Here is a 71,128-nt window from a genome sequence, read left to right on the forward strand (position 1 = left end):
TTGGGTGGAGTTTGTTCATAGTCATCAAATGGGGGAATGCCTTGGCTGTCACCAGGCCCACTTTCAAGGTGCAGCTTTTGACGTCAAGGCAGGGAAGGAGGGGATGGGAAGGCAGGATGGCAAACACCGAGCCACCACCATCTCTCTTGGAGAGGCTTCTTGAACAAGTCACTGTGATGTTCTTAATTTTAACAACAGTTGCAATTGTAAACAGCATCCTCCAAACTTCTCAGGCTTAAAGCTTTGGCAGTCTGTACAATGTTTCCTTAGTTATCTGATACTGGGTATCCTTGGTCGGCAGACTCTGTTTTCTCTGAAGCAGCGTGGTGCTAACCACAGCAGTCCAGTCCCACACCTGTGTCCATGGTGTGGTTTGCATCTTCTGCTTCACAGCACTGATTTGTGCTCATATGAGGTCTGTAGTTTTAATCCAGTGTCTAAACTCGGCATTTTTTTCTCATGCAAAGCCTCCATAATCTTGCACCAAGACAGGAATCTATTCAGTATCTGAGTGAGGCTAGGGGTCCCTCATGTCATCACAAGCAGAGTGCCTCTTGCTGAGTATGGGTTCATGGGGAGGGGCAGAGAAAAAGTCCAGTTTCCTTCAATCTGAGCTTCAATGAACTTTTACACTTTCTCTCTGCAGGAATCTTTAGGGTTTGAGGAACCTTCACTCATCAAATCATTCTGTAGGAAAATCATGAAATCCTGATGCCCTTCCATGTTTCTCAGTGTTCTGCAGTAGAATTGGCAGTGACAGTTCTCCCCCCAGTGCTATAGATCAGCAGGCACCTTTTCTTGGTGAGACCATGTGCTTTTCCTCTGTACAGAGGTACAGAGATGTGCAGAGTCATCCCAGGTCACAGCGATTCACACCCAGCTATGAAGGCTACTCTCATGGGCATCTGTGCTGTGCTAGACCCTGTGCCATCATGATCCATGCAACCCTCACTGTCCTAGTGGAGATTCTGTCCCTACCTTGGGGACAGAAAAGTTCTGCTCTGCGAACAAGAACTTCTAAAGGCCCTGCACAACATTTCCCACTAGGAAGGCATCGGTGTGCTTCATCCCTGAGCAGGGTCAGCACCTCATTTATGTTCTCTGATAGAACTCCAGCTCAGGAGTGCCCCATGGCCTGAAAATTCCTGGTCTCTCCCCTCAGGCTTTTTGCAGTCAGGGTCCCAGTGAGGCCTTGAACTTGTCTTTGCCACTGACCAGTGGTTGTGTGGCTTTGTCTCAGAAACACCCAGTGCCAGGGCTGGGCAGTCATGGGGAGGAAGGCAAGTGCACAGACACTGTCTCAGGAGGGAGATGTGTGTGCTAGGCCAAAGCAATGCCTTACAGCCCACCTGGGATTTCTTCCTGACTTTTGTGTTTCACCTTAGCTTGTCTCTCCATTCTTCAGGTGCCTGTAACTATATTCCCCCTTCAACTGACCAGAAAAGTGATGGCCACATCATGTATATTATTATCTATATGGCAGGCACTGAAGGCATATATCCTATGAATCGATGTGCTTGGTGTATGTTCAGGAAAGCATGTGCATGTATGAAATGCATGTGTTCTTGTGCTAGTGTTGTCCATTCCAGCTGTAAGTGGTCCCCTGTCATTGTCTCTCATTACAATGCCCTCCAGGTGAGATGATCCTGCTCCTTTCCCCAAACCTTCAACAGATATCCAGTGTGGTTTCTGTGCCTTAAAAGCTTAAGAGCTGTGTGTTTTATTAGTCCCACTTTGTTGAATATTGTGATCATCTGAGCCATGTTTATTACTTTTGCCTAGTGATAAATTATCAGTGAATATGTATGATATCAACCCAAATGCGCAGCGTGCTGGCTGTGGCGGTCATTGGAGGGTGAACCAACGGCAAAGGAAGACCTTTCTCTCTGTCTCTCTCTCTCACTGTCCACTCTGCCTGTCAAAAAAAAAATAATCAACCCGAATGAAAATATTTTAGTGTCTGTGCAGGACATGACTGTCCAGGGCCCCTTTCCTTACTTGTTGTCCCTCTGCTGCAGGCCTGACTGCCAGAGAGAGAGCATGAATACCAATCCTGATGGCTGTGGTTCTATTTCAGAACTGAGTTTTGTTGCTGCCCCTGAGAGGAAGACCCGCTCCCAGCTGGAGGGAGGTCCTCTCGAAAATCCCATCACCAGCAAGTGTGAGAGTCATAGCATCAGCCCCAGCAATGTCCCAAGTACCCCAAAAGAAAATGATATCAAAGGAAAATGGAAGCCCAGGAAATGCAAACTGGCCTGCAGGTTCCCTGGCCTGGAGATGAAGGGCAAACCACAGCCCACAGAGAGGAAGATTGCGTGCCGATTCCCTGGCCAGGAGATGAAGGGAAAACCACAGACCAACATGTGGGCACTGACCTTCAGATTCCTGGGCCTTCACGCCTAGACAGAGGTAATCCTGTGTGTGTGTCTGAGATGTACGCATTCCTTCTTACACTGGGCACAGATTATAGCTCATTTCTGTTTGTTCAGATAGGGTAGAACTGTAACCTCTCTGTTTGGATCAATAATTTGAAATAGAAGATACAGTAAGAAACCCTTGTCATGTAGAAAACTGACCCACAAAATAAGATACCTCCCCTCATAATCAAGTTAAAATGTTTACAGTTGAACTTCTCTCCCTAAAACATGCTGTTCACCATCCACTCACTTGATTGCAAGTCCTCTATTGGGTTGAGAAATATACATTGAACAATCACATTTTATCTGATCTTATTCCTAGGCCAATTTCCAATGCAGATTCTTAGGTCTCATTCTCCAATGTTTGTCCTTCCCTCTGACCAGTATACAAACAGGATATTCTCAAAAAGAAAATTTCTTAGGGGAACTGAAAAAAAATGGGGAAACTCTAGGATGACTGAAGAGTGCCTGTTTTAAAGTTAATGTTCCCTTCAGAGTCGAGTGAGTGAGCTATTAGGCACACAGCAGAATGGTCCTAGGTGTAACTAGATGTGGAATCATCTTCAGAGAAACCTGGTGTCTGTTCTATTGACATGAGTTGTGCTGTGGTTACACTCCCAGTTCTGTTTGCTTACTGCAGAAAACTAATCCATTTCTAATGCACCAGAGAGCAGGAGGAAGTGGGGAGACATCACCCTCTCCTGGTTGGGAGAGGTCAAGGGCCCTGGTTCCCCAGCACTGCAGAGCTGGGCTGGAGTTCAGGGCAGGACTCTGCTCATTTGGCTGCCACTTCCCTCTCAGCAGCCCAGGGCTCCCCTTCAGCCAGTCTCCCCACTGGAATTGAGTTTGCCCGGCCTCTGCCCCACTGTGGCCCAGATGCAGGCTCAGCTCTCACCTGGACCTGACCCAGCTCTCCTTTGATTTTTCTTCTCTCCCTCTTTCAGATCCCAAGTACAGTTGGAAGGACAGAACAGTATTGCTGATTGTAACGTCCCCACCTCTTCCAAACATCTACCACAGGAGCTCCGCTTCAACAGCAACCAAAACACCAAGAACGCAATTTCAACACCATGAACTGCCCTCAGCTGTTTTTATCCACTAGGCTGCTTCCCTGAGAGCTGGCACAGTCTTCAACTCCAATCCGAGTAAACACCTAAGGAGACCCAGGCCTGACTCCACAGCTGCTCTGGAGAGAACACAACCTGGCTCCTCTCCAACTGCCTCCTGTCCAGATCTGAGGTCAGGAGGAGCTGGAAGCACACAGCATAGGACCCTGGGCACACACTGCCTTTGGAAGGGGTGAGCTCAGTGTGGGCAGTGTCAGAGACACAGCGCCCTGTGCACAAGGCTGCATGTGAGCAGAGGAGAGGATCGGACTCTGCAGGACGTGAGCCCTGACCCAGACAGCTGGCCCTCTCCTGCACACAGCCAACGTTCCACATAGAGGACAGCAGGAGGAGGAGACTTTGGGGCTCAAAAGGACAGGAAGGGTCTCTTTCCTCCTTTTGAACCCCAACCATCTCCCCCTTCTGCTGTCTTCCATGATGGGAACGCTGACTGTGTGAAGGCGCAGGCCAGGTGTCTGGCTCGGGGTCTGCATCCTGAGGATCTCTGATGCTTTCCTCAATTTTACACTCAGCCTCACTCTTTGGCCAAGCACCCGATGCAGGGAGTGCTGTGTGCTCCCTCCCACACCCCCGCAGGAGGCAGAGAACATCTTGTGTGCCCATCAGGTCCCCTGACCCTGGCATCGGTCAGTGGGTGAAAGCTGTCTGTTGAGCTGTACATCCTAAAGATGCGCTCCTTCCTCTGTATCCTAACAACTGTGGAGAGGGTGACCCCTCAGAGCCTGAGCAAAAAGGGGGTGAGCAGCGGCCCTGGCGGAGGTCCAGTCATCAACCCAGGAGGTGGCCGTCGATGGGCGTGATAACTGCAAGTTCATGGTGATGAATGCAGCAGTGTGACTGGGAGAGCCCAGGTGGGCGAGGTGGACTGAGCCTGCATCAAGGAACCGGACACCTCTCTGAACACTCCTCTCTCCACGTCCAGAGTCAGGCAGCGCAGATGCGGGCAGGACCTCATCACAAGGACGCTCATCTCTTACAGCTGCTGGTCCTGCCAACTCCACTCAGTTTTGCAGGAGAACTGGGGGCTCCTGATGCAGGACGTGGGCCAAGGCATCCAGAGCCCCAGCAAACAGCAAGGCTGTGTTCCTGCTGGCCTGAGGCAGCTGCAGGACGAGGAGGGGCCATATGCCTGTCCCCCCCGACATGGAAAATCGAGTCATCGCAGATTCTGGACTCCCGCTGCTTAGTAGGTGCTCCTGGTCCAAGAACAATCTGAGCCAATGGCACCGCTGCCCTGTGGTGGACCTGTTTCTCACAGCTACCATTCTTACTTCCACTGTCTGTCATACCTGTGATGACACAATTGTTTTCCTTTCATGAAAATTGGGATCCCAGGGAGGGAATTAAGTTTCCACCTGAGTGTGCCTCCTCTCAGTGTAACAGCTGCCTTAGACACCCTGTCAGCACATCTTGGGCTCCTAAAATCTACAACTTCTCATTAAGATATCGCTGTCCAGGCCCAGAAGTGTCTCCAGTGTCCAGGAGTATAACTGGAATCTCAAAACTTTTGATTCAGGTCCCAATATGTATTCCCTGTTTTAGTTAAGTGTTTATAAAAAAGAAAAATTCCAAAAAAAAATTAAAAATTTGAAAAGAAAAAAAATTTTTAAGTAAAAATAGAAAAACAATTGTACTGCTTTTTTTTAAAAGGAAAGATTAAAAAAGAAAAAGTTAAAAATTGTTAAAAATTTATAAACAAAAAATTAGAAAAAATGTCATTTAAGCGTTTTGAAAGTAAAATACCGAAAAAATTAAAATTAAAAATTTTAAAAACTTTAAAAACAAAAAATAGGAAAATAGTAATAGGAAAATTAAAATGCCACTTCATTTTAGTAACTTTTAAAATAGGAAAAAGTTAGAAATATATATAAATTAAAATTTTTTCAAAAATTTAAACTCAGCAAAAAAAGTAAAATTCCATTTCAGTTCAGTGTTTTTGTAAATACAAAAATGCTAAAAAATTTTAAATTTAAAATGATTATACTTTGCAAATGACAAAAGAGAAAAGCAATTATTCAGAACAAGTGTAAAATGTCATTCCTATTCACTTTCACTTAATGGAGAAAATGCCAAATAATTAAAATTTAACAACTTTGCAAAAATTTAAAACTTAAAACAAAAATAGCAATACTAAGGAAACAACGTACAACGCCATTTCAGTTATATTTCTAAATAAGAAAATGCTAAAAAGAAATGAAAAAAATTTCAAAACAAAACGAAATTACTAAGAAGAAAAAAATAAATGCCGCTTCAGTAAAATGCCACAATGCAACAAAAAAAATGTAAAAACTTTTTTTGCTTTGTTTGACAACTCGAATTGGTTCTCAACAACTGACCAGTGATGATGACAAGTTATTCAGTACCTCCAGAACAAACCGCCTGGTAATTTATGCCAAGAGACAAATCAGCAGTCATCTAGGTTTTTCCTTGGATACCACTTTCACCAGCCCTAACTTAGGTGAAAATCTCTGCAGAAATTTTACAAACTCTTTGCTGATTTTGATACCTGCTTTTACTTTTGTTCTGTAAAAATCATACACTTTGGATAATAAAATTTCAGAGTTGAAATAAAACACTTTGGAGAGTGCTGCTTGGAAGATGTATAAATCTCCTGTTTGAAAATGGCCTTCCTTTAACAATTTTACCATGCGTTAACCATTCATGCCTGTGTCAGTTATTATATTCAAGTCTAATACTAGATTTCTAATAGAATTCTTCCTGAAGACTGCATCCTGGCATTCTGTAGTTCAAAAGCATTCTCACCCCAACGTGGAATGTTATTGCAAATATCCTGTTAGCCCATACCATTGGATTTTTTTTTCTCTATCACTTGGATTTTTTTAAATTTCAGTGTTATAATACATTGCATCTCATATTGGGTGTGCCAATTTTTACCCTTGTATCTATCTATCTATCTATCTATCTATCTATTTATATATGATCAGACTGCTTTTCCAAGCTATAGCAGAGAGGTGGATCAGAAGAGAAATAGCCAGGTCTTTTTTTTTTTTTTTTTTGGACAGGCAGAGTGGACAGTGAGAGAGACAGAGAGAAAGGTCTTCCTTTGCCATTGGTTCACCCTCCAATGGCCACAGCATGCTGGTAGCTTCAGCTGGCACATCATGCTGATCCAAAGCCAGGAGCCAGGTGCTTCTCCTGGTCTCCCATGCAGGTGCAGGGCTGTGGCGCCGGCTCAATAGCTGGGTCTTGAACCAGAGTCCAAATTGGGTGCAGGCACTGCCACCAGAGGATTAGCCCACTATACCACAGTGCCAGAACCAGGTTTTCCAATATTTAAAGAGACTGATTTATTTATCTGCAAGGCAAACATAAGAGAGAGGGAGAGCTACATAGAACGAAACACACACACAGATGTTTCATCTGATTCACTTCTTAAATGCCTGGGGCAGCCACGGCTAAACCAGGCTGAAGTAAGGAATCCAACAACTTGAGCCATCTGCTGCCTCCCATTACTACAGGAAATATGGCTTAGAAGCAGCTGGGTCTTGAACCAGGCACTCTGACATGGAAGCCGCTGTCATACTGATGACTTTACCCATGGTCCCACGATGTCAGCACCTGCCTTCTTTAAAAAAAAAAAAAAGTTTATTGAAAAGCAGCATTACAGTGAAGAGGCAGAGGATGAACAGTGGGAGAAAAGGGAGAGGGAGGTGGTGGTGCTGGGGTGGAGAGAGAGAGAAATACCTTCCATCTACTGGTTCACTCCCCAAATGCCTGCAAATTCAGGGAAACCTCCTGGCTGCCTTGAATGTTTCCATTCCTGCACTTGGGACTCCAGGCCAGAATCCAAGTGTCTCTCCTGGAAGGCCAGCCATCTGCCAGCAGGTCTTGGGACTTCCTACCTACATGACCACATGACACAGTGCCTTATCCCATGATGCCCTTGGGATCCAGGGGACCACAAGTGCAGGTTCCATTCGCAGTGATTTTGAACATTGAAAAAGAATGCATCTGTACTGTCCATATACCATCTTTTTCCTCTTGAATTGTTCTACACACTGTATACCATTTACATCACAGTCTCTTTAGTTATTATAAGATATCTAGGGACAACTGAAAGCATATGGGAGAATATTTGGTCCAGTGCAAATGCTCCCGCATTTATGTACAGGACTTTAGGCCCCAGGTCTAACCCAGTCCTGGAGGCCACAGGAAAACAACAGGAAAAGCACACTATGTTGCATTTTCAAAGCACCCGGCCCTAGCAACCTCCATGAAACTCAGGGAAGCTGAGCTTCCCTGTGGGGCACTTGGGGTCACTTCTCCAACTTTGAGAGGGCTCTCCCTACAGCAGCAGCTGAGATGAGCGGGCAGAGGTGGCTCCCAAAGGGTGGGTTTGCACCCTGGACCTCACAGGGACGTCTGCACCCTGCACATCAGGTCCCCAGGAAATGCCCCGAGAACATGTAGCAGACTCTTTTTATTTTAGAGAACTTTGATTCTTTTTAAAATTTTATTTATTTATTATAATTTTTTTGACAGGCAGAGTGGACAGTGAGGGAGTGAGAGAGACAGAGAGAAAGGTTTTCCTTTGCCGTTGGTTCACCCTCCAATGGCCGCCGCGGCTGGCGCATTGCAGCCGGCGCAACGCGCTGATCCGATGACAGGAGCCAGGTGCTTCTCCTGGTCTCCCATGGGGTGCAGGGCCCAAGCACTTGGGCCATAGTCCACTGCACTCCCGGGCCACAGCAGAGAGCTGGCCTGGAAGAGGGGCAACCAGGACAGAATCTGGCGCCCCGACCGGGACTAGAACCCGGTGTCCTGGTGCCACAAGGCAGAGGATTAGGCTAGTGAGCCGTGGCACCAGCTGAAATATAAAATTTTTAAAAAATTAGTGAAAAATCTCTCTTTGTGTACCTCATTGTCACCCCCAATGGAATCAGCATTACTTTTCTGATTTTATTAATACATATCTAAATATACATTTCAAGGGATTCATTTATAAAGAAATCAAGCCACGGCTGGTGCCACGGCTCACTAGGCTAATCCTCCGCCTAGCGGCGCCGGCACACCGGGTTCTAGTCCCGGTCGGGGCGCCGGATTCTGTCCTGGTTGCCCCTCTTCCAGGCCAGCCCTCTGCTGTGGCCAGGGAGTGCAGTGGAGGATGGCCCAGGTGCTTGGGCCCTGCATCCCATGGGAGACCAGGAAAAGCACCTGGCTCCTGGCTCCTGCCATCGGATCGGCGCGGTGCGGCGGCCATTGGAGGGTGAACCAACGGCAAAGGAAGACCTTTCTCTCTGTCTCTCTCCCTCTCACTGTCTACTCTGCGTGTCAAAAAAAAAAAAAAAAAAAAAAAAAAAAAAAAAAAAAAAAGAAATCAAGCCACAATATTTGGCTTAGTTATTTGACAATAAGGAAACAAAGCTATTGCTATTGTCTGTGTGTGTGTGTGTCCAAACTCATGTTGAAAATTAGTCCTCCAGAGCAGACCCCAGGGACAGGAGGGAGTCAGACTGGGAGGAGGCCTCGCGCGGGGCCACTGCGGCCACCTGGTGCAGCCACATGACCATGGAGTTGGTGCCCTCCTGGATGGGGGGCCACTCCATGCTCTCCAGGTCGGTGGCCCGGTCTGAACTTGCTGCCTCCTGGCTGCAGTCCCGGGGCGCCTCTGCCGGCCACTCGTCCTGCCCGCAGCCCAGGCCTTGCGTCATCGAGGGCCAGAGGCCAGGCACCGGCGCCTGGGCATGGCTGAGCCTATGCAGTGGTGCAGGAGTGCCTCCTAAGAGCGCAGGCTGGGGGAGCTGTTGTGTCCACCTCCCCGGTGCTGGGCCTGGGGGACCATGGGCTCCCGGCCTCCCAGGTGGCTGGCCGGCCGCTCATAGGGCTCGGGCTTGCTGAGCGAGCTGGCCGAGAAGCTCAGGGAGTAGCAAGGTGGGGTCTCATCGGAGATCACCTGGGGCTGGACCCAGGGGTGCAGCTGGACCTGAGCGGCCGCCTTGGCTGGGGCCCGTGCCTCCTTCCCGCCCCACTTCAGAGCCTGTGGGATGGCAGATGGTCGCCACAGGGGCGGCCCGGCCGAGGATGGCATCTCATCAGAGTCCTAGAAGCAGTACCCGGCCTCCTCGGTGGGTGTCCTGAGGCACAGGGACTGCCCCCCTTCACCCTAAGCCCAGTCCAAATGGGCACTTGGGAGCCGGACCAGGGGCAGCTCCAGCCCGCCCTGGCTCCTGCCTGTGCCCCAGGTCTGCTCCGGGCTCCAGCTGGTGCCCCCAGCCTTGAGCTGGTGCCAGACTTGGCTGGAGGGGGCCGCGAGGCCGGGGGTCTCCTGCCTGTCCAGCTGGCCTCAGGGCTGCTCCCTGGCGGGCCCTTGCAGGGTCTCATTGTTGAGGGACACAGCGCTGGAGAAGCTGACCAGCGTGCCCTCGGCTGAGTCGGTGCACGAGTCATCCTCCCGGGCACCAGCTTGTAGACAGGGATGGGCAGCGCCCGGCGGCCGGGCACCAGCACCGAGTCCACTTTGTGGAGTCACGCGGGCACTGCGGCCCCTAGGCACTCGCGCAGCAGCTCTAGCTCCTGGTCTGCGGCCATGTGGTTGCGGGAGCCCGCGGGCGCCGGCCCCTCCTGGCATCTGGCAACTTCTCCCCAGCGGCACCCGCCACCACCGCCACCCCTGCCAGTGCCACGGTCGGGGCAGGCGGGCGGCAGCAGCTGCAGCTCCACGTCCTGCTGCTAGGAGTGCTTGTGCAGGGCGAGCGCGCTGAGGCTGGAGGCGCAGAAATTCTCGTCCAGCTTCTCCACGGTGAAGCCCTCTGGGCGGTATGGTGTGCCCGGGGCTGTCGGGCAGCTCGCTGGGGCTCACCATACTGCTGCCCAGCCCACTGCAGGGGTCACTGGTGATGGAGCTGGCGATGGACAGGCTCTGGAAGCTGCCCAGGGAGCTCACGGAGCTGCAGCGGCTCAGGACCAGCGGTATCTCCTGCACACAATTCTCAGAAGAGCTGGATGGCGTGGCACCCTCCATGCCCAGGCCTTGGCCGCGGCCCCGCTGGGGCGCCGGGATGGCCATGGGCAGGGAGGAGGGCCCTCCAGGCCCCGCCCAGCTCTGCCTCTTCGGGGCTGGCCTCCTCCAGGCCTTCGAGGGAGGAGTCGCTGTCCAGGTCTCCAGCCTCGCAGGGGCCCGGGCGTCCGGCGGAGGACAGCGAGGACAGCAAGCTGCAGCGGGACAGTGAGAGGGGCCGCTCCTAAGCTACCAGCCTCTGGGGGCGGCCGGCCAGCGCCCAGCTTCTCGGGCACCTGACTCAGGCCCTCCGCTGGCAGCCAGGCCTGCTTCCAGGCCGTGGGTGGGGGTGTGCCTTGGGGCCGCCGGGGGGGCACCCCGCGCCTGCCCTACCCTTGGCCTCCAGCAGCAGCACGTGCTGATAGGTGGGCGACAGCTTGATGGTGCGCACAGGGGCGTCGGCGCCAGCGGCGTTCCGGGTGGGCCCCTCGGCCTGGCTGCCCCGCAGGTCGAGGTCGAGCCAAGCTGGCTGCGGCTGCCCGCCCAGGAGCTCCTCGCGGTGCTCGGCCAGCGGGCAGGGTCGCATGTGCTCCCGCGGGCAGTAGCTGGTGCTGCCGCTGTTAAAGCTGTTGTTGGACAGGCTGGCGTGGGCTGCCTTGAGCCGGAGCAGGGCGTGCGCCAGGCTCCCTACTTCCGGCCGGCCGCCCTCAGGGCCACGGCAGAAAGAGCAGGACTGTGCCCTGCCCTCCCTAGGCGCCTTCTGCCCAGGGTCCCTGGAGCTGAGGCTTTGAAGCTGTGGGTCGCCGAGATGTGCAAGGCCGAGATGTCCTCCACCAGATGGTCGATCCACGCCAGCGCCAGCGCCAGCTTGGCCTTGGCCTTGGCCGCCACGGCCACCTCGCCGCCGGCCTCCTTCGCGGGCTCCAGGCCTCGGCGGACTGGCTGGGCGCAGGCCAGCGCCTGGCCCTGCAGGAAGGGGCTGCCCAGGAAGAAGGACAGCATGGCTGGGCTGGCGGGCTCGGCGGTGGCGGCGGCCATGGACGGCACGTAGTCGTCGTCGAAGCAGCCTGAGTCAGAGGCATAGTCCCCAGCCAGCCCGTCCAGGTGCCGCAGGGGCGGCAGCGGCTTCTTGGCGGCTGCCTCCGCGGCCTCTGGCAGGGCCTGCATCTCCAGGTGGCTGAGCGCCTGCGCCAGGTGGCAGGCGTCGAGCTCCGCCTCCAGCGCCCCTGCTTGTGCACATAGAAGCTGGGCACGCAGGTGCCGGGGGACACGGCCATGGCAGTGCCTGGTGCTTGGCAGGCTGGTGGGCCAGCAGGTTGTGCAGGGCGGCGGCGCTGCCCACGGCGATCATCTTGTGCCTGGAGTGCACCAGGTTGCGCAGCGTGCCCACGGCGCCCAGGTCCCACAGCAGCTCCTGGTCCTGTGCGCTGCGGGCCCGCAGGTTCCAGAGCATGCTGCACGCGTTGCTCACAATGGTCAGGCTGTGCGAGGTCAGGTGCTGCAGCAGCGTCTGCAGGCAGCTGTGGTCCGGGAGCAGGGTTGGGCGTGGCCGAAACAGACGGCCCCGCCCCGCCCTCTGGGATAGGGAGGCCAGTGCAGAGGGCCCAGCCCCACACTCCTGGGATTGGGCGGCCAGAGCAGAAGGCTATGCCACGCCCTCTGGGGATTGGGCAGCAGTTGTGGGCATTTGGGGGCGTGGACTAGCAGGTGGGAGTGGTGTTGTGTCTGTGTTTCTCAAATAAATTTTAAATAAATAAAAAAAAAAAAGGCCAGCGCCATGGCTCACTAGGCTAATCCTTTGCCTCCAGCACTGGCACCCCGAGTTCTAGTCCCGGTTGTGGCGCCGGATTCTGTCCTGGTTGCTCCTCTTCCAGTCCAGCTCTCTGCTGTGGCCCGGGAGTGCAGTGGAGGATGGCCCCAGTGCTTGGGCCCTGCACCCGCATGGGAGACCAGGAGGAAGCACCTGGCTCCTGGCTTTGGATTGGCGCAGCGCGCTGGCAATAGCGACCATTTGGGGGGTGAACCAACGGAAGGAAGACCTTTCTCTCTCTCTCTCTCTCTCTCTCTCTCTCTCACTGTCTAACTCTGCCTGTCAAAAAAAGAAAAAAAAAATTAGTCCTCAATGTTACATGGTATTTGAGGTGAGGGTCTTTGGGAGGTCGTTAGGATTAGATGAGGTATGGGAGTGGGGTTCCTGGGTTTGCATTAGTGCCTTTATAAGAAAAGCAGGAGAGACCAAAGCTCATACACTTTCTCTGTCTCAACATGAGCTGCCCTGCACAACTTCAGGACTCTGCAGAGAGTTCCTTTCCAACCAGAAAGCTCCCATCAGATGCAGCCCCCAACTTCAGGCTTCCTAGTCTCCAAGAAATGGATTTCTTTTCTTAATAAATTATCCAGTCTGTGGTATTGGGTTACAGTAACAGAAAACAGATGAAGACAGCCACCAGTTTCCTTAAAGCCTCAAAAGAACACCAGGGAGGGCAGTTTTCCCCGTTGTCCAAAGATGACTTAGAACAATAATTCTGACTGAATTCTTCTCCCCTCTGCAGACTCACCTTCCTCGTGATGCTGGACACACTGGTGACCTGGGATGCTAGAGATGGTCACCCCGGAGAGGCTACTCATACTGGGCATGGTGACATGGGTCATACTGGGACACTGGTCTCACTGCTCATGCCGGGGATGGTGACACTGGGGATCCAGAATCATTCCAGGGACACTGGTCATGAGGGGCTACTGCTCACACTGATGATACTGATAACACTTGGGGTTTGCTTTGAGTCAGAAATTTTTTGTAGTTTAGTCATCCAATTCTGTGTTTTTCAGAAATGCATGTATTTTACCCTAATGTGAATACAGACCATTTTACTGGGCCGTCTTTTGATGCTGCATTCAATATCAAGTTCCTTGGCAGAAGACAGAATGTGGTTAATTTACAGGGCTACCTCTGGATGATAGAGACTCCAACTGTCAAGAGCATTTTGATTGTTAGTTTTGAGTCTCTAATGTCTTCAGATGTAGATGTATTTGCTCATTCTGTGCCTCTCTGACTTATGGACCACTTAGCTCTTTGCTCTCTACTAATTGATGACTGCAATGAAGCACTTGATCATGTTCATTACTACAAGTACTCAACAAGCTCATTGGTAGACTCACAAAAAAAGGAGAGTGTTTTTTTTTTTCAAACAAGTGAATATTCAAATCAAACTAGATTTTCCTAATAATTTCTGAAGTGCATTTAAAACACATACCTCACAATTTCAGATTCATATATAAACATTTTCTAAAATATTTGTTTATTTTCATTTTATTTGAGAGAGAGAGATGAATATATAGAGAGAAGCAGAGTGCTGCTGGTTCACTCCCCAAATGCTCATGACAGCCATGGTTGGGTCAGGCTGAAGCCAGGAGTTTAGAACTCAATCCAAGTTCCCCACATGGGTGGCAGGGGCCCGAGTACTATAGCCATCACCTGATGCCTCCCAGCATGCACCTTATCAGGAAGCTGGATTGGAAGCAAAGGATCCAGGACCCGAATGAATCAGGCGTTCCTATATTGGATGCCTGTGTCCCAAGTGGCATCCCAGATGTTGTGCCATTTAACCTCACCTTTCCCCAATAAATGAGTTCTTTGGGGACAGGTAGTTGCATTAGAGCTCATTCTTTCACAGTGTCTACATACTGAATAATTATTTACTGATCAATCCCAAACCTAGTGTGCTCTTACATTCTCTCTAACCATTTTGCTTCACTCTCCTATTACTATCTCAGATAACCAATAGATTTCCATCAATAGTAGCTACTTGAATGAAGGGACAAAGACTCACATCTGCAGGGCTGGCACTGTGGCACAGCAGGTTAATCCTCAATGCTGGCATCCCATACTGGAGCCCTGGTTCAAGTTCTCACTGCTACACTTCTGCTCTACTTCCCTGCCACTGGGCCCAGGTAAGCAGCAGCACATGACCCAAGTATTTGGGCCCCTGCTACCCATGTGGGAGACCTGGATGAGTTCCTGACTCTTAGCTTTGGCTTCAGCCTGGCCCAGCCCTGGCCACTGCAGCCATCTGGGGAGTGAACCATTGGGTGGAAGACCTCTGTATCTCTCTCCCTCTCTCTTTCTAATTCTGCCTTACAAACAAATAAAATAAGTCTTAAAAATCAGCTTTGCTTGGGAAGTGTGGTTTCAGGAGATTTTTCAGGCTAAAGCAATGTGTTGTTAAAATGCATGATGGGTCACAAGAATCTGATGGAATAATCAGGATATTCAAACTAGACACATTGGTTCCACTATGCAAGGGTGAGAATAAAAATGTTCCTGCAAACTTAGGAAAGTCTGATTGTTCTGTAGCTGTGGCAATAAAGATCCGTGTTCATTGTTTAAACCTCTCTAAATGATCAAGGACAATGCAGTTCTATGAATACACATTTGCAAAACTAAATTGTTGGTGTCAGCACTCACTTGTGAAAGTCAGCCCATCAGGGCAGACTCACCACCGAACTGTACCTCTGAGCACCAATAGCCAGCAGCACTCTCACCCGTGGAGCCACACTTCACAGTGATGCAAGCTCACTCCCCCTCTGAACATCCTTTAGTCCCTGAGTGCCACGCTGCCCCAAGCAGTCATGGATGATCAGCATTCTGCTATGCTCTGAAGGACTGTATCTGCAAGCAGAGTATCCTCTTGTAATGCTAAGGCTTAACCACAGCTGTGTCTTTTTATCTCAGATCCTCAACAGTGGTTATTCTGGAGATTCTGAGACCATTCAATGACTCACCATAGACTGCTTGGAACACAGGTGCATTGACTGGGCCCTTAACTCCAGGTGCCCAATGGATCTGCAGTCAGGTAGAGATACTGGTAATTTGACTTTGACTAGTTCCACTGGGCTCTTGATGCTCAGTGTATTTTACTATCTCAGAGTTTGTGACTGTCTTGGTCCTTATTATGTCACCAAGACAGAACACTTGAGACTAGATAATCATAAAGGGAAGAAGTTGGGGCCGGTGCTGTGGCAGAGCAGGTAAGGCAGCCGCCTGCAGTGCCGGCTTCTCATATGGGTGCCAGTTCAAGTCTCGGCTGCTCCACTTCTGATTCAGGTCTCTACTATGGCCTAGGAAAGCAGCAGAAGATGGCCCAAGTCCTTGGGGCCCTGCACCCACATGGAAGACCCGGAAGAAGCTCCTGGCTCCTGGCTTCGGTTCAGCACAGCTCTGGCTATTGTGGCCATCTAGGGAGTGAACCAGCGGATTGAAGACCTCTCTCTCTCTCTCTCTCTTTCTCTCTCTCTCTCTCTCTCTCTCTCTCTGCCTCTGCCTCTCTGTAACTAACTTTCAAGTAAAGAAATAAAGTCTTAAAAATAAAGGAAAGAAGTTTATTAAGCTCATGGTTCTAGGGACTAGAAGTCTAAGATGCAGTTGTTTGTCTATGTATACAAAGTCTTTACGTGATAGGTTTTTGTCTGATGATTGTAAAGGGAGTCATTCTAGAAGGCATAGGTTAGATGGGCATCCAAGCCACGCCAAGCCAAGTCTGAGGGCTAATGAATTGAGGATCACTAGACCAGTGACAAATGTGTGTCAAAGCAATTGGTGGAATTTTGTTTTAGAACCATACAGAACTTTTGTGTGGGAAATCCTGACTGGTCACTTTCTGAAAGCATGCCACTTAGTTCAGCCTGTTTTCCAGCTCAACCGATTGTTGCACTGGTGTTTGTAAAGTCTCTACTTCACCTCTAGTTGGGGACCCTAAGGCACTGTGCACAAACACAAACTGTTGACTAACCAGAGTGACCTGTTGGGTTATCTGTGTGAAAGTCTCTTCTCCTTTAAGAAATAGCTAACTCTTTGCACTTTTCATGACAACTACCACCAGTTTGTTTTACTTACTGAGAAATCTCTGAGAAATGAAAATCAAAGTTAACTTATTTTAGAGAATCTCTCAAAAAATAGGAAGCAAACCCCAAGAGAGCTGGTTAAGCCACTACCTGTGATGCCGGAATCCACATGAGCCCCTGTTTGAGTCCTGTGCCTGGAAAAGTAGCAGAGAGTGGCCCAAGTCCTTTGGCCCTGCCACCTACATGGGAGACCGGATGGCATTCCAGGCTCCAGGCTTCAGCTTGGCTGAGCCCTGGCCATTGCAGCCATTTGGGGAGTGAACCAGCAGATGGAAGATCTCTCCCTCTCTAACTCTGCCTTTCAAATAAATAAATAATTCTTGATATCTCAAAGACTTTGCAAGCTTCCAAATCCTACCCTCCAAGATAGAGACCTGTTCCCCCACGCCGAGGTGGTGTTTTGTGTTTAAAGGTCACCTGTCCTCACTCGCCCAGCCAGCCCTTCAGGTGCCTTATCCCAGTGCCAGAGCCAGACCACTGGGGTTCCTGCTGCAGGAATTGGGGGGCTGGGAACAGCAGAGGGGATAGGAGTTGGGGGGTCATGCCTTAGTTTATGGGAAAGCCCACTTCTGGGCCCACTGAGCTGCACTGGGATTCTTCACTCTGCCTCTCACTTCCTTTAGGGCAAATAACACAGCAGAACCATGGGGGTATTTTAATACTTTTTTTATATATATACCTATTAAAAGAATTCTAACTTGCAAAAAAAATTTTTTTCTCTATCTTGTGTTATTTCTATTCAGCTTTATCTGACTGACTATGTGAACTAATCTTCCTTTGGAGTTTCTCTGGAAAATGCAATCATCTTGCAAAATTGCCAAGCAAAAAATCAGGGGGATGGGGCAGACGTGTCTGCCAGCTCCTCAGTGCTCATGGTGTGTGGGCAGAGACAGTCACTGTAAGGCGAGGCCGTGTAACTGCAGAGACAATGGTCAGACACAGGACCTACCTCCTGGTGATGTGGATAAAGTGTCTGAGGAAGATCTGTGCTGGAAGCGACACTTGAGTAGCGACCAGATGGAAGATGAGCGGGAAGAGCATTCAGGTGGAGACTGGCTTGTGCAAAGGCCCTGAGGCAGCCCACACATAGCTGACCTGCCCCACAACTCAGCCTGTCTTGGCTGCCCCTGAACGAGGGCACAGCTAGTGTAAGGTTGGGATGGGCATTATTTGAGCAGAGCTTTAAGTAAGGAAAGAGAGCTCCCAGCATTCCCTGTGCAGAAGAGGACTTTTTGTGGAGAGTGGGCAGATCCTGGTCCCTGTGTTAACCCAGAGCTCAGACCTCATTTGTTTTTGAAGCTGTCTTGCGTCATTTGTTTGAAAGACAAAGTGACAGAGAGAGAGAGAGAAGTCTTCCATGCACTGGTTCAGTCCCCAAGCAGCCCCATCGGACAGGGCTGAGCCAGGCCAAAGCCAGGAGCTTCTTCCAGGTATCCCATGTGGGTGCAGGGCCCCAGCACTCAGGCCATCTTCCACTGCTTTCCCAGCCATCTGCATGGGAAGTGGAGCAGCCAGGACTCGAACTGGTGCCCATGGTGCAAGTGGCAACCCATGCCAGCTCCGGGACAGGGAAGGCATGTTTTAGTCTTTTCTCCTTCTCCTTCTCCTTCTCCTTCTCCTTCTCCCCCTCTCCCTCCTCCTCTTCCTCTCCTTCCCTCTCCCCCTGATTCAAGATTTTATTTATTTGAGAGGTACACTTACAATGAGAGGGAGAGAGAGAGAGATCTTCCATCTGCTGTATGGCCTCTGCATTCCAAAATAAAGCCCTAGATATCCTCATAAAGAAAAAAAAAAAAAGAATCCATGTATGGTCTCAGGAGATGACCTATATTATCACTTCTAAATTGTAGCCTCAATTATTTTGTGATAAAAAATACAAACAGCAGAGAGTTGGTCAGCAGGGAGGTTAGTAGTACAAGGGGCTATTGTGAAGTCTTGTTCTACATATCTCCAGCTCTCTCCAGAAAAGACAACCTGGGCAAAGCACCCAAATATCCATTGCCTTCACCAAGTCCAGCCTACATATTGCATGGGGCAATTGTACCCAGCATTAAGAGCTTCCAGATAACTCACTTTTTAAAAAGTTTTTTATTTATTTTGAAAGTCGGAGTTACAGAGAAAGAAGGAGAAACAGAGATCTTCCATCCATGTGTTCACTCCTCAGATGGCTGCAACCAGGAAGGCTGGGCCAGGGGAAAGCTGGGGGCTCATCCAGGTCTCCCACCTGAGGGACAGGGCCCAAACACTTGGGCATCTTCTGCTGCTCTTCCCATTATCAGGAGCTGGACTGAAAGAGAGGCAGCCATAAACAAACTGGCACTGAACATGGAATGCCAGCATTGCAGGTGGGAGGTTTACCCACTATGCCACAATGGGGCCCCAGCACTCACTGTTTACATCTCATGATTAACAAGCACCTGATTCCACTGTGTTTGCAGGAAGGCAAGGGTGGGAATGAAGTAGTCACCAGGCTTTCACTGTGGATAGGATTGTTGGAAATGCTGGAAACAGGAGAAAACCACACGTCACACACTCAAGGTCAAGCAGAGGAGGGAGGGTAATAATCCAAAGAATGGATTCTAAAATAGACTGTAAAAAATAATAAAAGGACTAGAAATGGAGAGTATACACATTATAGAGCCATGACAAGGATTCTGGTATAAGTAAATCTGGGAGAGAAATGAGCAAGTATAATCATGGACTTGGAAACATGTTCTATTTGTGTTGGATGGTGTCTGAAGCTGGCTTTCAAGTGTGCTTTGTATCTGAATGTGTGAAAATTATGCAGGAATCTGGTCATGAAGCACCAAGAGGGCCTAACTTAAGGTGTTTCTGTTGTGTTCTGAAAGGCGTGAGGGACATCTGTAGGGTTTTACTTTCTTAAGTGGCATTGTTACATTATAGAATGTGCTTAAACAGAAACTAAATGAACAAAACTAATTTTTTTTTTTTTTTGCGTTTCTTCCTTTATTTAAAAAAAATCATCCGGGAGCACGTGAGCAGCCTCCCGTGGTGGGGGTCACGGGGTGAGTTGAGGGCGGGGGCTCGGCTATGTACAGGTGGACAAAGCCCTGGGTCTGGCCACAGCCTTGGCCCCACCCCCGGCCCCGGGTCGAAGGCGCCGCCCTGGGCACAGGCAGGGCGGCCATGTCCACGACCATGACCATGGCCACGGTGGCCATGGCCAGCCTCCACCAGGGGGCTCTGGGTGACCAAGGGTGCCCCCTGGAGGGGCCCCATACTAGGTGTAGAAGACCTCAGGGCTCAGGGGGCCGAGGCCCACCTGCCCACCCCAGGCGGGGTCCCTGCGGCCAGCACCGCTAGGTGTATAAGATGACCTTGGGGCCCAGGGGACTTGGGGGCCCTGTGCTAGGTGCAGACGACCTCGGGGCCCAGGGGGCTCTGGGGACCGAGGCTGCCTCCCCCTCTTCGTGGGGCCCCGCTAGGTATAGAAGATGACCTCGGGGTTCTGGCCGTCCTCCACAAACTGCAAAACTAAGTTTTATATCTGCAAATACACAGGAGTTTATTTCAGTCTGGAGGCTGGGGTTCAAGGCCAAGGCTCCAGCAGACTCTGAGGAGGGCACAGCCATGTCCTCTCCCCTGTGAGTCCCACCACTTATCACCTCCCAGTCCCACCCCCTGGGGGGTGAGGGCTTCAACCTGACACTCGGTGGTCGCCCGGTGCCTCCCCTGCCAGATGAGCCAAGGGTACTGTTGCCCCCTGGGGTGGGAGGGTCCAGGCAGGTCGGGTGTCTGCACCCAGCACTAAGCTCTGATGGCCTCCCAGGGATGAACAGGGCAGGGCACCAGGGTGGGGAGGACAAGGGCAGAGGCACGGCTGCCCGGCCCCTCGGCACCTGCCCTCACCTCACTGCCTGGGCACTGACCGGAACCTGGCCTCATCCCTGGCTCCTCGCACAGTTAGGCCATCTTTGTGGAGCCCACGAGAACATGGTGGACACAGCAGGATGACAGTGGACACTGGAGGAAAAACTTGGTGAAAACGGTGCCCCAGGAAACTTCGTCAAGGCCTCCTGGAAGCTTCTGAGCAGGGAGGCAGAGGAGAGAGGCAATGGAGCTCACCCCCACTGTGGACTCTCAGTCCCCTCATTCTCATGGTGGGAGGCACTGACCCTGTAGCCCCTGTCCTTGTGGTCAGAGCCCAGCAGGTGCCGGGGGTGCCAGGAGGGCCCACAGGGGACGGGAGTGGGGCCACTTCTGCTGCTTGGGGTGGGACAGGTGCCTACCAAGAGGTGTGGGGTGGGGGCACTGTGGATCACGCCCAAGCGAAGAGCAGGCAGAGACTGGGGCAGGTGGCCCAGGAGGGGGTTTGGGGTCTGGTCTGCCAGCACCTCTCATGCATGCTGCAGCATGGGCAGAGACAGGGCACGGCTGGGCTCCCCCACCTGCCTGGGAGGGGTCTCCGTGCTCCTCAGCAGGAAGCAAGAGCCTCCCTGGACGGTTAGTCCCCCGCTGTCTCCAGCTCCAGGGAAGTACCAAGCGGGGTCCCCTCAAGATTTGCAGGCTCACTGGGCCCCCCACAGCCCGAGACGGGGAGCAGCCCCATGAGTGACTTCCAGGAAAGCACTCAGCAGCAGCCCTGAGACTCAGGCCAGGGCCAAGGTGGGAGGCAGCTTCAGGCCCAAAGAGGGGCTTCCAGGCCCAGCGTGAGGGCGTGGCCTCGTCCTGTGCAGCCAGGGGGATACCTGGGCTGCTGCTTCAGCCTCCCAGCTCTAGGTGTGCGCCAGAGTCCCCAGCCTCAGGACGACCCTCCCAGGAATCTGTCCTTTTACTCCGGGATCAAAAAGACGGAGGCTGGTCATATCACTGGGACCACCCTGGCACTGGACACCTCCCGATCTGGGGCGCTGCGGGCGATACACCGAGGCTGAAAATGATTGGCCCCCGGTGGCTGGGTCAGTGCAGCTGGCAGCCCGAGTCCACCCCTCTCTGGGCTCTGGCCTTCAGCCGCTACAGGCCACGGTGGCCAGGGTCCACCAGGATGGCACTCTTGGCTGCTGTCCAGGCCTCCGCGTGGTGGTGCTGCTCCAGGTAGCTGCCCATGGTGCAGCAACAGGTGGATGGTGGGGGTCTGGCCCGGCTGCCCCCACAGGCTGCTCTGGGCAGGGGCAGGTGCCAGCGTGAGGGCCCAGCTGAAGGCCGCGGAGGCCCCCACCTGGTCCCCCAGGCTCAGCAGCAGGCGGCCCTGGGAGCAGAGGTCCTCCCCCCACCGCGGGAGGTCCCCATCACCTGCACCCTCCTGGAGCAGTTGGTCCAGGTCCTTGAGGGCTCGATCGCATTCCCACAGCTGGGCCAGGCAGGTGGCACGCAGGCGCAGGTGGCAGATGCCCCCACCACCGGCCATCACGGCCAGGGAGCAGAAGCCCGTGCCTGCCGTGGCCGCCCCCTGTCCAGGAGGGCATTGGCGTCCCAGGCAGCGGCCTGCACAGAGGAGGGAGGGAGGGAGAGAACCTGGGTCAGCCCAGCCCGCGCCCAGCGCCGCCCACCTCTGGGGCCCCCTCCCCGCGCTCCCTGCGTCCCAGCTGGCTCTGCAGCCCCTCCCGCTCCTCCGCAGGCTGTCCCCGCCCCCAGGACAGCGGCCCACCGGCCTCCGCGACCCAAAGCCGGGAAGGCAGCGAACCAACCGAGGGACAAGCAGGGGCAGTCCAGGGGCTGACCAGGCCTCGGCGCTTCCGCCAGTCCCTGCCCCACCGCACCCTCCGGACGGCAGGGCCGGCGGGGGGTGCCCAGCTCCGGCCATGCCGCCGGCGCCTTCCTTTCAGGGCCGAGCTGAAGCCCCCTCGGTCACCCTCCTGGGCTCATGGACTCCCGGGAGAGGCTGTACAGAGACCCCGCGCAAGACTGCGGCCCGGCCCGGAGGGCGCGCTCAGGCCCCACACAGCTGGGCTGGGTGGGCATCGGGAGGAGCGCGCAGACCGAGTGTGGGGACCGGCCGCCAGCCACCGGAAGTGGGGAACGGCTACTTCCGGTTCTGCTCTCGTCGCTCAGCAGCCTCTTGGACTCCAGAGGCAAGCCCGCAGCTTCTCAGAGATGCTGCCTCAGCCCCGCCTCCGAGCCCAGAGGCCCCGCCCAGTTCCTCCTAGAGCCAAGGGATCCCTGCCCAGGTGCTTATCAGAATTCTGAGACCCCGCCTCCATGCTCAGAAGCCCCCCAGCATGCCCCCCAAGTCGAGAGGCCCCCCCCAGCTCCCCCGTGAGCTCAGGGGCCCCGCCCAGCCCTGCCTCCAGCGCCAAAGGCCCTGCCTGGCCCCACCTCCGAACCCAGACCTCCGCGAGTGCCCCAGGTTCCGGGCTCTGGTACCCAGCCCACCATCAGGTGCTATAGGCTGAGGCCGCGGGAGCCCCGGGCACGCGCAGGCCCGGGAGAAGCTGTGGCGCCGCCCTGCATGAGGCGGGCTTGGTGCAGGGCGGGCTCCAAGGGGTCTCCCCTCCGCCCCCCGGAGGAGGCTTACGCCCCCTGAGAGCGAGCCCAGAGGCCCGTGGCCCTCGAGGCCGGCGGCCGGAGACCCGGGCCCAGCAGGTGATGCTGCTCACGCCCACCGCACACGGGACGCTCACCCCGCGGGCGCACCTGGGCGAGGCTTTGCCGCTGGGAGGCCTCCAGCAGCCGCAGCAGGAAGCCTAGGTCCGCGGCGTCCTGCTAGGACAGGCCCTGCAGGTCCCGGGCTGGGCCGCGGCCCACAAGTCTCCCTGCTTCAGTAGGAGCAGGCCTCGCGGTGCCGGGGCCACCGTGGACGCCCAAGCGGGGCGCAGGGCCCCCATGCAGACGGGCACTGGCTGCCTCATAGCTGCCTGTAGGGGTGGGGGGCACTGGGTGGGCGTGGGCGAGGGGCTGCGGGCAGAGGAACTAGGATACACCTGCTGACACAGCCCCTGCCTCTCCTCCATGGACACCGCAAGGGGTCGTCCCCCAACCAGCCCCAGCAGAACCGGAAGTGGGGACCCAGCTCTCAGGAAACTGCTGGCACAGCACCAGGGCGATGTGGGGCAAGGCCACCTGGGCGGAGCAGGCCTCTGCGGGGCACAGAAGGGGGTCAGCGGTCATGGCTGGGGATTCAGAAGTCACTGCCGTCCAGGGTCGCTTTCCCTGCGGATCAGGTCAGAAGGTAGGCAGGCCGGGCGTACCCAGCGCCATGAGGGCGTCGGCCAGCAGCAGGTGCCCACTGGGCTGTGTGCCGTCCATCTGGACCAGTGCCTCCCCAGCGGCCAGAAGGCCCTGGGCGTCGTCCTCCCGTGGGGCCGGCTCAGCAGCGCCCAGCAGTGAGCATGCAGGCCCTGCTCGAGGAGGCCCTGGGCGTCGCACCTCAGAGAGCAGAGCTCAGGGACCACAGAGGCCGGGTCCAGCTTCAGGGCAGAGATGATGTCGGCCACGGCTTCCTGGAAGGGAGGTGGGAGGGGGTGGGGCTCCATCTGGAGGGGCTGCCCTGCCTGCCGCACCCTGGCCACGACAATGAAACCCATTACCCCCCACCCCGTTTCTGCTGGGCACCCGAGGGGACCTCTCGCTGGCCTCTGTCCTGAAGTGAGATGCCCAGAGCCCCTGAACAAGGCTGGACACGGCCCCCAGAGCACACCCTCCCATCACCCATGCCCGCCCCTCCCAGTGAGGGCAGCCTGCTGGCCTGGGTCTCGTCCTCGTGCCTGGGCCACTGGGGACTGTGCCGCGAGGGATCAGGATCCTGCCCCGCACAGCCTGGGAGGCAGCAAGGGTGAGGGTCCTGGGCCACAACCCGTGTCTCCGCTGCCCGAGCTGACATGAGGAGTGGTTCTCCTTGTGCAGCCAACCTTGCCTCCCACTCTTGGGGTGACTTCCAGCCCAGCTGGATCTGCTCTGTGGGTGTTTGGCTGAGTGTGCACCTATGTGCACCACAAGGGGTCGTTCATGAGGGCTTCAGCAGTCCGTGAAAACGCGTGTTATGTGAAGTCTAGGTGAGCTTTACTTTTTTTAGTCTTTGCACCTTTTCCCACTGGCTTTTTGAAGGGGGCACCTGCCTGGCTCTGGGGTCAGAGTCTCTCCCTCCTCTGCGGGTCTGTCTAAACATAGGTGCTTCACGGGGAAATCTGCCAGGCACAGAGCCTTTCATGGTCGGGAGTCTGACGCCCCAGACAGGGCCCTGGTCTGTCGCTGGTAAGCTCGGGGGGGCCGACCAGCCGTGTCCCTTCCCCACCAGTTTCGCCATGAAGGACTCACTCAGTCCCCCCTCCCACCCCTGCAGGGGTCTCTGTCAGGCCAGGGGGTACCAGCAAGGCCCACCAGGAACTGCTCGCAGGCAGGCCCCTGGCCCACACCCCCCATCCCCTGTGGGACAGGTCCCACCCCCCAGGGCTGTGCCCCTGTGCCCAGAGCTCAGCCAGGAGGGGAGGCCAGGTGCCCACCACTTGGTCACTGTCCCTAGGTGGACTTGGTTGGGTGTGGGGATCAAGTTGGGAAAGGGGCCTGACTGCCCGCAGGGCTGAGGGGGCTGGGATGGATGCCTGGCTGGTGCCTGGCTGCTGCAGACACGTCTTGGGCATTGCAAGTTCACCTGCGTGGCCAGGGCCTGTGTGTAAGGTGCCCCCACCCAAGATGCTCCCGGGGCGCACACACCTGAGACCAGCCCTGTCCTCGGACCTCACATCCCTGACCTGTAGCTTGGCAAAGACCCCCCCACCATCCCCTCATGCACCTGCCACGGGATGGGCCTCTCGAGCAGGGGGCCGGCCCCTACCTGCAAAGATGGCCAGAGATAGGTGATGGCATCCCTGGTGCGGGCCCTGCTGTCGGCTATGCCTGGCCGTGCCTGCAGGATGGCCAGGGCCCGAGTGTGGCAGTGGCCCCGGAGCAGCTGCAGGTCCTCGGGGCAGAAGGCGTCCAAGGTGGGCTGGAGGCAGGCAGCGTCCCTGGCCTGGACAAGCCTCTTCACCAGCTGCAGGGGGAGCCGGTCACTGGAGCCCCTCAGGCACAGCTGCTTGGTCCTCCCCGTGCTCCCAAGACTCTGGGGGTGCTCCCAACTCGCCCCTGGATTGGAGCACAGGAAGTGCAGGGGGTGGCCCCGCTATGCCCCCACGAGGCTGGGGTGGGTGGGGGTCTCAGGGTCACCAGGCTCCCACACACAGGTTAATGCCTTGCCGGCCAGAGTGTAGGGAGGGGCTTCCAGATCCTCAAGTTCAGAGCCAGGAGCAGAGCAGGAAGGCTCCGGGAGGACAGAACCCCAGCTCATGAGGAGGTCCCCAAGGAGACCCCCTGCAGCCACCTGCTGGCCGCTCATGCATGCTGCAGTGCCTTGGCCAGCAGCTCCTGTTCCAGGAGGCGGTTGCCCCCAGGGCTAGGGGGATGCTGGGGAGGGCAGGGGAAACAGAGGGGTGGACAGGACCCTTGGCCGGTCCTCCCCAGCCTGAAGTACCCCTTTTGCACATGACCTGCTTCCAAGAGCGAGGCCCCTTGAGCGTGCACACAGGTGTGGGTGGGTCTCACTGGGGAGCAGAGGGGTCGCAGGGCCAGGCAGGCAGGGCCCCGAAGGCCAGGATTCTCCCTTGACCACCGGGGGACACCTGCCCAGGTTGTGTCCTGGACAGCCTGCGAGGCAGAGCACAGAAGATGGGGTCGGAAGTCGGAGCCCCCACCCAGGCTCCTCACCTGGTGGGCATCAAAGGAGAAGCTCCTGCGCAGCTGCACAAGCACCAGCCACACCAGCACCATGGCCGTAGGCGGTCCCTGCGTCAGGGCCACCCTCAGGGCCCCGTGAGCATCATCCAGGCGGCCCAGGTGGTCCAGGGCATCGGCGGCCAGCAGGTGCGCAGCCTCGTCCTCCACGTCCAGCTCCATTTGCAGCGAGGCCAGCTGGTACACACTGTGGGCATCCCTGTGGGAAGGTGGCTCAGGCTGGGCCTGCCACGCATCTCTCACCCACGCAGGTTGGGGGGACGCAGGCCTCTTGTGCACCTGGCCTGACGTCTGGTCAGGACGCGAAGACGCAGGGCTCCCAGAGGGACCCTCACGGGCTGCACCGACCCCAGGGCCCTGGCTGCCCTTCCTGGTGGCCGACCCTGGGCCCCAGCCTCTGGCTCCAGCCTTCTGCCACCCTGTGGGTGGGCATTCTTCAGACAGCAGGCCTGGGGGCGGGCAGAGGGTCAGCAGGAGGGCTGACCCTGAGCAGACCCTGCCTCAGTTATCCGTTCTGCAGAAGCAGGCGCGAGCCATTTGGCCCTGTGGGCTCAGGGGCACGGGTCGGGGGCAGACTGGATGAGGGTGACACTTCCCAGAGAGAAGGGAGGGAGTCCCTGGTCCTGAGGGTTTCTCCTCCCCAGAAGATCCAGCAGGGGACTGCAAGACCTGTGTGTGTGCTGATGTCACCGCTGCCCCCTGCCAGCTGAAGCACCTCCCACACACCTCCCCCCAACTGAGGAGAACAAATGGCAGCAGCTGGAGGTTCACCTGTTGGGTCCTTAAGTCTATCAAATGGGGGGAGGGGCTTCCGAAATCAGGGGCCATGCAGGGGAGCTGCTCCCTGACCCAGCACCCCCAGGGCCATCTCCACGGTGAGGGGAGGGGGATGCCACCTAGAGGCCTTGGAACTAAGAGCAAAACATCTGGGGCTTTCAGGTGGGAGCAGGTGCACGCCTGATACACACCTGGCACAGCCAAGCTCAGCGCTGTGACCGGTATGGCAGGTGCACAGAGAAAGGACCAGAGGAAATGGAACCTAGAGTGACCGGTGCTGTTGTCTCTCAGTGTCTGGCGGAGGGGTGTGTCCAACCCAGAGCCCAAGGTGTCCCCTGGGCCGGGGAGCTCGCCCAGAACAGGAAGAAACACAGCCGCCCCCTTGCAGGACCAGACAGGAACAGCAGCCCCCGCGCGCGCGCGCGCGCGCGGGGGGGTACTCACCCCTCCGGGCCGCGCCGCTGTCCGGCCCAGCAGCCTGGCTTTGGCAGCCCAGCAGGGGCGGTCCTTCTCCCGCAGCAGGATCAGCAGCAGCCTGCGCTGGTTCCAGGGCACGAAGGCCTTGGCGGCCAACAGCGCTTCCTCTGGCCTAAGCCCGCACGCGGTGACATAGTCCAATGTGCCCAGGAAGGCGCTGCTGGCCAGCACCTGCAGCAGCCCGCGGCCACACAGCGCGCACGCAGCCGCCAAGGTGCGCCCCCTGCTCCACCACCTCCTGGAAGTCCTCCAGGGCGCCCCGCGCGTCCCCGCCATGCCACGCGCAAAAGCCTCGCAGCGCCAGCAGCAGTGCGCGCTCCCTGGCGCGGACCTTGGTGGCATCCCCAGGGACAGCGGGCTGCAGCAGGCGCTAGCACAGAGCCCGGGCGCCCGCCACGTCCCTGGCCAGCAGCAGGCATTCGGCCAGGCGGGTGCCCAGAGCAGTCTGGGCCCCGGCTAGTGCAACGCGGAGCAGGATTCTGAGCGCGCAGGTCACCTGTGCCAGCAGCTCGCGATCCGCGTCTTCGCGGAGCTCGGGGCGGCTCCGCACGGCCTCCTGGAAGCGGGCGAAGCCCAGGTCCGCGGCCTCCTGGGCCTGGGCCCGGACGCGCTCCTGGTCCCGGACGGACAGCACGGCCTGGAACTGCCGGCGCGCGGCGGAGGGGCTCTCGCGGAAGGCGTCGTGCAGATCCCGCAGCATGTCCTCCGCGAGGCTGTCCAGGAAGAAGGCAGCGGCAGCATGCGTGACCAGCAGGGTGGCCAGGCGCTCACCTAGGGGATAGACTGGCGTTGGGGACCCCCTGGGAGGTGGCGCCCGAGGCCTCTTGCCCTGCCCGGGAGCTTTGGACCCCTTGTGGTACTTTCACTCTGGCACCCAGCAGTCCAGGACTTGGGGCCGCGAGGACACGGGGGTCTTGAAGCCCCTCAGGGACAGAGCAGGGTGGGAAGCGGACCTCATAACCAGAACCCAAGTGGAGCTGGAGCTGGAGCTTCCTCGCCCCCTGGCGGTCACTGAGGGAATTGGAGCACTGGGGTCTCTGCTGCGGGATTGGCCCTGGCTCTGCCTGCGCTGGGAGGGGCCTTGGGTTTCCTGCCTGCTGGGGGATACCTGGAGACTCCAGGCTTCCGTGCCTCCTTGGAAAGGATCTCCCTGTCAGGCCAGGGGGGAGGAGGAGGCAGCGGTGCCGCTGCCGGGCCCTGGGCCCTTTCCTGGGTCCCTTCGCCTGTGGCCTCTTCGGCCGAGGCCCAGAAATGCCAGTGGTCGGTACACATGGGCCTGTGAGGACCCAGTGGGTCAGGCCGGGCTTGGTGCACCGCGAACATCCCCGCCACACGTGCGTGCACGGGACTGTGTGAGGGGGAAGGCAGCGCAGCAGGCCCAGGGCCAGGAGGAGCCCAAGGTTCTGTCTCCCCCAGCCGTACTCCATGGTGGGGGGGGGCCCTCAGCACCCAGGAGAGCTCCCGGCCCAGGCTGCTTGTCCGACCCTGTGCCCGGTGTTCCTCCCAGGTCCTGCAGGGTCTCAGCGCTTCCTTCAAACCCAGCAGCAGTGGCAGCAGCGGCAATCCTCAACACCCAGACCCCTTGGCGGGCTGGAGGCCCGGCATGTGCACACAATGTGCACCTGGCTGCTGCTGTCCCCGCGTCACAGTGGCCAGAGTCCAGTGTGAGATCAACTCTGACACCACCACAGCCGCCAAGAGGCCCCGGCCTCGTGCCAGCAGCCGGGAGTCCCTCCTGTTGGTCGCTGCTGCACAGAGCAAGGCCGGCCCTGAGCTGTACATGTGTTCGTGGATCCCGGGGAGTGGCATCCAAGGAGACACCGGGGGTCTGGGGTGTGGGGAGTTCCTTACCCCTGTCCTTCTGAGAGTCTGGTCACACAGGGCTTCCTGCTGTGGCCCAAGGGTCACAGGTCACACACCTGGGGCATCCTGCTGAGGCCCAGGCATCACAGGTCAGCTTTCCATCGTGCCATGCCCATAGATCAACAGGTCCCTGGGGCAGAGCACTGCTGGGACACCAGCTTCACCTCCCACGGCCCCGGCTGCCAAGGGCAAACTTTGTTCCTGCCTGCATGAGCCCACCGTCCAGTGCCCAAGCTCACCGTCCAGCGCCCGTACTCACCATCCAGCGCCCATGCTCCCTGTCCAGCACCTGTGCCCACCCTCCAGTGCCTATGCCCACTGTCTAGTGTTTGCGGTCACTGCCGTCCAGGGCGCTGCCATCGCTCTGTCCAGGCCCTACCATGAGTCATCTGTGGGACGCGTGGCTGGGCCGAGTGGTTCCCCCATCATGGACGTCAGTCCTTCTCTTGTTAGATTAAAAACGGTGATAATCCGAGGGTCTGTAAATGCTGCCCCATTGTTTTAATTTTTATTTTTCTGATTATCAGTAGGTCTCATTTATTAAAATTATTTCTTTTCCAATCTGGCGAGGAGAGAGAAAGTGGATTCTCATTATTTTAATGTGCGTGATCCTTGTGGCTCGGAGCTGGCTGCTTTCCCGGGTGCTGCTCACCATCTGTGCGCTCTCTTGGGAAGTGCTCTCGCCAGCGCTCACCCTGGATGTCTCCTTACTGGGGCGCAGGGTTCTGCAGACGCCCGCCAGGCTCCTCTTTGCCTGGCGTGTATTTGGCAAATATTGTTCTGTGTTTTTAGATCGATTGCCCTTTGTTTTTACACTTAAAGAAAAAAAGAAGTTTAAGACTTTTAATTCATAAAATATCCAGTTTGCCTTTGTTCTTTGCACTTTTGTAAAGCTCTTCTGGACCCAGAGGTCTCGATGGGGTTCTGGAATTTTCTTTCAGGAACTGCGAGGTAGGGTGGGTGTTTGGCACAGAGGTGAAGCTGGTGCTGGGGCTGCCCAGCGCGCACTGAGGGCCTGGCTTGAATCCTACCCACTCCACTTCCCTCCCAGCTTCCTGCACAGGGGCCCTGGGGGGCAGCAGGTGATGGCTGGGTTCCTGGTGCCCACGTGGGAGACCCCGAGGGAGTTCCTGGCTCCTGGCTCCAGCCTGGCCCAGCCCGGGCATCGTGTGTTGGGAGGGAACCAGCAGGTGGAAGATCTCTCCCTGTCGGTCTCTGCCTCTCTGCCTTTCCAGTAAAATGTGGCAAAAGTGAGATGCGGTGCCATGGAGCTGTTCTAGAATCCACCGGGAATGTCGTCGGTGGGGAGTGCGGCTGGGGGTCGGCAGGCCCACGTCAGTGTGGTACTGTGGGCCCGTTTCTGCATCTCCGGCCTGTGTTTTTGCTTTTCTGTCCAAGCCCGAGGTCATAGCCCCATGTCCCTTAGCGACTGGCAGAGGGCTCCCCCCCCCCACTTCCGTCCTCACTGCCCCTTGCCCTGTATTCTAACACAGATCTGTCTAATGAGGGCGTTGAGCATTTGTCCTTTAGGCAATCTTAAGTGTCTTTTTTTTTCTAAAAAAAAATAAAATTATGTTATTTATTTGAAAGGCAGAATTAGAGAGAGAAAAAGAGCTAAAGCCAGAGCAAGATGTCCTCCATGCACTGGTTCATTCCTCAGATGGCTACAAGAGCTGGGGCTGGGCCAGGCTGAAGCCAGGAGCTTCATCCAGGTCTCCCATGTGGGTGCAGGGGCCCAAGGACTTGGGCCATCCTCCACTGCTTTCCCAGGCCATAGCAGAGAGCTGGATCGGAAGTGGAGCAGCCGGATTGGAACCGGCGCTCATGTGGGAAGCAGGTTGGTGGCTTCACCCTCTGTGGCACGGTGCTGGCCCCTCTCCATTGCCCCTTAATAAAAGCCTGTGCTTCTCTTCATAAAGTCTTGTGACCCTGTGGCCTAGGGCAGGTGGACAATATGAGCACTGGTTCGAGTCCCAGCAGCTCCACTTCTGATCTTGTTCCCTGTTGATGGCCTGGGTAAAGCAGTGGACAATGGCCCAAGCGCTTGGTCTGCAGCTCCCCTGTGCTTTCTTGGTCCCTGTCCAGCCACTCCCAGTGCCAGGGTGGGGGGCGGTCACCACAGCCTGCCTTGTGGTCCTGCCTGGCATCTCCTGCTCTCTCTTTACCCTACTCTGCTGTCTGGTGAATGAGCCGGAGCAGGCAGTGCCTCATTCTTGAGTGGACCTGGCCAGCTTTGCAACTACCATTGTCCAGGATGCCAGCCGGAGCGTTTTTGTAATCCCCTCTTTCCTGGCTGATTAGGTCCTTCTGTGAAGCATTGCAAACCCCTTTTCTGAATTTCTTACAGCCATGAGTCTTCTTCACTGTTAACAATGTAGCGAGTTGCATTCTTTTATTTTTTAAAGATTTATTTATTTATTTATTTTTTGACAGGTAGAGTGGACAGTGAGAGATAGACAGAAAGGTCTTCCTTTGCAGTTGGTTCACCCTCCAATGGCCGCCGCGGCCGGCGCACAGCGCTGATCCCAAGCCAGGAGCCAGGTGCTTCTCCTGGTCTCCCATGTGGGTGCAGGGCCCAAGCACTTGGGCCATTCTGCACTGCACTCCCAGGCCACAGCAGAGAGCTGGCCTGGAAGAGGGGCAACCGGGACAGAATCCGGCGCCCCGACCCCGATAGAACCCGGTGTGCCGGCACCGCTAGGCGGAGGATTAGCCTAGTGAGCCGCGGCGCCGGCCTCCAGCCCCTTTGTACTCCCAGAGTCACACGCGGCCTGGCTACAAGGTCAGGGAGGCGGGCCTCATCGCGGGGCGTTTCCGGCGGGAGGCCCCGCCCCCTCGGCCCTCCGACTGCTCCGCGCTTCCTTCTTCGCGCTGGGCCCCGCCCCCGTCCCGTCCTCGCGCGTAGGCCCCGCCCCCGCCGGCCAGGCACCACCTCTTACTTGCAGAGCGGAGCCCCGCCCCCTTCTCGGCTTCAGGGTCAGGCCCCGCCCCCACCCGCGGGGCGTTGGAGGCCACAGGCCCCGCCTTCACCGCGGGCGTTCCCGTCGGTATGCCACGCCCCCTCGGCCCTCCCACTGCGTCGTGCTTCCTTCTTTAAGCTGGGCCCAGACCCCGTCCCATCCCTGCGCGCAGGCCCCTCCCCCTCGCCTCTCGGAGCCCCGCCCCCTGGTCAGCCTCAGGGCCAGGCCCCGCCCACTTCTCACTCCTCGCTGGGAAGCCTCGTCCGCACCTAGGGCCGTACCCTTCTACTCTGCGGCTTTGCTCCCCCAGCCCTCTCCCAATCCGGGCTCCGTTTACCCAGGGCCCCAGCTCCGGCGCAGCGGGCTGTCTGGCGACTCGGCATGGCCCGGCCAGCGGGGACGCGCGGCTCGGAGGCCGGCCCAGACCCAAGCGCGCACGCGAGCAGCCCCGCGGACGATCGCGGCCCGGACGAGCGGCGCAGGGGCTGGGGTCGCAGGCAGTGCAGGACGCGCGGCGCCCGGGACTGCTGGGGGCGCCGGGCCGGGTCGTCAGGCGGGGCCGGGGGTGGGGCGGCGGAATTCCCAGGCGCCGCTGGTCCGCTCGCCCATTGGCCCGCTCGCCGCGGTGACATCAAGGCAGGGGAACTGGAAAACCCCCGCGCGTCACGTGACCCGGGGCGAGGCCGATTGGGAAGAGGAGGCGGTGTGCTGCAGAGGGGCCAAGGCGGCTTCGCCCGCCGCCCATTGCCCTGTAGAGACCACTGAGGCCGCGAGCCGGGTCTCTGTGTGAGACGGGAGCCTGGCGCTTCTCCGGCCCGGGGCTTCACAGCCGCTGTCCGTGGTGGTACAAGCGTAGGCTGGGCATGGGCTCTGGGACTTGCGCCCGCCCCTGGTGGTCTCCAGTGCCTGGACCACAGCTGTGCATGGCCGTGGAGCGCCCCCGTGAGTACAGGGACATCAGTGACATCTGGGAACCGTGCACCCAGCCTCTGAGCACAGGGGCTCCCGGGGGCCCGCACATAGGGCAAGCGCCCGCATCCCGCGTGGCCCGTGGGCGGCATTTGGGTGTTCCAGCTCTTCACTGCATTGTCCAGGCAGACAGAGTGGCCCAGCCTAGGCTAACTGAGCCCCGTATGAGCCGTTGCCTCCTCTGGACCCTGGGCACAGCACTCCTCAGGCCGGCCCTGGCAGTGGACTGAGCGTGGCTCCCAGCCCTTCAGGCCCTGGAGAGAGGTACAGAGCGGCCACCGTCTGCAAAGGGCCGGACGGTGACCACGCCAGGCTCAGGCCCTGCCCGGCCGGATGCTCTCACTCTGCTGCCCAGGAACAGCCAAAGCCGGGGCACAATGACCAGCATGGCTGTGCTCCAGTAAGACCTTTTCTTTTGTTGTTTTTATGGGGACACTGGGACACTCCCATTGCACATTGGAGGGCCTGGGGTCCAGCCCTGGCTCTGCTTTAGATTCCAGGCTCCTGCTAAGGTGCGCCCTGGGAGGAGCAGCAATGGCTCAAGTACGGGGGAGACCAGCACTGGGTTTTAGGCTCCTGGCTGGGCCCCCACCCTGGCTGTTGCAGGCATCTGGGGAGTGAACCAGCAGGTAGCTTGCTGGTTCTGTTGTCTGCCTTTTAAATGGATATACATTGTGAAATGTCTTTTTTTACACATGAGACAGTATATGCTTTTTTATTTTTTAAATATTTATTTATTTGAAAGGCAGAGTTACAGAGAGGCAGAGGCAAAGAGAGAGAGAGAGAGGTCTTCCATCCGCTGGTTCACTCCCCAGATGGCTGCAATGGCCAGAGCTGTGCTGATCCGAAGCCAGGAGCCAGAAGCTTCTTCCGGTCTCCCACGTGGGTGCAGGGGCCAAGGACTTGGACCATTTTCAACTGCTTTCCCAGGCCATAGCAGAGAGCCGGATGGGAAGTAGAGCAGCTGGGACTCAAATTGGCACCCACATGGGATGCCGGAGCCACAGATGGAGGATTAGCCAGCTACACCACAGCGCCAGCACCAGACAGTGTTGGCTTTGGGTTGTTTTTAACCCCACACAGAGTAACATCAAGTGCGCTGGAGAAAGCGAACCGTTACTGTGCTTAGTCTACAGCCTGGCTCGTGGTAAGGAGCCACCAAGGGGGCTCCCATGATGACAGACCCAGGCGCCCCCACGGGTCCCCTCTGACCCATGCACATGTCTGGTCCCCTGAGAGGACAGGTCAACATCCTTGGCACTCAGGGTTTCTGCTGGGCTGTGCACATGGACCCACAGCCCAGGAGCACTGAGCACACCTGGTGTTTGCAACGCAGGGACTGCGCTTCCGCAGGTCTGGGGAGACGCCGTCCACTCGCCTGCCGGAGCCCCTGCTCTGTGCTCGGCCGTGCACCTGGCCCCGAGGCAGCTCGGCCACATCCTCATGGGTCTGTCCTGTGCAGGCTGACCCCCACACAGCGCTGATCCTCAGTGGGGGCGCTCACAGGTGCACCTGACTCAGCTTGAAGGTCAGGGAAGGCTTCCTGGAAGAGGTGGCACTGGAACTGCGACCTGGAGGGCCCCGGCACCCATGTGGGAGACCTAAATGGAGTTCCAGGATCCTGGTTTTGGTGTAGCCCAGCCCCAGCCACTGTGGCCACTTGGTGAGTGAACCAAAGAATGGAAGATTCTTTCTCTCTCACTCTGACTTTCAAAGAAATGAAACAGATCTGTAAACAATTAGAAACAACTTGTGTTTACTGTGTAGCTTAGATGTGAATGGTAGGCACACACTCCAAAGCATTCAAATGCTGAGTGCTATTCCAATAAAAATTGCATTCCTGTATGGAGAACTATTCTTCCACAGCAGAAAGTCAGTGAGAACGTTTGAAACTGAAAAACTAAGAAATCGCAGCTCCGACTTGTGGAGGAGAGTGTGGACAGGACGCAGTGGGAGAAATAGCTAAATGAAGCTGAGAACAGCCGCCAAGGGGAGCGTGAAGGGGTGGGGCGGATGGGAGACAGGGCTCTGCTGTCTGACACAGCAGCTTCACGTGAAACCACATACGCACGAGAGACCATAAGAATACATAATGGAGCCTGTGCTGTGGCACAGAGGGTCAAGCCACCACCCATGATACTGGTATCCCATGTGGGCGCTTGTTCAAGTCCCTGCGGAGCTGCTCGGCCTCTCACCACGGGGCCTGGTGTCCCCTCACGTCCCCACCTTCCACTTCCACCCTGACCCCGGCCTAAAGCTTGGAAGCAGATGAGGCCCCGGCACCCAGGAGCAGCTCTCACGGCCAGGGTGACAGCCCTGGGCCCTGGGGCAGGACCTGGGGCCTGGGGGCTTGGCTTGAGGCTTCGAGAGAGGCCGTGTGCACCCCTGCTTCAGCCCCCAGAGCCCGAGCAGGAACCCCTCCCATCCCAGGAGGCCTGCTGGACAGAGAGGAGGGCACAGCACAGGTGCAACACTTACTGATCCTGCACCCAGTCCCCTGCTGGGCAGGGCTGGGGATACAGAAGTGACCAAGACAGTCCCAGCCTTACCCTCACAGGACTCAGCCCCACGGGGAGAAAGACCTGACCCACACAGTAAGGACCGAGAGGGGGCAGGGCTGGGATGGGGAAGCCCAGCAGGGTCTGAGAACCCAAAGAGGGCTTCCTGGAGGAGGCAGCATTTGTACCTGGGGCTGCCAGAGGCCAGAGTCAGAGCCTGAGCTGTGTTACCTGAGGCAGTCGCTCTACCTCTCTGCACCTCACCTTCTTCATCTGTCAGATGGCGTTGCCGGGAGGTTTCCATGAGTCCTCCTAGCCAGCGTCGTGCACTTAGTAGGTGCTCAATGCACATTAGCTAAAATTATTTTGAAACTGGGCTGCCGGACAAACTGGTGACACTCAGATAAACCTGAGGACAATCACTAATCCCTCGCTGGTTTAAAGCCCAGGACTGCACACCTCCAGGCAGCTGGAAGAATCCCGGGGCAGGTCTCACCCCCACGGCCCTCCTTCTGATGGGGAGGGCTAAGCACAGAGACCCCGGGACACAGCGCAGCAGGCGGGCTGTGGGCAGGGCTGCAAGAGCACTGGGAGCAGGTCCTGTGGTATGCGCCCAGCCCTGGGCTGCCCTACCTGTGGGACGTCCAGCTCTGCAAAGTGCTCGTAGCAGCTGTCTGAATTCTCGCCGCTTGTTCAGTTGCTGTACACGAGGTCATGCTGCTCCTAGAAGAGAGCCAAGGTGGCGCTGAAGTCTGTAAAGTGCTCGTGCTCTGAGATGTACACGTGCAGGTTCTGGGGGTGGGAGCGGGGGGCAGAACTCAGGGCCATTCATCAGAGCCTCAGCACATGCACGGATAAAGAGTGGAGGAAGAGCTGAGCGGTGTCAGCCCCTCGTGAACCAGCATGTGTGGGGACGGGGAGTCGTGGAGAAGAGAGTAACTTCTCCTCCCCACCCCTGTGTCTGCCCTGGCCGAGCCTGGCAGCCAGTGGTGTGCAGCAGCTGAAGACCCAGCAGCCTGCCCTCCGAGCTGAGTGTGGACAGCAACTGGAGCCCCAGAATGTTGGCCCTCTTCTGGGCTGCACGCCGCAGGGCAAAGCAGGCACCAGCTGACCATTCAGGACACGGGGAGTGGGAGCCCAGCCCCTCCTGCCCCCACGGCCCACGGAGCAGTGGTCACCCTGCTGACAGAACCCAGAGCTGCACAGCTGGCAGAAGCCCACCCTGGGGCCGGCGCTGGCCAGGGAAGCTCCGGCTCTGCCCGTGCCCACCACGTCTCCCCAGCTCCCTTCCCACAGCCCTGAGAGCAAGTGCTAAAGGACTGCGCTGTCAACTTCCCAAAAGCATCAGCTCCACCCCATGGACGCTGCCTGATGACCCCACGCCCCAACTGTTCAGAGTCCATGGTGACCAGGAACCCCTCCATCCCGCCCACCTGCCCCACACTCCACCCACCTGTCACCTTCCGCCCCTGCATCCAGCGGTTACCATTAAAGTGTCTTTGGGGAACAGGTTGTGGCTGGTGATGCACGGGGCTCCTCCAGGGCCTGCCTGGTCCTGAGGGGCTGACCCTCGGCAGAACCAGCTGCTGATGGCCCAGATGATGAAGATCCTAGGAGGGAAGCAGTGGGGCAGTGAGTCCAGGCCTTCTCCTTCCTCCCGCGCCACCACTGCGGAGGGAAGCGTACAGGTGCGGAGCTGACAAGAGGCTGCGAATCCCACAGGGAGAGACTGGTGTGGGGCGCCTGGCACCACCCTGGTCTCCATGCAGAGCCCCCAGTCAAGTCCTGCTGGTGACAACCAGGCCATAATGGCTTCGGCCACCAAACCCTCTGACATGGGCAACTGAAGGTGTCAGTGCCCTGGGGTCCCCGGTGAGAGGCTCCCGAGAATCTGGAATCCTAGCAGTCAGCGGCACAGAATCTCGGGAGACACCACCAGCGAGCTTCCGATGGCCTGGAAACCGGACAAGCAGAGAGTACTAATGGGCTAGCCTCAGGGTCAACGGCCTGGGTTATTCAGACCAACTCTCCCTTTGGAAGGAACTGGAAAAGTCTGATAAAACTTCTTAACATATTAAGAATACGGTGGGGCTGCCATTGTAGCACAGTGGGTTAAGCTGCCACCTGCGACATGAGCATCCCCATATGACCACCAGTTTAAGTTCCGACTGCTCTGTTTTCCATACAGTTCCCTGCTAATGCACCTGGGAAGGCGGCAGAAGATAGCCCAAGTGCTTGGACACCTGCTACCCATAAGGGAGACCCGGATGCAATTCCTGGCTCCTGGCTTCAGCCTGTCCATTTGGGGAGTGAACCAGTAGATGGAAGATCTCTGTCTTTCCTTCTCTCTCTGTAACATTCCCTTTCAAAAGAGAGGAAGGGAGGGAGGGAGGGAGAAAAGAACGCTGGGGCAGTGTCTGGCCAAGGGTTAAGTTGCCACTTGGATTCCCACAGCACAGCGCCTGCCCCAAGTCCTGCTGCTCTACTCCCCATCCAGCCCTCTGCTCTGTGCACTGCGGGAGGCAGCAGACGACAGCTCAGGTACTTGGGCCCCTGACATCCACATGGGAGATCCAGACTGAGTTCTAGGCTCTTGGCTTTGGCCTAGGCCAGCCCTGGCTGTTGTGGGCATCTGGGGAGTGAGCCAGCAGATGGGAGGGCTCTTTCCATCTGTCTTTCTGTGCGCTTCAAAAAAAATGAAAATAAGTCAGGGGCCAGCACCGTGGCACAGTAGGTTAATCCTCCGCCTGCAGGCGCTGGCATCCCATATGGGCACCAGTTCTAGTCCTGGCTGCTCCTCTTCCAATCCAGCTCTGCTGTGGCCTGAAAAAGCAGTGGGACAGAGCCACCTGCCCACCTATACCCACCTGGGACAGAACCCCCTGCACCGTCAAGACCACCTGGGACAGAGCCCCTGCCCCCTGAAGCCCACCTGGGACTGAGCCCCCTGCCCCACCAAGCCCACTTGGGACAGAGTCTCCTGCCCCACTAAGCTCATTGGGACAGAGCCCCCAGCACCCTGAAGCCCACCTGGGATAGAGCCCCAAGCCCACAGAAGGCCACCTGTGACAGAGCCTCCTGGCCCATAAAGCCCACTTGGGACAGAGCCCCCTGCCCCACTGAGTCACCTGGGACAGAGGCTCCTGCCACCATAAGCCCACCTGGGACAGAGCCCCCTGCCCAGCGAAGCCCACCTGGGAGAACCCTTGCCCCTCTAAGCCCACCTGGGACAGAGCCCCCTGCCACCCAAGACCAACCTGGGACAGAGCCCCCTGCCTGCTATACCCACCTGGAACAGAACCTCCTGGCCCACTAAGCCCTCCTGAGACAGAGCCCCCTGCCCCGTCAAGACCACCTGGGACACAGGCCCCCGTCTAGCAAGTCACCTGGGACAGAGCCTCCTGTCCCCCGAAGCCCACCTGGGACAGAGGCCCTGCCCCCAAAGATCACCTGGGACAGAGAAGCCTGCCCCAAAAAACCCACCTGGGAAAGAGCATCCTGCACCCCGAAGCCCACCAGGAACACAGCCCCCTGCCCCACTAAGCCCATTTGGGACAGAGACACCTGCCCAACTAAGCACACCTGGGCAGAGCCCCCTGCCCCAGAAGCCCACCTGGGAAAGAGCCCGGGGCACTGCCAAGCCCAACTGGGATAGAGCTCCTTGCCCCACTAAGCCCACCAGAGACTGAGCCACCTGCCACCTGAGGCCCACCTAGGACAGAACCCCCTGTTCCACTAAGACCACGTAAGACAGAACCCGCAGCACCTCTAAGCCCACCTGGTACAGAGTCCCCTGATCCCCGAAGCCTACCTGGGACAGAGCACCCTGCCCTGCTAAGTCCACGTGGGAAAGAACCCCTGACCCTCTATGCCCACTGGGTACAGAGCCTCCTGCCCCCCTAAGCCCACCAGTTAGAGAGCCCCATGTTCTCCGAAACCCACTTGGGACAGAGCCCCCTACCTGCCTATACCCACCTGGAACAGAGCCCTCATCTCCAATGAGCCCGCATGGGACAGAGCCTCCTGCCCCCCAAAGCGGACCTAAGACAGAGTCCCCTGCCTCACTAAGCCCACCTGGGACAGATCCCCTTGACACCTGAAGCCCACCTGGGACAGAATCCTCTGCCCCACCAAGCCCACTTGGGACAGAGTCTCCTGCCCCACTAAGGCCACATGGGACAGCCCCCAGCAACCTGAAGCCTACCTGGGACAGAGCCCCAAGCCCACAGAAGGCCACCTGTGACAGAGCCTCCTGGCCCATAAAGCCCACCTGGGACAGAGCCCCCTGCTCCCCTAAGCCCACTGAATACAGAGCCCCCTGGTCCCCGAACCCTCTTGGGACAGAGCTCCATACCCGCCTATAACCACCTGGGACAGAACCCTCATCTCCAATGAGCCCGCCTGGGATAGAGCCCCCTGCCCCACTAAGCCCACCTAGGACACAGCCCCTTGCCCCTGAAGCCCACCTGGGACAGAGGCCCTTCCCGCCAAGCCCACTTGGACAGTCTCCTGCCCCACTAAGCCCATTGGGACAGAGCGCCCTGTACCCCGAAGTGAACCTGGGACAGAGCCCCAAGCCCACAGAAGGCCACCTGTGACAGAGCCTCCTATCCCATAAAGCCCACCTGACACAGCCCCCTGACCCGCCAAGCCCACCTGGGACAGAGACACCTACCCCCTGAAGCCCACTTCGGACAGAGCCTCCTGCCCTAATAAGCACAGCAGGGACAGAACCCCCTGCCCTGCCAAGCACCCCTGGGACAGAGCCCCTGCCCTCCGAAGCTCACCTAGAACAGAGCTCCCTGCCCCATTAAGCCCACTTGGGGCAGAGCCCTCTGCTCCCCTATGTCCACCTGGGAGAGAGCCACCTGCCCAGATAAGGCCACCTGGGCCAGAGTCCCTGCCCCGCCAAGCATCCCCAGGACAGAGCCCCCTGACCCGCGAGGCCCATCTAGGACAGAGTACCTGCCCTGCCAAGCACCCCTGGGACAGAGCCCCTGCCCTCCGAAGCCCACCTAGGACAGAGCCCCCTGGCCCCGAAGCCAACATGGGATACAGCACCGTGGCCCTCTATGCCCACTTGGGACAGAGCACACTGCCCCACTAAGCACACCTGGGAGAGAACACGCTGGCCCCCTATGCAAACTTGGAACAGAGCCTCCTGTCCCCCTAAGTCCACCTGGGACAGAACCCCTGGCCTGCCTATACCCACCTGGCACAGAGCCTCCTGGTCCACTAAGCCCTCCTGGGTCAAGACCATCTGGGACACAGGCCCCTGCCCGGCAAGTCACCTGGGACAGAGCCCCCTGCCCTGTTAAGCCCACAGTGTACAGAGCCCCCTACTCTCTGAAGCCCACCTGGGACAGAGCCCCCTGCTAAACTAAGCCCGCCTGGGACAGAGCCCTTGCCCAGAAGCCGATCTGGGACAGAGTCACCTGCCCCTCTAAGCCCACCTGGGACAGAGCCCCCAGCTCCACTGAGCCCATTTAAGACAGAGCCTCCTGAAACACTAAGCCAACCTGGGACAGAGACCCCTACCCCACTAAGCCTACCTGGGAATGAGCCCTCTGCCCTGCCAAGCCCACATGGGACAGAGCCCCCTGCCCCCGAAGCTCACCTGGGACAGAGAAGCCTGCCCCAAAAAACCCACCTGGGAAAGAGCATCCTGCACCCCGAAGCCCACCAGGAACACAGCCCCCTGCCCCACTAAGCCCATTTGGGACAGAGACACCTGCCCAACTAAGCACACCTGGGCAGAGCCCCCTGCCCCAGAAGCCCACCTGGGAAAGAGCCCGGGGCACTGCCAAGCCCAACTGGGATAGAGCTCCTTGCCCCACTAAGCCCACCAGAGACTGAGCCACCTGCCACCTGAGGCCCACCTAGGACAGAACCCCCTGTTCCACTAAGACCACGTAAGACAGAACCCGCAGCACCTCTAAGCCCACCTGGTACAGAGTCCCCTGATCCCCGAAGCCTACCTGGGACAGAGCACCCTGCCCCATCAAGCCCACCTGGGACTGAGCCCCTGCCCCGCCAAGTCACCTGGGACAGAACCTCCTACCACCATAAGCCCATCTGTGACAGAGCCCCCAGCCCAGCCAAGCCCACCTGGCACAGACCCATTGCTCCTCTAAGCCCACCTGGGACAGAGCCCCCGGCCCCTGAAACCCACCTGGGATAAGGCCCCCTGCTCGCAGATACCCACCTGGAACAGAGCCTCCTGAACCACTAAGCCCTCCTGGGACAGAGACCCCTGCCCCATCAAGACCACCTGGAACACAGGCTCCTGCCCGGCAAGTAACCTGGGACAGAGCCCCCTGTCACCCGAAGACCACCTGGGACAGAGACCCTGTCCCCCGAAGCCCAATTGGGACCAACCTCCTGACCCCTGAAGCCTACAAAGGACTGAGCCCCCTGCCGTGCTATGCCCATTTGGGAGAGAGACACCTGCTGCCATAAGCCCACCTGGGACACAGCCCCTTGCTGCCCGAAACCCACCTGGGACAGAACACCCTACCGCCTGAATCAACCTGGGACAGAGTCCCTTGCCCCCTGAAGCCAACTTGGGACAGAAACACTTACCCCACTAAGACCACCAGGGACAGAGCCCACTGCCCCTTTAGCCCAACTGGAACAGAGCCCCTGTGCCCTCAAGCCCACCGCAGAAAGATCCCCTGCACCCCAAAAACCACCTGGGAAAGAGCCCTTGGTCCCCCTAAGCCCATCTAGGACAGAGTTCCCTGCCATGCTAAGCCGACCTGGGAAAGAGACCCCTGCCCCCTGAAGCCCAACTAGGACAGAACCTCCTGCCCCCCGAAGCCCACTTGGAACAGAGCCCTCTGCCCCAAGAAGTTAACCTAGGACAGAGCCCCTGTCCCCTTAGCCCACTTGTGACAGAGCCCCCTGCCTCCCTAAGTCAACCTTGGACAGATCCCCCTACCCCGAATACCACCGGGTAAAGTCCTTGCTACACGAACCCACCTGGGACAGAGTCCCCCTACCCACCTATAGCCACCTGGGACAGAGCCATCTGCTCCAGTGACCCTGCCTGGGACAGAGCACCCTGCCCACGAAGCCCACCTGGGACAGAGACCCTTGCCCCACTAAGACCACTAGGATGGAGCCCCGTGCCCCCTGAAGCCCACCTGGGACAGAGACCCCTGCCCTGCCAAGCCCACTTGGGACAGAGCCTCCTGCCCCCCTAAGCCCACCTGGGACAGAGACCCTTGCCCCACTAAGACCACCTAGGATGGAGCTCCGGGCCCCCTGAAGCCCACCGGGACACAGCCCCTTGCCACCTGAAACCCACCTGGGACAGAACACCCTGCCACCTGAATCAACCTGAGACAGAGTCCCCTGCCCCTTGAAGCCAACTTGGGACAGAAACACTTACCCCACTAAGACCACCAGGGACAGAGCCCACTGCCCCCTTTAGCCCAACTGGAACAGAGCCCCTGTGCCCTCAAGCCCGCCGCAGAAAGATCCCCTGCACCCCAAAAACCACCTGGGAAAGAGCCCTTGGTCCCCCTAAGCCCATCTAGGACAGAGTTCCCTGCCATGCTAAGCTGACCTGGGAAAGAGCCCCCTGCCCCGGAAGCACACCGGGTACAGAGCCCCCTGTCCCCTGAAGCCGTCCTGGGAAAGAGCCCCCTGCCCCAAGAAGCCCACTGGGTACAGAGCCCCCTGTCCCCCGAAGCCGACCTTGGACAGAGCCCCTGCCCAAGAAGCCCACTTAGGACAGAGCCCCCTGGCCCTCGAGGCTCACCAGGGATAGAGCCCCTGCCCCCCATGCCCACTTGGGACAGAGCACCCTGTCCCACTAACTCCACCTGGGATAGAACACGCTGCCCCCCTATGCCCACTTGGGACAGAGCCTCCTGCCACCCTAAGCCCAACTGGGACACAGCTCCCTGCCCAGCCAAGCCCACCAGGAACAGAGTCCCCTGCTGCCACAAGCCCACCTGGGACACAGCCCCTTGCTGCCCGAAACCCACCTGGGACAGAACACCCTACCGCCTGAATCAACCTGGGACAGAGTCCCTTGCCCCCTGAAGCCAACTTGGGACAAAAACACTTACCCCACTAAGACCACCAGGGACGGAGCCCACTGTCCCCTTTAGCCCAACTGGAACAGAGCCCCTGCGCCCTCAAGCCCACTGCAGAAAGATCCCCTGCACCCCAAAAACCACCTGGGAAAGAGCCCTTGGTCCCCCTAAGCCCATCTAGGACAGAGTCCCCTGCCATGCTAAGCCGACCTGGGAAAGAGCCCCATGCCCCCGAAGCCAACCTGGGACAGAGCCCCTGCCCCAGAAGCCCACCTAGGACAGAGCCCCCTGTCTCCACAGCCCACTTGGGACAGAGCCCCTGCCCCCCAATGCCAACCTGGGACAGAACAGTCTGCCCCCCAAAGCCCACCTGGGACATAGCCTCATGCCCCACTAAGCCCACCTGGGACAGAGACCCTGCCCCTCTAAGCCCACTGGGTACAGAGCCCCCAACTCCCCAAAGCCCACTTGGGACAGAGTCCACTACCCCCCTAAGAACATCTGGAAGAGAGTACCCTGCCTCCCTAATCTAACCTGTGATCGAGCCCCCTGCCACACTAAGAGCACCTGGAGAGAGCCACCTGAACCCCAAGGCCCACATGCGAAATAGCCACCTGCCCCCCAGAGCCCACCAGGGACACAGCCCCCTGCCCCTGAATCCCACCGGGTACACTCCTTGCTCCCCAAAACCCACCTGGGACAGAGCCCCCTACCCGCCTATACCCACCTGGGACAGAGCCCTCTGCTTCAATGAGCAAGCCTGAGACAGAGTCCCATGCCCCCCTAAGCTGACCTGGGAAACAGCGCCCTGCCCCACTAAGCCCACTGCCCCCTGAAGCCCACCGGGGACAGAGCCCCCCTGCCCTGCCAAGCTCACTTGGGACAGAGTGTCCTGCCCCACTAAGTCCACCTGGGACAGAGTCCCCTGCACCCCAAAGCCCACCTAGGACAGAGCCTCCTTGCCCATAAAGCCCACCTGGGACAGAGCCCCCTGCCCTGTCAAACCCACCTGGGAATGAGCCCCCTGCCCCGCCAGGTCACCTGGGACTGAGCCTCCTACCACCATAAGCCCATCTGTGACAGAGCCCCCGGCTCAGCCAAGCCCATCTGGGACAGACACATTGCTCCTCTAAGCCCAGCTGGGACAGAGTCCCTGACCCCCAAAACCCACCTGGGACAGAGCCCCCTGCCCGCCTATACCCACGTGGGACAGAGCCTCCTGGTGCAATAAGCCCTCCTGGGACAGAGCCCCCTGCCCCATCAAAACCACCAGGAGCACAGGCCACTGCCCAGCAAGTCACCTGGGACAGAGTACCTGGCCTCCAAAGCCCAACTGCGACAGAGCCCCCTGCCCCATGAAACTCACCTGGGACAGAGCTCCATGACCCCCCAAACCCACCTCGGACAGAGCCTACTGGCCCACAAAGCCCTCCTTGGACAGAGCCCCCTACCCTGTCAAGACCTCCTGGGACATAGGCCCCTGCCGGGCAAGTCACCTGGGACAGAGCCCCCTGCCCCTGAAGCCCACCTTGGACAGAGACCCTGTCCCCTGAAGCCCACTTGGGACAGACCTCCTGCCCCCTGAAGCCCACAAATGACTGAGCCCCCTGTACCACTATGCCCATTTGGGAGAGAGACACCTGCCCCCTAAAGCCCACCTGGGACTGAGCTCCCTGTCCCGCCCAGCTCAGCTGGGACAGAGCTTCCTGCACCGCCAAGCCAAACTAGGACAGACACCTGCCCCCTGAAGCCCACCTGGGACTGAGCCCCCTGCCCCACAAAGCCCACCTGGGACACAGGCCCCTGCCAGGCAAGTCACCTGGAACAGAGCCCTCTGCCACCGGAAGACCACCTGGGACAGAGACCCTGTCCCCTGAAGCCCACTTGGGACAGACCTCCTGCCCCCTGAAGCCCACAAAGGAAGGAGGCCCCTGCCCCACTAAGCCCACTTGGGACAGAGCCCTCTGCTCTCCTTGTCCACCTGGGAGAGGCCCCTGCCCTGCTAAGGCCACCTGGGACAGAGCCCCTGCCACACCAAACACCCCCAGGACAGAGCCCCTTGCCCCATGAAGCCCATCTGGGACAGAGCCCCTGCCTCGCCAAGTACCCCTGGGACAGAGGCCCCTGCCCTCTGAAGTCCACATAGGACAGAGGCCCCTGGCCCCTGAAGCCCACCTGGGATAGAGCCCCCTGCCGCCCTATGCCCACTTGGGACAGAGCACCCTGCACCCCGAAGCCCACCAGGACAGAGACCCCTGCCCCCTGAAGCCCTCTTTGTTCTGAGCCCCCTGCCCCCCAAAGCCCAACTGGGAATGAGCCCCTGTCCCCTAAAGCCCACTTGGGACAGAGCAGCCCGCCCCCAAAACCCACATGGGACAGAGCAACCTGCCCCCCAAAGCCCAACTCGTACAGACCTCCTGCCCCCTGAAGCCCACAAAGGTCTGAGCCCCCTGTCCCACTATGGCCATTTGGGAGAGAGACACCTGCCCCCAGAAGCCAACCTGGGACAGAGCCCCTTTCCCCCAGAAGCCCACCTGGGACATAGCCCCCTGCCCAGCCAAGCCCACCTGGGACAGACCCCTTGCCCCTCTAACCCCACCTGGGACCAAGCTCCCTGTCCCCCGAAACCCATCGGGTACAGAGGTCCCTACCCCCTGAAACCCACCTGGGACAGAGACCCCTGCCCCACGAAGCCCACCTGGGACTGAGCCCCCTGCCCTGCTAAGCCCACCTGAGAAAGAGCACCCTGACCCCAAATCCCTCCAGGGACACAGCACCTATCCCCTGAAGCCCACTTGGGACAGACCTCCTGCCCCCTGAAGCCCACAAAGGACTGAGCCCCCTGCCCTGCTATGCCCATTTGAGAGACACCTGCCCCCTGAAGCCCACCTGGGACTGAGACCCCTGTCCCGCCAAGCTCAGCTGGGACAGAGCTCCCTGCCCACCAAGCCAAACAGGGACAGAGACACCTGTCCCCCAAAGCCCACTGGGAACAGAGCTCCCTCCATCACTAAACCCACTTGGGACAGAGTCCTCTGCTCTCCTATGTCCACCTGGGAGAGAGCCCCCTGCCCTGCTAAGGCCACTTGGGACAGAGCCCCTGCCACACCAAACACCCCAGCACAGGGCCCCCTGCCCTGTGAAGCCCATCTGGGACAGAGCCCCTGCCCCGCCAAGCACCCTTAGGACAGCGCCCCTTCCCCTCCAAAGCCCAACTAGGACTGAGCCCCTTACCCTGCTATGCCCACTTGGGACAAAGCACCCTGCCCAACTAAGACCACCTGGGACAGAGACCCTGCCCCCCTATGCCCACCGGGGACAGAGACCCCTGCCCCCTGAAGCCCTCCTGGTACTGAGCCCCCTGCCCCCCAAAGCCCACCTGGGAATGAGCCCCTGTCCCCTAAAGCCCACACGTGACAGAGCAGCCCGCCCCCAAAACCCACACGGGACAGAGCAGCCTGCCCCCCCAAAGCCCAAATGGTACAGACCTCCTGCTCCCTGAAGTCCACAAAGGTCTGAGCCCCATGTTCTGATGTGCCCATTTGGGAGAGAGACACCTACCCCCCGAAGCCCACCTGGGACTGCCCAATCTGTCCCGCCAAGCCGATCTGGGACAGAGCCCCTTCCCTGCAAAGCCCACTTGGGACAGAGTGTCCTGCCCCACTAAACCCATTGGGACTGAGCCCCCTGCCCCACCATGTCACCTGGGACAGAGCCTCCTTCCACCATAAGCCCACCTGGGACATAGCCCCCTGCCCAGCCAAGCCCACCTGGGCCAGACCCCTTGCCCCTCTATGCCCACCTGGGACGGAGCCCCCTGCCCAGCAAAGCCCACCTGGGACACAGGACCCTGCCTGGCAAGTCACCTGGTACAGAGCCCCATGCTCCCCGAAGCCCACCTGGGATAGATCTAATGCCCTCTGAAGCCCACAAAGGACTAAGCCCCCTGCCCCGCTATGTCCTTTTGGGAGAGAGACACCTGCCCCCTGAAGCCCACCAGGGACTGAGCCCACTGTCCCACCAAGCTCAGCTGGGTCAGAGCTCCCTGCCCCACCAAGGCAAACTGGGACAGAGACACCTGACCCCCAAAGCCCACCTTGAACAGGTCCCCTTTCCTCCCTACCCCACTTGGGACAGAGCCTCCTGCCCTACTAAGCACACCAGGGACAGAGCCCCCTACTGCCCTAGGCTTCTTGGTACAGAACCCCCGCTCCCCGAAGCCCACCTGGGACAGAACCCTCTGCCCTACTATGCTCACCTGGGACAGAACCCCATGTCCCCAGAAGCCCACCTGGGACAGAGTAACCTGCCCGCCAAAGCACACCTGGCTTAGAGCCCCCTGCCCCCCAAAGCCCACCTAGGAAAGAGCCCCCGGCCCTGCCAAGCCCTCCTGGGACAGAGCCACCTGCACCTCTAAGCCAACCTGGGACTGAGACCCCTGCCCCACGAAGGCCACCTGGGAATGAGCCCACTGCCCCACCAAGCCCACCTGGGAAAAAGAGCCCCTGCCACACTGATCCCACCTGTAACTTAGCCCCCTGTTCCCCAAATCCCAACAGGGACAAAGGCCCCTGCCCAACTAAGCCCATTTGGGACAGAGACACCTGTGCCCTGAAGCCAACCTGGGATTGAGCCCCCTGCGCCCCGAAGCCCACATGGGACTGAGCACCCTACCCGACAAGCCCACCTTGGGCAGAGCCCCCTGCCCCCGATGTGCACCTTGACAGAGCCCTCTGTTCCCCGAAGCCCACCTAGGACAGAGACTCCTGCCCCTCAAGCCCACCTGGTTCTGAGCCCCCTCCCCCCGAAGCCCAACAGGGACAGAGCCCTCTGTCCCACGAAGCCCACATGGGACAGAGACCACTGCCCTGCAAGCCAACCTGAGAGAGACGCCTGCCCCCAAAAGCCCACCTGGGACAGAGCCCCCTGCCCCTCTAACCCCACTTGGGACAGAGCCTCCTGCCCTACTATGAACACCTGGGCAGAGCCCCCTGCCTCCGAAGCCTACCTGGGAAATAGCCCCAGGCACTGCCAAGCCCACCTGGCATAGAGCCCCTTGCCCCGCTAAGCCCACCTGAGACTGAGCCACCTGCCACCCGAAGCCCAACTAGAACAGAGCCCTCTGTCCCCCGAAGCCCACCTGTCACAGAACCCCCTGCACCTCTAAGCCCACCTGGGACAGAGAGCCCTGCCCCCGAAGCCCACCTGCGACTGAGCCCCCTGCCCTGCTAAGCCCACCTGGGAAGGAGCCCCTTGCCCCCCAAAGCCCACCTGGGATAAAGCCCCTGTCCCCCGAAGTCCACTTGGGACAGAGAAGCCTTCCCACCAAAACCCACCTGGGACAGAGCAGCCTGACCCCCAAATCCCAACTGGTACAGACCTCCTGCCCCCTGAAGCCAACAAAGGACAGAGCCCCTGCCCCACTATGCCCATTTGGGAGAGAGACACAGCCCCCTGTCAAGCCTACCTGGGACTGAGCTCCCTGCCCCAACAAGCCAAAATGGGACAGAGACACCTGCCCCCCGAAGCCCACCTTGGACAGATCCCTCTGCCCCCCTAACCCACTTGGGACAGAGCCTCCTACCCTACTAAGCACACCAGGGACAGAGCCCCCTGCCCTGCCAAGCCTACCTGGGACTAAGCCACTTGCCCCTCGAAGCCCACAGGGAACAGAACTCCCTGTGCCCCGAAGGACACTGGGAACAGAGCTCCCTGCCCCGCCAAGTCACCTGGGACAGAGCCCACTGCCTCGCTAAGTCCGCTTTGGACAGTCTCCTGCTTCATTAAGTCCACCTGGGACAGAGCCCCCTGCACCCCAAAGTGCACATTGTACAGAGCCCCCTGCCCCACCAAGCCCACTAGGACACAGCACCCTCCCCCCTGAAGCCCACCTAGGACAGAGCCCCCTTCCCCGTCAAGCCCACCTGGGACACAGCCCTCTGCCCCGCCATGTCATCTCGGACAGAGCCTCCTGCCCCCATAAGCCCACCTGGGACAGAGCCCCTTGCCACCAGAGGCCCACCTGGGACAGAACCCCCTGCCCAGCCAAGCCCACCTGGGACAGACGCCCTGCTCCCCTAATCCCACCAGGGCCAGAGCCCCCTGCTCCCCAAAACCCACCTGGGACAGTGCCCCTGCCCGCCTATTCTAACCTGGGAAAGAGCCCCCTGCTCCAATTAGCCCGCCTGGGACAGAGCCCCATGCCCCCCGAAGCAAAACTTGGACAGAGCCACCTACCCCGCCAATCACAGTGGACAGAGCCCCTGCCCCCCGAAGCCAACCTGGGACAGAGCCCGCTGCCCTGCTAAGCCCACCAGGGACAGAGCCCCTGCCTCTGAAGCCCAGCTGGGACAGAGGCCCTTGCCCCCTGAAGCCCAACTAGTACAGAGCCCCCTGCAACTGGAACCCACCTGGGACAGAACCCCCTGCCCCACTAAGCTGACCTGGGACAGAGCCCCCTACACCCTGAAGCACACCTGGGACTGAGTCCCCAGCCCCCTAATCATCCTGGGACAGAGCCTTGTGCCCCATTAAGCCCACCGGGTACAGAGCCATCTGCTCACCGAAGCCCACCTGGGACAGAGCCCCTGCTAAACTAAGTGCACCTGGGAAAAAGCCCCCTGCCCCCGAAGCCGACCTGGGACAGAGTCACCTGCCCCTCCAAGCCAACCTGGGACAGAGCCCCTGCCCCACTAAGCCCATCTGGGACACAGCCCCCTGCCCCTGAAGCCCACCTGAGGCAGAGAGACCTGCCCCCACAAAGCACACCTGGGAAAGAGCCTCCTGCCCCCCAAACCCAGTTGGGACAGAGCCTCATGCCTCACTAAGCCCTCCTGGGACAGAGCCCTCTTCCTCCCGAAATCCACCTGGGACAGAGCTCCCTGCCCCCCGAATCCCACTTGGGACAGAGCCTCCTGCCCCACTAAGCCCACCTGGGACAGAGTCCCCTGCCCCGCCAAGCCCACCTGGGACAGAGCCACTTACCCTACAAAGTACACCTAGGACAGAGCCCGCTGTCCCCCAAAGTCCACTTGGGAAAAGCTTCCTGTCCCACTAAGCCCACCTGGACAGAGACTCCTGTCCCACTAAGCCAGCTTAATACAGAGCCTCCTGCCCCACTAAGCCCACCTGGGATTGAGCCCCCTGCCACACTAAGCCCACCTGGTACAGAGCCTCTTGCACCCCGAAGCCCACTTGGGACAGAGCCCCCTGGCCCCACCAAGCCTACCTTGGACAGAGACTCTGCCCCACTAGGCCACCTGGGACAGAGCCCCTGCCCCCCGAATCACACCTGGGACGGAGTCCCCTGTCCCCCAAACACAACTTGGGACACAGCCTCCTGCCCCACTAAGTTCACGTGGGACAGAGCCCCTGCCCCCCTAAGCCCACCTGGGACAGAGCCCCCCTGCCCCTGTGCCCACCTGGGCTGCTGCTCTGTCAGCTGCACTTTGAAATCCCTGAATGCACCCCTGCTCTTGTTTGCCTGTGGCGTTTCCTGGGGAGCCAGTGCCCTTGTCCACACCTGGGCCCCTCCCTGGACTCACTTTCCCAGACTCCCTGTAGCTAGGAGTCACCATGAGACAAGTTCCCACCAGTGGGACAAGGCCAAGCCTGCCGGGGGTTCTGAGGAACACGTTACTGTCTCCACAGAAGAAGCTAGGGCAGGGTTTTGTCGCAGAGGGCGGAGCCTCTGCTCGGGAAGTCCTCACAGGTTCAAGTCCCTGCTGCTCCACTTCTGATCCTGCTCCTTGCCAAGGGCCTGGGAAGGAGTGGATGATGGCCCCAGTGCCCAGGCCCCTGTACTCACAAGGGAGACCAGATGGGGCCCCTGCCACCCACACGGGAGACCCAGATGGAACCCCCTGCACCCCCACGGGAGACCTGGATGGAGACCTGGATGGGGTCCCCGCACCCACATAGGAGACCTGTATGGGGCCCCTGTCACCCACACTGGAGACCCGCCTGGCCCAGCCCTGGCTCTTGCAGCCATTTGCAGAGTGAACCCACAGACAGATCTCTCTCTCTTTCTCCCTCCCTCTCCCTCATTCTGCTTCTTAAAGAACTAGGTAAGTATTTCTAGGAACCGGCCACTGCCTGTGTGTCCAGCCCTGCGCATGGGCCCCAGGACAGCAACCGCCACTCACTCTTGTTGTAGACGGGCTCGGAGAGCGAGAGCACGGGGTCCATGTGGTGTATCTGCCCCTGCTGGTCCTGGTATGAGGCCTGGAAGCAGATCCTCACCATGTTCATGTCCACCTCCTGCTGATTCTTCAGGGACCCAGCTGTGCAGAGACACAGGGAAGGGGTGGGGGTGGAAAATTCTCCCCTCTGTCTCTCTCTCTGCCTTTCAAATAAACAAAATAGCACATGAAAATTTAGCCATCAATTACAATCTGCCAAGAGAACTGGGACATATATCTTCCAAAGGATTCCCTCTCGACCTGCAGAAACAGACGGGAGGCGTGCAGGCTTGGAAGGGCCAGGTGATCGGCCCTCGGCGCACCAGAGCCACCGGTCCCTCTGTCCACGGCCGCAAATGCACATGGGAGGAAGCCCGTTCCCCAGCGCGTCTGGGGCGCCACCTGCCTTAGGCCGCAGTGCCTGGAGCAATCGAGCAGCAGTGAGGACGCAAACTGGGCAGGCACAGGAGCGGGAACCGGACGCGGTGGGCGCTGCGGTGTGCACCTGCTCCACAGACGGGCCCATCGGAGTGACGGGCGACAGAGCCAGGGCTCCGATCCCTGCCCTCACCCCAAACTCACACTACTACCCACTGTGTCGGCGCTCCCGGGCTGGGAGCACAGCGTGGACCCACTGAGCCCCAAATAAACGTGAGCGCAGAGCTGCGGGCCAGCGGCCACGGCGGAGCCCTGGGCGCCAAGTCCGGCGCGGGCTCCGGGCCGGCTTCCAGGCTACTGCGGGCTCGGGGTCGGGGCCTCGACCGAGTTCCCAGCTCCCAGCACTGGGGCAGGGAGCTTGCAGAAACAAAAGGGGAGGGGGCTGCTCAGCGGGCGAGCGGGCAGGGGGCTGGAGCCCGGCGAGGGGCCCCAGTGAGGGGCAGGGTCTCCAGGCAGGGGCGACAGCGCTGGAGGCGGCCAGGGAGGAGGGGCTGCGAGGGAAGGGGTCTCCCCGAGGGCAGTGGCGAGGCAGGAGAGGGGACACGCGTGGGCTCTAAGCGGACGCGTGGCGGCCCCAGGAGCCAGCGGGGCCCAGGCCTCCAGCGCGGACGGCACACACGGCGCAGGCGCAGCAACACCCGGAAGCACCCGCCACGTGGGAGACCCGGATGCAGGAAGAGCCGGGGGGGGGGGGCCACCGCGGGGTGTCCCCAGGGGCGAGTTCCCTTTCCCCAGAGATTCCCCTTCTACAAGTTGCTCAGGGAAGGTGCGGCCGCTCAACCACGTGGTGCACAGCGCTGCTCGCGAGAGCGCGGTACTCGGAACCACGCAGCGCTGGAGCAGCGGCTGGGCCCAGGGCATCCTGCGTGGATGGAACCGGCGGCCGGGAGGGGCGCTCCGTCTCTAACTCTGCCTTTCAAAGAAATAAATGGCTCTCTAATGTGACAAGGATAACGGGTCTCATTGGGTACCGTGACCCGCGGGCTCGGTTCCAGAGGCCTCGATTCGGCCGCCCTTCTCCCACCACCCCGAGGCCTTTGTCTTCAGTCCCGGCGCTGCCGGGGCAGGGGCAGGGGCGCCGACGCCCGGCGCGTCTCACCTCGATGGCGGGCAGTGTCTTGCTGGCCTCGTGCTGCTCTTGCCCAGGATGCTGCCGGCAGAGCGGCCCTCGCGCTCGTGGCGGAAGCGCATGCCGCGCTGCTTGGGCTGCTCCGCGATGACCAGGTGCGGCCGCGGGCCGGGGCCCGGGGCGGGCGCCATCCGCCGGCCCAGAGGGCAGCCCCAGGGTGACGGTGCCCAGCGAGGCCGCCCGCGGGACACCAGGCGCGGCAGCCCCTCGCCCGCGCCCGGTGCCGCCCCCTCCAGGCCGAAGCTGTTCTCCTTGGTGTGCTCCTCCATGATCTCTGCGGCAAGAGCAGAGGGGGCGTGGTGACACCGGGGGCGCCGGCGCAGGCCCCCAGACCCTCCGCAGCCCACCCCGCCGGCGAGCGCGGGGCAGTCAGCATCGCCTGGTGGCCGCGGCGGGCTGGATTCCCTTCTCCTCCGCCCTCCGCGGCCTCTGTCCACCGGGATCCAGGGCAGGGCCAAGTGGCAGGTGCCCGCCTCCCCCTTGTCCCGTGTCATCGCCACACCGCTCTGACCACCGTCCCCAGCTCAGACAGCAGCGCCCGCAGCCCTGGTGCTGAACCTGCAGGGGTTCTGTGACGGACATGTCCAGCGCCACCTGCACTGAGCTGTTTCTCCCACGCCTCTCCCCAGCCCCACCGTGGCCCCCCGGGCTGCAGTCTGTTCCCACCCCCATCTGGCCCTCTTCAGCTCAGAAGCCTCCATGGCTCCCATCTTCCGTGGAGTCCAAGTCGACACCCTCCCCACAGAAATCCTCCCCAGACTCCGCTGGTCTCAGAAAGACAAAGGGAGGGGCCGGCGCTGTGCTGCAGCGGGTGAAGCCGCTGCCTGTGATGCTGTGTCCCATGTGGGCGCTGGTTCAAGCCCCGGCCGCTCCGCTTCCAATCCAGCTCCCTGCTAATGCGCCTGGGAAAGCCTCAGAAGATGGCCCAAGTGCCTGGGCCCCTGCACCCTGCACCCTGCACCCTGCCTTCGGATCAGCGCGTTGCCCCGGCCGCAGCGCGTCAGCTGCAGCGGCCATTGAAGGGTGAACCAACGGCAAAGGAAGACCTTTCGCTCTGTCTCTCTCTCTCTCACTATCCACTCTGCCTGTCAAAAAGAAAAAAAAAAATACTGTGGATTCCATGAGTGCAGTTATTTTGTGGAGAGCGATTATTGAGTAGAATTGTTCTTAATTGTGGAATTCTAAATACCCATGGGGATGGTGATTACTTGGATCCTGGAATAGATTCTGATGGATCCTGATGGCAGAAGCCAGGTGCTTCTCCTGGTTTCCCATGGGGTGCAGGGCCCAAGCACTTGGGCCATCCTCCACTGCACTCCCTGGCCACAGCAGAGAGCTGGCCTGGAAGGGGGGCAACCGGGACAGAATCCGGCGCCCCGACCAGGACTAGAACCCGGTGTGCTGGCGCCACTAGGTGGAGGATTAGCCTATTGAGCCGCGGCACTGGCCTATAAATAGGCTTTCAATAGAGATTTAAAGGTACCCAAGGTTTCTTCACTAAGAAATCTATGGGAAAATTCCAGCAAATCCTTCCAATCTATGGCATTACATATGAGTTTGTGTGTATTCTAAATTTAGGGGGAGATGGTTAATGGCTATTCTTTGTGTTTACAATGAATAGCATGTCCTTAAGAAGAGTAGCCACTGGAAAAAAAGCTAACACCAACAGATAAAATTTGAGGGAAATTTACTCCAGTTTGTAGGTAACGAGATCCCTCTTAGATTCTAAGATCAAAGCCTGATGGGTCATCTTGGAAACATCAGAAGCCCCATCCCAAGAACTGTTTGATATAATGCTGGATGAACACATCTAAGGGCTGGACAGGAGACTAAAAGGACTCTCCTTTCAGAGACTTTATCAGTGAGGTGGACCTCAGCCTTCGTTCCTTGCCCCTTTTTTTCTCTCTTCCATTATCATTCCTTTATTATAATTAAAGACTACCCAAGTCCCAGATCTTGGAATTTTGAAACCATTAGGTTATATAGTTCATCCATAACAACAAATACTCCATGACAAAGTCAATCATATGAACTTCTTCCGGATAATTTTCTGGTGACACTCAAATGTCTAGATAACTCTTTAGCAGAGAATGGAAGTTCATTTATAAAACGACATCATCCTATCTTTACAGCAATGTATCTTACTTAACATCCCGAATTTTTCATTAAAACCCAATTTAAATGTTATCTTCTGTGTGAGGCCTTTTCTAACCTCTCTAGAAAGATTTAGATGCTCTGTGTTATGAAATCCTGTGATATTTTACTAAAATTTATGCCACAACACTCACAATGTAGCATTTCTCTCAGACTATAATAGAACACAGAAAAGGCTGAACTTATACTTTATTCAACATTATATTCCTGTCATAATTGCCAGTTACCTACCAAACATCTTTTTTTCTCATACTCTTGCTGGTATCTCTTGTAGTTAGCAATGATAATGCAACCAGTTAGAAGCTAAAGAAGGTCAAATGATTGTCTTCTGGATAAAGAATATAGATACACATGTACTATGCTTCCACCCTTGGCCATACAACCTTGGTCTCTGCATGATTTTTTCGCTCTCTAAGATGAGCTTAGTTACATGTTGGGACTATGACAGAAGGAATCTTGATTTCTGAATGACTGTGCTATGCACTGTTGGCCACATGTTTTTGGTGTTAAGCTTCTAAGATGTCAGACTGTTTGTTGTATGGCAGTGCAGCCTAGCTTTCTGTATCTGATATTCCAAGGTTGACTGTAGAGAGCTGAAGAATCCTGATCCCTTGATAACAATCTGGAGCTCTCTGGAACACTTGCTCAAAAACAAACTCTCATTTGTAACATTTTTTTCTGTTATTTATAGCTGAATAATATACCTTAGTCTTACTATCTGGGATATTCATGGAATAGTAAGGACCCAAAAAATTACAGAATAAACAAGTTCCTAAGAAGTTAAATATCAATATAATTTAGGAGTTTTAAAATGTATAGATGTAATTGGGAAAGGGTAACATTTTAAATTCATTACAAAGATACTCTAACAAAGAAATTGGTACTCACGCTCTGAATATAGTATGAAAAGACCAATTTCATATCAATTGTAAATATGATTGTATATTAATATTATATCATATAAATTTTATGTATTTAATTGGTAAAAAGGAGAGTAAATATTATATAGGATAAGAAATCGGAATGTGGGTTTGGTATAATATAGATTAGGGAAAAATAATCAAAGGAAAACTAAAAAGGAATCAGGGTAGAAATTAAACATGCTAGGGGCCAGCACTGTGGCGAGGCTGTTAAAGCTGCCACCTGCAGTGTCAGCATCCCATACGGGTGCTGGTTCAAATCCCAGCTGCTCCACTTCCAATTCAGCTCTCTGCTATGGCCTGGGAAAGCCGTGGAAGATGGCCCAAGTCCTTGGGTCCCTGAACCCTTGTGGGAAGACCCCAAGGAAGCTCCTGGCTCCTGGCTTCGGATTGGCGCAGCTCCAGGTGTTGCTGTCAACTGAGGATTGAATCAGCAGATGGATGACCTCCCTCTCTCTCTCTCTCTCTCTGCCTCTCCTTTTCTCTCTGTGTAACTCTGACTTTCAAATAAATAAAATAAATCTTTTTTTAAAAAAAGAAGTTAACCATGCTGAATTCCCAAAGTTGGCCTCAAAAATTCAAAGCAAAAATTCTTATGAGAATAGAGAGACACTGTTTAAAGAAATAGATCTTTTTTGAATATTTCAAACTTCCCACTTCTTTCACTCATCATCTGAGGATTTTTTTTACGTGATAACATAGCTTAGAGAGGAGGGAAGGAGCAGAATACAATTTCTGACACAGAGGCATCTTTGCTGATATAAACCCATCAGAACAGATAGCAACATAAATAAAAGCTGTACCTCATGAATTAACAAAAACTCAATCAGTATGACAACTAATGCTGACTTCTCCCTCCTTCTCTCTTTAGCTGCGCAAATATTCACAATAAAGCTGCTCAGTTCCAATGCACCACCACTGCCAGAGACTATTAAAAGATCTGATGTCCATAATGGGTACATAAAGGCTTTCAGCTTTCTTATACACAAGGTTCTTTTCTTGAGAACTTCCAAAAACCTCGGTAAAGGTCCTTGTAAGTCTCTGTATGAAAACAGCCACAGGCCTTTGAATAAAATGTGATTCTTGAGATAGAGACACCAAATCATGGAATATAAACTGCAAGGATTTTTCGCTGAATGGAAAGCAAGGATTTAAATTGACTACAACTTGGAAATATTCATAAGTTTAGTTAAGAGACTAAAGGCAGGGGTCAGCACTGTGGCCCAGTAGGTTAAAGCCCTGGTTTGCAGTGCTGGCCTACCATATGGGTGCTGCTTTGAGTCCTGCCTGTTCCTTTTCCAATCCAGCTCTCTTCTAAAGCAGTGGAAGATGGACCAAGTGCTTGGGACCCTGTATCCACGTGGGAGACCCAGAAGTTCCTGGCTCCTGGCTTCAGACTGGCTCAGCTCCAGCTGTTGTGTCCATCTGGGGATTGAACCAGCATATGGAACATTCTCTCTCTCTCTCTCTCTGCTTCTGCCTCTGTATAACCCTGCCTTTCAAATAAATAAATAAATCATTTAAAATTATGGAACACAGCCAGAGAAGTGCAACGAGAGAAGTTTCTATCAATCAGTGCCTATATCAATCAGTGCCTATATCAAGAAATTGGAAAGACATCAAATAAATGCTCTAAAAATACTTCACAAGGACCTAGAAAAACAAGAATAATCCAAGACATAAATTAGCAGTAGAGAGAAATAATTAAAATTAGAGAAGGAATATACAAAATTGAAAAAATGATACAGATCAGTGAAATGAAAAGCTGATTTTTTGAAAAAAAATTGATTCATTGTTTTCCCAATTAACTAATAAAGAGGGAAGAGACCCAAATCAATAATTCAGAGATAACAAGGAGAAGTTACAATAGATACTATAGAAATAAAAAGAAACATCAGGACTTACTACAAACAATGATAGGCCAACAAATTGCAAAATCTGGAAGAAATGTGTAGATTTCTGCACAGATGCAATCTATCAAAATTGAGGCATGAAGACGTAGAAAACCTAAATAGACAAATAACCAAGATGGAAATAGAATCAGTAATAAAGACCCTTCCAACAAAAAAAGCCCTGGACTGGATGACTTGACTGAAGAATTTTACCAGACATTTGAAGAACTAAATCCAATTCTTCTCAAGCTACTCAAAACAAGTGAAAGAGAGAGAATCCTCCCAAACTCTTTCTATGAAGCCAGCATCACTCTAATTCCTAAACCAGAAGAAGATATCACAAAGAAAGAGGACTCCAGACCAATATCACTGAGGAACATAGATGCCAAAATCCTCAACAAAATACTTGCCAATTGATTCCAACAACACATCAGAAAGATCATTCACCCAGACCAAGTGGGATTTACCCCTGGTATGCAGGGATGGTTCAACATATACAAATCAATAAATGTGATACTTCATATAAATTGAAGAATAAAAACCATATGATTATCTCAATGAACATAGGGAATACATTTGATAAATACAACTTTCATGATGAAAACCTTAAGCTAATAGGTTATAGCAGGAACATTCCTTACCAGAACTAGGTAATATATGACAAACACACAGTCAACATCATCCTGAATGGGGAAAAGTTGGAAGCATTTGCATTAAGATCTGGAACCAGACAAGGATGTCCACCTTCAACACTGCTATTCAATATAGTTCTGGAAGCTTTAGCCAGAGTCATTAGGCAAGAAAAAGTAATCAATGGGATACAAATTGGAAAGGAGGAAGTCAAATTATCCCTGTTTGCAGATGACATGATCCTATATATAAGGGGAACCCAAAAGACTCCATAGAGAACTATTGGAACTCATAAAATAGTTTAGTAAAGCTGCAGGATATCAAATAAACACAAAAAATCAATAGACCTTGTAGACACAGACAAAGCCATGGTTGATAAAGAACTTATAAGATCAGTCCCATTCATAGTAGCTACAAAAAAATCTAAATACCTTAGAATAAATTTAATCAAGGAAGTGAAACATCTCTACAATGAAAATTTCAAAACATTAAACAAATCAGACACTAAACAAATCAGATACTAAAAATGGAAGAATACTCCATGTTCATGAATTGGAATAATTAATATAATCAAAATGTGGATACTACTCAAAGCAATTCACAGATTCAATGCAGTCCCAATCAAAATATCAAGAACTTTCTTCTAACAGCTAGAAGAAATGATTCTAAAATTTATATGAAATCATAAAAACAGGATATCTAAAGCAATATTAACAAAAATAAAGCTGCAGGTATCATAATACCAGATTTTAGGACATACTACAGGGCAGTTGCTATCAAAACAGCCTGGTAGAGGGCACAAAAATATGCCAAAAAAATTGTAAAATCCAGAATAAATGGATAGATTTCTTGACAGATACAATCTATCAAAATTGAGGCAATGAAGACATGGAAAATCTAAATGAACCAATATCCACGATGGGAATTAAATCAGTAATGAAAACCCTCCCAGCGAAGAAAATACATGTAGATGAATGGAACAGAACAGAATCCTCAGAAATCAATCCATATATCTATAACAAACTAATCTTTGAAAAAAAAAGCTAAAATCAATCTCAAAGAAAGGACAGTCTCTTCAACAAGAGAAAATTGGATCTATGCCTGCAGAAATATGAAAAAGCACCCCTACCTTACATCTTAAACAAAAAGCAACTCAATATAGATTGAGTTACTAGAGGAGAACATTGAGGATATTCCTCAAGACACTGTCATAAGCAAAGACATTGAAAAAAACCCCGGAAGCACAGGCAATCAAAGCAAAAATAGACAGATGAGATTACATAAACCTAAGAATCTTTTGCCCGGCAAAGGAAACACTCAACAAGGTGAATAGACAACTGGCAGAATAGGAGAAAATATTTGCAAAGTACTATACGGGTTTGGAATTAATATCCAGAATTATAAAGAGCTCAAGAAACTTGACAACAGCATCACAAACAACCCAGGTAAAAAATGGGCAAATGACTTGAACAGGCGTTTTTCTAAGAATGAAATTCAAATGGCTTACAGACACATGGAAAAGGGTTCAGGATCACTAGCCATCTGGGAAATGCAAATCAAAACCACAATGAGATTTCACCTTGCTGTAGTTAGAATGGCTTTCATACAGAAATCAAGAAACAGTAAGTGCTGGTGAGGATGTATGGGAAAAGGTACTCTAATCCACTGTTGGTGGGACTGAAAGCTCGTACATCCATTGTGGATGACAGTATAGAGATTCCTCAGAAAGCTGAAAATAGATCTGAAAATATGACCAAGCCTTCTCACTCCTGGGAATTTACCAAAATGAAATGAAATCAGCATATGAAAAAATTACCTATATCCTCATGTTTATTGGAGTTCAAGTCACAATAGCCACGCTAATGAACCCAGATGTCCATCAAGTGATTATCTGATAAAGAAAATATGGTCTACATACACTGGTGGATTACTACTAAGCCATAAAAATGAATAAAATCCTGTTTTAATAAAATGGATGCAACTGGAAACCATTTTACTTAGTGAAATAAGCCACTTCCCTTAAGACAAATATCATATTTTCCCCATATGGTTACTAACAGAGTAAACAATATACTGTATATGAGCAAAATTGATATTTTGAGATTTTATTATTGTCTGTCACCCTTGTCCGTACTATTGAGCGACAGTGATTTTTGTTTTTTGTTTTTTTCTTCTTACTATTTGTTTAATTCTTTACTTAGTATAGAGTTAATTTTATGATTATAAAATAAACTGAAAGTATGTAATTGTAAAAATTTCAAGAATAAGAAAGAAAGAAGGAGAGAAAGTGGGAGTGTTGATGGGAGGGAGGGAATGGTGGTGCCACTATGCTCCTAAATTTGTATATATGAAATACATGAAATTTGTTCAACTTATATAAATAAAAAATTTAAAAAGAGGCAATTATCTGAATATTTGTTAACTAGAGTCCATCATTTTATAACCTATTTGCAATGGTATTTCTAATGTATGTTAACCAAGTTTCATATTAATGATAAGGGGTACATCTTGGTTTCCTATTTTGTTCCATTGATCTCTTTGTGCAATAATACTGAAATTGTCCTGTTACTGGTTTCTGGTATCTTTAAATTTGCTAATAAAATTTTCCAGTCTTCTTTTTCAGAAGATTTTTGTCTTGACCATATTTTTTTTGTTCAATAATTAATTATTTAGTATGCATGTGTGAGACACAGGTGATATAGAAATGGACAAAGTAAAATTCCTACTTCTACGTGTTTTACATTCTAGTTGAGATTAAAGACCAAAAACAAAATTCAAGAAGGACAATTTGACAAGGGATGATAAGAACTATGAAAGCAAATGTGCATTTTAAGAGATATAACATGAAAACTAAGAATTAATAGACATTCAATTCTCCATATAGTCTTTTAATGTTTCCAGTTGCATAAAAATTCTGTTGTAATTTAAAAAAGGATACATAAAATTATACATATTTATGGAGTTCCATATGATGATTTGCTGCATGTATTCAATGTATAATGTTAAAATCAGGATAAACCTATCTCTTCAAACATTTGCCTTTTGTTGGGACTGGAATTGTGGCATAGTGGGTCAATCTGCCACCTGCAAGGCCTACACCCCATTTGTATGCCAGTTCCTGTTCAGCTGCTTTGCTTCTAATCCAGCTCTCTGTTGATGGCCTGGGAAAAGCAGCAGAAGATAGCCCTGGTGTTTGGGTCACCCATGCCACCCACATGGAGTCCTGTATGGAGTTCCTGACTCCTGGGGTGGTCAGCCTGGCACAGCCCTGGCTGTTTCAGCCAACTGGAAAGTGAACCAATGTATTGAAGATCTCCATCTCTCAGTCTCTCCTTCTCTCTCCATAACTCTGACTTTCAAATACAGGAATCAATCTTTTAAAAAACCAAAAATCCTAAACCCCCCAAAAAAGCATTTATCATTTCTTTAGGCTGAACTCACTAGAATTTGTTTCTTTTTTTTTTCAAAAGTTATACAGTACATTATAATTATTTATAGTCACTTTGTTGTGCAATAAAACACCAGAAATTCTTGCTTCTACCTAATCATAACTTAGTATCTGTTATTAAACTCTTCTCATTCCTTCTTAACACCGATTATCCTCAGCCTATGGTGACTACCATTCTATTCTCAACTTCTTTTTTAAATTTGTATTAGAGACAAAGTTACAGTCAAGGAGAGGGAGAGACAGAGAGAGAGGTCTTCCATCTGCTGGTTCACCCCTCAAATGGCCACAACAGCCAGAGCTGGGCCAATCCAAAGCCAGAATCCAGGAGCTTCTTCTGGGTTTCCCACAATGATGCAAAGGCCCAAGAACTTGGGCCATCCTCCACTGCTTTCCCAGGCTATAGCAGGGAGTTGGATTGGGAGAGGAGCAGCCAGGACATGTACCAGCACCCATATTGGATGCTTGCAATGCAGCTGGAGGCTTGGCCCACTATGCCACAACACTAGCCCCAGTGCACTCAAGTTTTGTGAGTTTAACATTTGTGATACTTATTTCACTTAACATAGTGATCTCCAGTTCCATTCATATCAGCACAAATGACTAAATTTCATCATGTTTATGGCTGCATCATATTTGATTGTATGAATATATCACATGTGCTGGTAGATACTTAGGCTGTTTTCATTCCTTAGCAATTATGAAGAAAGCTGCAATAAACATGGGGTGCAGATGTCTCTTCACCACACTAATTTTCATTCCTTTCAGATATATACCAGGTACTCTGATTGCTGGATCAGATGGTAGTTCTATTTTTAATTTGTTCTGTCACCTCCATACTATTTTTCACAGAGACCACACTAATTTATATCCTTATAAGTGTTCTTTTTTCTCTACATCATCCCCAGCATTTGTTATCCCTTGTCATTTTGGAGACAGCCATCAGAACTGGAGTGAAGTGATATCTCATTGTGGTCTTTATTAGCATTTCTCTAAAGATTAGTGATGCTGAGCATTTTCTTATGTACATTGGCTGTTTGTATGTTTTGCTTGAAAATGGCTATTTAGATCTATTCCTTATTTTAAATTTGGATTTTTTTGCTATTGAATTGTGTTCTTTATTGAAATATGATTGACTTATGAATTGATTTTGGGAGATTTGATATGTGATTATTAATATCTTCTCTGTTACAAACATTGTAGGATCAATTTTACTTCTGAAAAAGATGGAGCAGTAGAGACTTCATATAAATTTATACCTAAAACAATTTTAAAGATGAAAAATTGTGAAAGAATGTTTTCAAGACATTGGTCATCAAGCAGCAAAGGAAAATGGTCCCCGAGAGACAGTAAATAAAGTAGCTTAAGAATACACCCACAATTGTGACTTTGTGACAGTTCTCAGGCTTCCAGATGACAGAGCTAAACTGAGGTGACAGGAGGGAGACTTTTCTGGAAGACAATGGCAACTCATGTCTACAGGGCAGAGCATTGGAGAATTGAGCCACACAAAGGAAAAACTCCAGAGATTGGCAGAAGCACTTGGGTACTAACAGTACTGATCAATACCCATGACCCTGAAAAATCTTTGAATATAGAATTATATTGAAGAGTACCGCACTTACAATGGGCTACTAGTAGTGTCAGCTTCCACTAGAAAGAAGGAAAGAGCTTTAAGTCCACAGATCACAGGGCCAGTCCCAGAAAGGTCTTGCCTCCGTGATATTGTGTAGTTACACCCAGACAAAAATCACATCATCTTCCTGTCTGAAAGGCTCTACATACGAGCTCTAAAAGTGTTAAACTTTTTTATATAACTTAACTGTGCCCTGGAAGAAAGTTCCTGTTTTAGATTTTATAGGAATAAAAAAAATCAGTATCCAACAAGGTAAATTTCATCACATATAGAATTCACTAAAAAAAATTCTTAGCATGCAAAGAAGAAAACTATGAGATTTAATGAGGAGAAAATCAGTCAACACTGCCACAGATGTTATAACTAGCCGAGAGGATATTAAAGCAGTTATTATAACTCTGTTCTGTATGTTCTCTACTTGGAAGAAACATTGAATATGTTAAATAGAGATGTGGAAGGTATCAGAGACAGCATTCGTCTGTCTCCCACATTGAATTCTTAGAGGTAAAACTGCACTGCCTGTAATGAAAAATACACTGGCTTGAATTAAAAGAATAACAACAGAATAGATATCACAGAAAGTAAGATTAAAAACTTGAAGATTTAGCAGAAGAGTCCTAAATGAAACATAAAATGGCAATAAACACAATTATCAGTGACTTACAAGGTGATCTCGTGCATCCTAATGTATCTAATTGAGTTTCTGATGAAAGGTGGGGAACAGATTGAAGCCACTGCTTAAATATATAAATTTGATTAAAATTACAAACACAGAGAGCCAAGAATCACTGTGGTTCTTTTCTTCTTACGCTTTTTCTTGTTCTTTATTTTTATATATTCTATCTGGTAAACAGACTTTATGCATTTCATATACACAAATTTAGAAACAGTGATTCTTCCCCCTTATCCTCCCTCCCACCCATAGTCCAACCCTTCTTCCTCCTCCATCTCCTATTCCCACTCACAATTTTTACAAAGGTCTATTTTCAGCTTACTTTATACTCATAAGAGTAACCCTACAGTAAGTAAAAATTAGGCAAATAGTGTGAGCGAAAAAAAAACACACTGTGACTCAACAGCAGAGACAAGGGCTATGCTTAGTTAATTTTATGATTATAAAATAAATGGAAAGTGTGTCATTGTAAAAATTAAAAAGAAAGAATAAGAAAGGAAGGAGGAGAGAGAGCAGGAGCATGAGTGGGAGGGAATGTAAGGTGGGTAGTATCACTATGCTCCTAAAACTGTATGTGAAATACATGAAATTTGTCCACCTTAAAAACTTAAAAAATTTTTTTAAAAAGATTCAAGACTTTCCCCCTAAGATAAAAAAAAATAAGGCAAAAATGTCTACCCATAGCATTTATTTTTAACCTTGTTCAAGAGGTTCTGTCTTTTGCAATTAGGGAAAATAAGTGAAAGCTTATCTATATTTGAGATGGAGAAATAAAATAGTCTTTACTAGCAGACCCTATAATTGTCTTGAAAATAGGATGTAGTCTTTACAAAGCAACTGGAACAAATAAGCAAATTTAGAAAGTTTGCAGGACACAAGATCACTATACAAAAACAATTTAAAAAATCAGAAATTGAACTAAAAATAAGCACAACCATTTGCAGTACATTAGAAAAAAGAATTTAGGTATAAATCTTATTAAAGAAATACCAAAACTGTACTCTGATAACTAGAAGACATTTCTGAGAAAAAATAATAAAAACTTAAATCAGTGGAGAGATATACTGAATTCATGGGTGGAAATTTTCAATGTTATTGAAATGTCAATTCCCCCTACATTGATCTATGGATTCAAAGCATTCCTAAAAAATTCCAGAAAGCTTTATAAAAATGAAAGTTAATGGGATGGATTCTAAAATTTGTATGCAAATGCAGAGGATCTGAAACAGATAAAACTCTGAAAGAACAAAGTTACAAGACTAACAGTATCTGAATTCAAAAGTTTTATAAGACCACAGCAAAATGACAGACAACTAGATCAGTGAAACTAATAGGGAATCTAGAAACAGACCTCATGCACACAAATGATTTTCATCAAAGATGTAAAAGTAACTCAATGGAAAATGCTTGAACAATTTAATATTCATGATCAATAATAACAAGATTTTAAAATCAATATCCCACATCTATAAAAGTCAACTAGTGACTTGGAGTTAGGTAAAGATTTCTTAGACACAACCAAAAGCATGATCCATAAATTAAAAATTTGATAAACTGAATTTTATTAAAATTAAAATAATGATCATAAATGACAAACTGGATTTTATTAAAAATAGTTATTATTTAAAATGTTTTATTAAAATTATTATTATTTAAATGATACTGTCAAGAAAATTAGAAATAAGTAAACAAAAACAAGCCATAGACTGGGAAAAATATTTGAAAAACATAACTGATGAAACCCTTATATCCAGAATATAAAAAGAACTGACTTCACAGGAAAACAAGTCAGTTAAAAAGATGAGCAAATTATTCGAACAAACAGTTCACCAAAAAACATGCAGATGACAAATAAGCCTGTGAAGATTCTCAATATCATTTGTCATTAGGTAAATGGAAATTAAAACACTGTAAGACACTATTATTCATCTAAAATTAAAAGCCTGACCACTCCAGTAACAGTGAGTATGTACAGCAACTCAACTAACATTCTCATACATAGTCAGTGGGAAAATAAAATGGTAAAACTACTACAGAAACCTGCTTGGCAGCTTCATAAAAGTTAAATATTTACCTATTATATAATCCAGCTATGACCTCCTAGAACTCGATAAATAAAAAGATGTCCACACAAAAATTTTACATGCATTTCCATAAGGGTTATATCATGTACAAAACTGGAAAAAAAACCCAAAATATCCATCAAAAGAAGAATGGATAAGCAAATTATCATATTCATGCAGTGGATACTGCTTGGAAATTAAGTGGCATTGAATATATTGTTCTGTGACCTGGCGAAGTTTGCTTAGTAGTTCTGGTAGCTTTTTCTAAACTACATCCGATTTTCTCACAGACAATTATGGAGCCTGAAAGTAAGGAGAGTTTTAATTCTGCACTTGTAATCTGGATGGTTTTATTACTTTTTTTCTGCCTGATATACAAAATAATTACGATAATTTCACTAGACAAATATAGCCATATGCTGTAGACTTTGTTTTTTATAAAATTCTAGAAAGTGCAAATGCATCCAAAGTAAAAGAACATAAATCAGTCATTTTCTGGAGAATAAGGGATGGCAGAATCAGGAGGCATTGGGAAGGATTAAAAATGAATATGAGACTGCTGGCTACAGAGATTCAATTTATATAAGGACATACATAGGCTGAGTGAAAGGATTAGAAAAAAGATATCTCATGCAAATGGGAACCAAAAGGGAACAGAGGTGACCATATTTATATTTGAAAAAAAATACAATTTAATTTAAAAATGGTCACAAGAGACAAAGAAATAAACAATGTAAGCAAAAAAGGGCCATTTCATTAGGGATTGTAAGTACATATTCAGAGATAAGAGCAAAGGACACAAATAAAAGGAATAAAAGGAAAACATTTGCAGAACTGAAGAGAGAAATAAAGTAACGGAGTAACAGTATAACTTAGTCCTTTATTTTCAAAAATGAATTGATCAACTGGAGAGAAGGTCAATAAAAAATAGAATGAAAGATATCAAGTATTGATGAGGATTGAGACAAAAGTCCTTGTAGACTGTTGGTGAAAATGTAAATTATCACAGCTATTATGAAAAACTGGATGAAGCTTTCTCAAAATACTAAAATTAGAGTTACACTGTGATCCACAATCTAACTTCCAGATATTAACCCAAAAGATATGAAACCATTATGTCAAAGAGTATCTGTGTTCCCATGTTCATCACAGTATTATTTGCTACAGCCAAGTTATGGAATCAACCTAAGTGGTTGTGTAACACACGAGTGGCTAAAGAAAATGTGGCTTCTAAAATAATAGAATACTATCCTCTCTCTCTCTCTCTCTCTCTCTCTCTCTCTCTCTCACACACACACACACACACACACAGCCATGACAAAATGCAATCATTTGCAGAAAATGACTGAAATTGGAGATTATAATATTAAGTGAAGTATGCCAGGCACAGGGAGACAAATACTGCATGTCTTCGTAACATGCAGAATCTAAAAAATCGAACTCAAACAAGCAAACAGCAGAATAGTAGAGAATTACAGGATTCTGGGTGGAAATTCGTGGAACAGGAAGACGATGGTCAGGGGTTACAAAGCTTCAGTTAGACATCAGAACTGTTGTCAAACAGATATAGAATTGTAATTGTGCAAGATGAGAAAGTCCTAGAGACCTATTGCACAAGGCGCATGTAGCTACTTCTGTATTACACATTTAAATCATTAATTTGATAAATTTTATAGCATGTCTTTTACCACAATAGAAAAAAAAGGGACACAAGGAAAATTTTAGGGTTATGTGCATGATTTTTTTCGTAGATGTCATCATATATCAAATCCTATGTTTTTTTAAATATGTGCATTGATTTGTATCTAACTAAAGGTATTTAAAAATAAGCTGTGCTGGTGCCGCGGCTCACTAGGCTAATCCTCCACCTTGCGGCGCCAGCACACCAGGTTCTAGTCCTGGTCAGGGTGCCAGATTCTGTCCCGGTTGCCCCTCTTCCAGGCTAGCTCTCTGCTGTGGCCCAGGAGTGCAGTGGAGGATGGCCCAAGTGCTTGGGCCCTGCACCCCATGGAAGACCAGGAGAAGCACCTGGCTCCTGCCACTGGATCAGCGCGGTGCGCCGGCTGCAGCGCACTGGCCGCGGCGGCCATTGGAGGGTGAACCAACGGCAAAAGGAAGACCTTTCTCTCTGTTTCTCTCTCTCTCTGTCCACTCTGCCTGTCAAAAAATAAATAAATAAATAAATAAAAATAATCTGTAACAAAATAAAAATAAACAGTATACTCTCATTTTTGTTCAGGTTTGATCTGCTATTTCCCATAGAACTACTTGATTTATGTTCTTGGTCACCTTAAGGGGTTCTTAGCATTTCAGGTTGTTAGTATTTCTAACATGGAGTTGAATATATCTATAACGTGCCTATTGAATTCTACAAATTCTTGCAGTTTTAGCAAAAGTATACTTTCTAAAAAAATCAGAATAAGGTGAATGGGTTCAGTTTTAGGAGATCTGATAGCATGTTAACACACACACACATACTAACACACACACACACAAACACACACGATCTCACAATCTTCATTCCCTCATCCACATTCCTTCGTAATTTCTAAGAACAGATTCACAAAGTGGTGTCTGGCAGTTGCTGCTTATGCAATGGGGCTGTGGTGCTAAGACAGAGGTTTCTGGAGGCACCTTAGATCTAACCAAGAGCTAAACAAATGATAACTGCAGAAGTCCTGCACTGCTATTCAATGTTGCAATTTTTACAATGAAAACTTAGGATAATTTCCCTGTGCTAGTCAAGGTCATTCAGAACATAACTTAGGACTTCACATATCAGGCTGGGCATGTTCTGTTAAGGGAAACTTCCCAGGGAGAAAACATAGTGCCCAAGCCTATTAAATAAAGACCCAAATTGTCACTGAAGTCTTGGGGACAGGGATTTGGTATAACTGTGATCTCTGCTTCCCACGTGGCAGAGAAGGTATTCTTTCTATCAACTCACCGTCATTTCAGTCTATCAGGGTTACTTTCTATCGTGAACACACAATCTCTGTTAGACTTTTTGACCAGTATTCCTAGAAATTGTCAGGACAATCAAGAATATTTAAAAATATACTGATGTTAATCAACACTAACGTGAGCTATGCTTTCATCTTGAGGTGTCCACTGCCTACAGCATTACATATGGACCTTGGAGATAGTTCAGTGTGTCTGTGTTCACCAGCCTGGGGGGATGAGACACACTGGAGGTATTTGCATAAAGATAAACATTGAGTAAATTGGAATAATCTTTGCAACCTTCGGATGTTTCTAATAGCTGTATATTTGCCTTTGTTTTTAGACTCAAACATCTGGCTGATTACATTTCTCTGTGGCTTTGGTAGATACAACCATAGGCATGACCAATGTAAAATAATGACTAATATAATCATATTTTAACTTTGTAACATATACAAAGTTTAGAGTGCATATGATTTACTTTTATATATTTAAATAAAATTATAACATAAAAATGAGATAGAATTATAGGTGATTTGTATGAGTATTTAATTTATTTAGTTAAGAATTCTAAAAAAAAAAGTTGAAAAACACATCCTCGCTTAAATAAAATAAGTGGAACAGAAACAATTGAAAATGCAATAGTAGCAAGGAATAAGAGAAAAATGAGAATACAGAAAAAATGGCAAAAAGCTTCAATGTACGTTATTTTTCAGGAAATCATTGCAATTGCATGTAATATGAACACTAGTGTTTCTTTGAGGCTGAACATGTACGAAATTTGACATTTAGTTAGTATGTAGTTTGTTGCAAGCATTCTGGTGTATCATATGCAAAGACTATTCCCCAAGGAGGCATCTGCAGCTTGTAGCTTTGGAAGGGTTAAAGTTTAACTAGCTTTCTGATAGTTTAATGCACAGGATAAACAAGGAGAAGGGCTCAGAAGTAGGGTCTACTTTTAAGTATGATGAAACTTCATTTAGAAGTCATTTCAAAATTACAAAAACGTTCAAAATAATACCAGAGTTCTCAAATGCCCATTATTTGATTTCCTATTTTTAACACCTCGTATAACTACAGTACAATGATCAAAATAAAAAAAAATAAAATGTCTATCTAGTCTATAGACCGTATTCATGCTTTGTAAAACAATGTTTTTTCCCTAGGTCAGGAAGCATATAATAGCACTATATCTTCTTTCATATCTTCTTTAACCTGGAGCAAACATCCAACTTTCCTTGTTCTTTATGATAGCAGCAGTTTTGAAGAGTGTTGGCCAGTAATTTGCACATAATGGTTCTCAATTTGGACCTGTCAGGCACTTCTCTATTTAAGGCCAAATTGCTTTCCATTAAAGTAATACCTAT

At 53.4% G+C, this 71,128-nt stretch overlaps 1 long non-coding RNA gene and 2 pseudogenes across 1 annotated transcript in view; 1 reads left to right on the forward strand and 2 right to left on the reverse strand.

The window, feature by feature from the left end:
* LOC127486190 (uncharacterized) overlaps positions 1-5,072 on the forward strand; it is a 5,422-nt gene extending 350 nt beyond the window's left edge. The window contains exons 2-3 of the long non-coding RNA XR_011390071.1: positions 2,078-2,409; positions 3,362-5,072. This is a non-coding gene — a long non-coding RNA (uncharacterized lncRNA). The remainder of the gene's footprint in view (positions 1-2,077; positions 2,410-3,361) is intronic.
* A 3,904-nt stretch (positions 5,073-8,976) lies between these two features.
* LOC138850335 (adenomatous polyposis coli protein 2-like) lies at positions 8,977-13,180 on the reverse strand (annotated as a pseudogene).
* Positions 13,181-21,323: 8,143 nt separating this feature from the next.
* On the reverse strand, positions 21,324-29,105 carry LOC127488633 (tetratricopeptide repeat protein 34-like; annotated as a pseudogene).
* Positions 29,106-71,128: the final 42,023 nt, after the last annotated feature.

The sequence above is a fragment of the Oryctolagus cuniculus genome, chromosome 7 (assembly GCF_964237555.1).
Source record: "Oryctolagus cuniculus chromosome 7, mOryCun1.1, whole genome shotgun sequence".
Lineage (NCBI taxonomy): Eukaryota > Metazoa > Chordata > Mammalia > Lagomorpha > Leporidae > Oryctolagus > Oryctolagus cuniculus.